At 42.2% G+C, this 72,089-nt stretch overlaps 1 protein-coding gene across 2 annotated transcripts; it reads right to left on the bottom strand.

Annotated features, from left to right (window-relative positions):
* Positions 1-7,436: 7,436 nt before the first annotated feature.
* Positions 7,437-58,899, bottom strand: RAD23B (RAD23 nucleotide excision repair protein B). Of its 2 annotated transcripts, none has more exons than XM_086479403.1 (10): positions 58,801-58,899; positions 36,846-36,927; positions 30,890-30,969; positions 28,572-28,819; positions 25,104-25,159; positions 18,868-18,989; positions 14,231-14,354; positions 12,142-12,269; positions 11,585-11,761; positions 7,437-9,742 (listed from the first exon to the last, which is right to left on the bottom strand). In XM_086479403.1, exons 1-10 carry the CDS (start codon positions 58,864-58,866, stop codon positions 9,629-9,631), a joined length of 1,197 nt encoding a protein of 398 aa, XP_086335529.1. In that variant the 5' UTR covers positions 58,867-58,899; the 3' UTR covers positions 7,437-9,628. The 2 variants fall into 2 exon arrangements, with proteins under 2 accessions (XP_086335529.1, XP_086335528.1); XM_086479402.1 differs by having other exon boundaries at positions 18,868-18,995.
* Positions 58,900-72,089: the final 13,190 nt, after the last annotated feature.

A 72,089-nucleotide genomic window follows, 5' to 3' on the forward strand; every position in this document is an offset into this window, starting at 1 on the left:
TACAGTAAATTATACAGAGATACATAAGGCATTTATAGTATATGCCATTCAAAAATCCTTTTTTCAATTTATGATAATGTCACACATCATTGGTTAAGAATTGTCAGCTAACTCTACCTGATTCTGCGACCTGTTTTCCTTACGCACCAGAACCTAAGACAGAAATAAATTTAAGACTAATTAACTTGTGTTGACATCACGGACAAATTTTTAAAGAACTAACAGTGTCAGCCAAGCTTGCTTTGTTAATTTCTACAGGTCTGCTTAAAATACTGAAGAGATAAAGGATGAAGATGGCAGACTTGAGTATTCAAATGCTCTTTAGTCAGCTCTACACTTAAAAAACCACCAAAAACCAACAACAAATGAAAGGACAGGATATGGAAATTGAGGATAAGCCTCTGCAGTAGTTATGTTCCCACTAGAATGGTAAGGTTGCATGATGAAAGTACTTAAATTTGAGACAGTGGATCAATCAGGGACCTCAGGAGATCCATAGCCCAACCTCCTGCTCAAAGCTGGGTCCATTGGATCATACCAGAATGCTCAGGGCTTCAACCAGTCTGGACTTGAAAACCTCTAAAGAAGGATACAGCATAACTGCTATGGGCAACCTGTTCCAACATTTGACTCCAATCTTACTTCATTATATTAAGAACAATGTCCTCCATTATTCAAATAAGCTTAGACACAAACAATCCTGAAACCTAAAATGATCCAGTGTGAACAGCTCATCCATCTGCCAACCTAAAAGGTTGCCCATATGAAAAACTGATTCAAATTTCATCCTTTTATCATTCACAGATAGTGGTCAAAACCACACATCCTTTCCATTTCATCTAAAGAAGAAGTTCGTAACTGTTACAGGATATTATCCTTCAAATAGAAGAGCAATGAGAACAAGATGACAGAGTCTTTGTAAGTAGCCTTCACAGATATTTGCTGACAGCAGAGAACAGGCAATACTCCATATTCTCAGGACTCATTTCCAGAGCTGAATGTGCCATAGCTTTGTGATTCATACTCTGTGATCTGCACAGTATCTGCAAGCAAGGCCACAAACTGCTGTCAAACAGAAATGAAACATCTCAAAATAAAACATATGCAAGGAGAGAAAAGTTAGGAAAAAATGAAATTAATAAAAATGCCATTAATGGAGAGTTCCTCAAGTTTTACATAAGTGTAAATGAAAGTTATTGTAGCAACACAGCACAGTCTCATTTGCTTTTGTTTGGATTTAGTCCAAGTAGCTCAAATACTCTGCCTCTTTTAACCAAAGCCTGATTCCCTGTGCTCTCTTCCTTTGTACTAGTCCAGTACAAACCTACAGATTTCAAGTGCTCTAACTTCTCACAGCAGTCAAGAACAGCCACCTTTCCATGCCTACTACAGAAAACAAGTGGTCTGCGCATGAACGGTAAAATCAGCATATTCAGAATAGGTCACATAATTGTTTATGCACAGATCAGAAACATTAACTTGCTACATACAAGCTCTCAAACTTGTTGACATGGGCATGATGGATATTGCCAAGACTTCCACACTTCTTGCATCACAGAAACTCTGCCTGGGCACTGAATATTGGAAACCCAAGGAAAAAAATCAACCCTCGTAATTTTTCCTCTTCCTGGCCCCAAGCACACAGGTCAAAGAAAAGAGAAGGCATCCAAGAACATCTAGATAACTAGTACCGCTGCTCAGTGAAATGAACTGGAAATTTGAAAAAAATAATGAATACCTCCTACCCCCAATATTATTTTCCAAAACAGCAGAATTGGTTTTTATCTGAAACATATCCCTCCCCACCCCCCCTCAAAAAAACAGACAGTCATAGGCAGACACCAAGCATCAAAAATTTCCCTCCAGATTGTTTAAAGCTGAAGTTAGGAAAAACTGATCAGAGATCTTAGAATACAGGATGTAAATCAGTTTCAGTTAGTGAAGTTAGCTTTCTAAAAAGTCACAGAGTGGCAAATATTTCCAAACCCCTCATCCTACCTCCTTCGTAACCATTATTTTTTCTGAATGTTAATTGTTAGGCCTTCACACAATTAAAGCCCCTCTGAGCTGCCAAACAGCCTGTAGTCTGATCAACCACAGGACCAAACTCTAGTCTACTCTCTCAGACAAACTCATTTACATATTCAGATTTGGGACAGCAGACTCCCATTACAAAGTAGCACACATTCTGCATCATGAGGTTACACTCAGTTTGCATGATGGAAGTGATACAATTTTGAGTAGAAATAGCAACTTACGTCCCAACCCTGACATTGCAAGTTACATATACTTTCACATGTCTATAAAAACCCTCACAGAAGCAACAGAGAGGTTTCTTCAGGTATCTAACCTCTCTAGCCACCTCATTTGCATGTTGTTACAACTCTCTAACCTAGGACTTAAACTCTGTAGTCCCAGCACAGCTTCACAGACTGCTATACCTGGCAAACATTTTACCTTCTCTTGCCCCAAGTGCAAAATGAATCATTTTGTCCCTTTCTCCCCTCTTCACTGTTACCCTGTAAGCTAGCCATACAAGAAGCCTGGTCGACTTTACATGACCTCTATCTAAACTTCTATAGCTGCTAAATTAATTTGACAGCTGAACTGTTCATTCTTCATTTTCACCTCCCAAATGCAGCGCAATCCACAATCACAAAATCGGAGTGTTAACATGAAGACAAGCAACAATGGGGCTGGGGTCAGATGTGAAGGGAGAACAGGATTAGAACCAAGCAACCTATACTTCCATATGATTAAGGCATAATGATGACCTTGCTACTGTTTCTACTAAAGGAAAAAAAAAATGCACCCCTTTTCAGGGCACTGGAGTGTCTACAGTCACACAAGACTGGAGACCCCACCTGCAGTACTGCATTCAGCTCTGTGGGGCTTTGACCAACCTGGTCTAGTGGAAGGTGTACTGCCCACGGGAGGGGGGTTGGAACTAGATGGTCTTTAAGGTCCCTTCCAACCCAAACCCTTCTATGATTCTATCATTAGCAGAATCTAATAAAAGGTAAAGATGTAGAAAACTTTGTTTCATTGGTCTCAGCGATCTAAATTACTTGTTTTCTTCTTGCCACAAAGCAAAACTCCCAAGGAGAAGCTACATAAGAACAGGGACAGAAACAATCTTCAAGCCGCTTGTAAAATACACTAATTGTTCCATTCAGGCTAAGAAGATGATGTGACAGCCAAGTAGAGAGAATTTTTTCAGCTGGAATGACTAATATGATGACAAGCTTGCAGTTTCTCCACTTATAAGCCACAATCATGCAAATAACATCTTACCACTAAGATACCTATTTATATAAGCACAGGCTTAATCACTAAGATATAAGGCATTCTAAAGTTATTATTAGGGCATGTTAAGTCTTATTAAGGCATAATCCAGCAGTCTAAAGACACCACAAACTCCAGTACTGCCGCAATGAAAAGAAACTGCAGCATCAGTATCTTCAATTTCAAAATAAGAAGATGGCAGAATTCTGCCCATGCACTAGAAGCAGCCCATTAGTCAAACATATTTTTCTTGCTACCCTAGCTTCCAAGAGGGTGTGTATCTCATTAAAAACACCACTTTACCTGCCATCTGCTGTGAACACCAGATACAGTGCATCAAATGTATTACTTCAACTTGAGCCTCACTTTCCATCAGTATGCTTAAGTAATGTGACTCTTCCCCAAAAAAGGCTAGGGTCTTAACACTCCTGAGTGACCTTCTCAGTTGTCCTCACTTGCATTCTTAGCTTTCAACTAGACTCACTGTTGTGGTTTGGGCTAAATCAGAACTAATTCTGTTTTAGTGCTTTAACTTTTCAGTTAAGTCTCCTCTAACTAACGGCATTTTCTGAAACAGCAGCATGTTTTTCCAGACAGTGACTGCTTCTAACAGTGATAAGGCCTGGTGTTTATAGTTCGTACCAAGGAATGGTATGCAGAGAGGCCCTTGCTTATACTTGTTCTTGTAGCGACCAAGGTCACTGCTAAATCTTGTACTCTGTGTTGGGGTGCTGGGAGTGAAAAGGGTCGCACCTGCAGGGAGGAGTGAACCGGACAGGTGACCCAAACCTGACCAACAGAGTATTCCATCCCATATACGTCATATTCAGTATAAAGCTGAGAGATCATGAGGGTCTCGCTCTCTACTTCAATGGCCGATATCTGAGGAGGACTCTGTCTGTTCTTCTGTCATCGATCCCGATCCATACACCCCTGAATCCAGTGCCTGAGTCCAGCTCCTGCATCCCGCCCTTTGCGAACAGGGAATTTGGTATTTTACACGGAGATACAAATAAAAGCAAACAGCAGTATTACTATGAGATGCGCACTTTAGGTGGGTCACTCAATTCTCTCACTTCAAACAATAAAGGCTCCTGAAGAGACTCAAAGAGCAGATCAGGTCTTAACAATGTGATGTGTAGCTAGAAATAAAAATCAAACACTTTTTTTCTCCACCTTTAAGCAGGACCACCTCAATGCAATTAGACTACCCAAGACTACATGTTGTCTGTGAGATCTATGCCAATGTACAAACTGTTTTCTTTCTTTTTATTGCCCTTTCTTTTGTAAGTCCTTTATCACCTCTCAGTAAGAGCTGGTTTTAGAAACAAAGTGCTAGACAAAGAGCTACCTGCCTGAAAAGGAACCCACCATTTCTCTGTCTTTCAAGCCTTCTTGAATATAAATGGTAATCCTGTTCCCACCTTCTCTATCAATCTAACTCTTGTTTATTTATGCATGCAGAGTCCCACCAAAATTTTGCTCATTAGCTGGCTCTGCATTTGGTCCTGCCAAACCACTCCATTCTTCTCAACCTTCAACATACCGTGTAACTCTTTCAGGCATGTCCTTCCACAAACACTACTGCCTCTTCCAGTTACAGACTCCTCACTTCAACCTAACTCCCCTGCCTAGGAAATCTCTATCCCAGGTACGCAGCATCATCATTTTGTTTCACATCCCACTCAGAAAACTGACCATTTCCTTATTCAACATCTCAACTCCTGCCTCTGAAATCTTGTTCTTCCATTCTCTAACAGGAGCTGATAGCACTCCTTTTGCAGCTTGCATACTTCCTCCAACACTGAAGAGAAAAACAAAAAAAAATCAAGAATTAGGGTAAAGACATGGGGGTGGGGGAGGAAACAAGCATGCTTAATTCAAGTATGTAATTAAAAATGTGTACCTGAATTTACAAGATTTTGACCAATTCTACAGATACAGTCACACAGGCACTTGGGAGACGTTGCCCCATTTTTTAAACTTTGGTTGCAGCACATTTAGAGTCAAACACTTCACATTACAAGGATAGCAATGAATCCTTCCCTGGGATGGCAAACAGAGCTGCCTGCTGGAACATCTCGTTACTCTTAGTCTATCACATCTAAAAATCCCTATCTCAGGCAACAAGAATGTCAAGGACGTTGCTCCTTGCCCTCTGCAGCACACAGTATTCACATCAACGTGCTGAGCCATATCAAAATAGAAAGGTACCTATTTGGAAAGTAAAAGAAACTGCACTCTAGGTCTCTAGGCACAGCTGCATAGGTATACACAATACAAAACCTTCACTTAAGTACTATTTTTAGCACTAGACTTTCAGCAAACGAAAGCATATAGCAGATACTGTTTTGTAAAAGTTCACTGAGGAAATTGCCAAAGCAAAGGAATGAAGTGGGGATAAGTATCTTCAGTGTCTACTACTATTTTTCCAGACCACTACTACTAGTACTGAAGAACATGCATTGTCTACTAATTTCATTGCAGTCTGGACAGGAAATGCCACAGATGCTACCTTCTTCATAAAATGTGCTTTGATTAGAACAGGAGTTAAATTGTGCGTTATTAATATTTATTTTCTTGCCTAGCCAATAAGTATTTCTCACTAGCAGGACGGAGGACAGAAGTTGAGTTAGTTTTGTCCTTTTTTTTTCTCACAGGTCATTTATTCTATGAGGAAATATATAAACTTGACAATTTGAAGTCACCAGCATCAGCTGCAGTCTGCAGCCACAAATTCCAACCATCAGCAATACTGATCAGACACGTATTTTCTAGTAATTTAATAACTAAATTATTCCTGTACATAATTTCATCACAGATGGAATAAGCCTACTTTTCTGGATAGTTTAGTGAAGTCACAAAATTTTATAATTTGTGGCTTCATAATCACATAGCTCTAGTTTAAAAATAATGTTTTTCAAAGAAGTGGGTTGAACACTTTGTTGGCATCTCAAACTAGGCAAGGAAGAACTAAAAATGGTACTGACAAAGATATTCTCTCTTCACTCCCACCTTATTGTTTCCATTGAGTTATATAGTATTTTCAAGCGCAGAAACTCTAGGTTAGTTTTGCGCACAGAGGTGGGCTTGAAAGAAAAGAGAAAAAAACATTAGCATGCCTGCCTCCAAATCTCTGTAAAACCAACTAAAATATTGACTAAAACCACAGGTGGCAGATTTGCTTACATTATTTGAGGACTTGGCTCTGCGTCTCCCAGTTTCTTTCATTCATTGATGCATATTCTTGAAGCAAAGCTCAATCCAACACTTCAAAATCAGAGCCACAGTTTAACTTCATGAGTATCACATTTCTGCATCATGAGGTTACACTCAGTTTGCATGACAGAAGTGATATAATTTTGAGTAGAAATAGCAACTTACATCCAACCCTGATATTGCAAGCTGCACATACTTTCACATGTCTATATTTCAGAGTTTAACTGTCATAAGTATCATATTTCTAAAAAGTTCTATTAATGTGGTAAGAATAATGCATATCATCAATACAATCTCTTCAGTTTTAGCTAAATTTGTAAGAGGATTCTGGACAAGGTTAATGAACTGTAGCGTTAAAATGCAGCTGTATAGAAGACATAAGAATAGACAACTATAGAATTAATACGACTTCAGCATTATTTTTTAAATTCTAAAGAAAAGTGCATCATGAAGGTAAGGACTCCAGTAGCAAAACTTAGGAAGAAATACTTGATTTTCTTAGCTACTGATCACAAAGACCTGAGGGGACTGCTCCCCAAATCCCCAAGTGATCTGCAGCAAACAAGCTGAAAAGCACTCTCTGCAGACAATTCCTGATAGTACTTGGTAGAAAACCAGGCACAGCATACCTAGGCAACTTGTTCAGGTCACACTTACCTTCTCAACATAGTTATCAGTTCCATATATTTTTCACTTTTGGCAGCAACTACAGAGAGATACATGATTCTCCCTGGCAAGTATCCCACTATTGAACAGGTAACAGTTTTTGCTAGCATATAAGGTCAGACACCCCTTGTTCATCAAAAGTCACATAAACACCATTCCGCTGCTGAAAAACGGGAACAGAGTAACTAGTAAGGCTTCAACCACAGCAGCTATAAACCCCTCAGTCACTCAGCACACAAAGCTACAAATAACCAAGAGCTACTAGCTTTTTTTTACAAAGACCAAGTTCAACAGTCTTTAATTCAAATACATTCATAATAAGTAAACATTTCAGAATCAAAACTGAAGGGAGTAGACTGAAACACTCTATCCTCCTAGAGAAGGAATGGTTATTTCTGATAGCAGTTGATCAGTACAGAAGACTGCCACAAACTCAAAGCTTTTGTCTTAGTTAGTTAATAATTATGTAGTAAAGTACATTCAAGAAGTCCTTGTATCAATGTGGCATTTTTCAAGTACCTGACAGCTGGTCGTTTTACAGATAACAAATAGCCCCTTTTGCCTGCAGAGTGTTAAATGAAAATCCATCTCTTCCACTCCATAAATATACTGAGAATCCTATTTAGCTAAAGTCTACTGGCTGACTGGTATTAAAGTTACCTTCTCTAAAATTAAAGCATTATGAAAGACTTATTTTCTATTTAGTGATATCGCATCTTCTACTGATAGGTTTGGACTGTCCTACTGATCATTTAGACATTATACACTTACGAAATTGTAAAAGAATAAAATCTGAGTAAGTAAAATACACTCTATCTGGAAAAACATCACAGATGTCTAAGGAAAGAAAGAAAAAGTAAAAGGCTTTAATACATTTCAGTATTTTGTGCAGATGATTATTTAACAGACTACAGCCAACCAATGAAGAAACAAAATACAAATACAAACGTTTTAGTCTTTCTTGCTCTCTTTTCTCAAGACACTTGACTTGTACTTTATGCTTAAGTAGTAGTTCAGTAGTTAATCCACTGATACACAACCTAAGCAGAAAGTATTTTTTTAGTTGCACCTCTAAATCATTAATATCATTAATGGTACAACAGCTCCATGCTGTACCATTAATAATATTTTCTTGGTTACTGTAGAGATAAATCTGTAATCCACGTAATTGGAGTACAACAGTAAAAACTCAAAACATCCCCAAGCTGTGTTCAGGAAACATTGCACATAAATATCTTTAGATTAGATTAGAATTTGTTTTCATTGTTAGCAATGCAACAATGGGCAAAATTGTGTTTAAAAGTCAATGTACACTAAAACGAAGATTTTTACATTTTATGATGACTAAACAAAATAAATGACAAGCAGGTGCAAAGAAGAAAGATTCAAAACTCTCTAACTAGAGCTTATTTTCAATAGAAAGGTGGGTGCAGATTCTTTTGAGTTAGAATAACTTGATTGATTGCTTGGTATCTCAAGTTACGAACTTCTCTTCCTCATGAAGTGAATAAATCCAAAAAAGTCCTTACTGAATAGAAATAGCTTGATCATTACAATCTACTCAAGAGCAACAGAACAGCAGTATGTTCAGATGCTTACAGCTGTCTTGTAAAAGCTGCTTCAACAAAGGTAGGAAGGTGAAATTTGATCTGATAAAGTCTCATTGCAGCAGACAAAAAGGAAGCTTCAATTTGTTTGCTGGCAGAAAAAGAATATTCAATTCACGAAAGCACACATAACAAAACCTATCATTTTTCCCAAAAAGAAAAGATGTAAACCAGGTAATAATTTTACCTGTATATATATAGCTTCTCAGATCATTTGAGGGTGACAAAGGAGGGGCTGGTGTTTCTCAATGATCAAGACACTCTTAACTGAGATGGGTTTTCATTTGAAAAAAAAAAAAGCCAACATTGTTTTAATCCAGTATTAAACAAAATACTGTGCTTCCTGCACTACTTTAACACATCTGTAAAAGCAAAATACCTACCCATATTTTGGCATTTATGTATACCTTTGCTCAGATCTTTTGGATTTCACAAAGCTGCTACCCAGTGTTGCCATGAAATACAGACTGTAGAATCTAGGTAGCACAGGCTACTACCAATACTAAGTAAAAAGGAACACAAAGCAAGGCATTACACTATGTTTCTGGAACTAGTACAGTAAGAGTGAAAACCTAGAAAAAATTAACCTACAGTTCATGGAAGGAACTAATTATCTGCAGAAGCTGATTTTTGGTTGTATATTATTTTACACTGTGTGATTTTCTGCATCTGCTAATTCAAAGCAGACATACTTGCTGCTTCCTTTGCTTTATTTCCAACATTCTCTTCTCCCCCCTTCCCCATATGCCATTCACCAAGCATTATGAATATAAGCTCAAATATCCCAGACAATCCAGTGAACAAAGTTAGTGTAATGCACTGGTGTGAGGTGTGAAACAAAAAAATGTCTCTCAATCTTCATCAAAGTTCTGCTGTAGAAGAAAGTTGGCAGCCAAGTTTTCATTCTTCTCACAAGCAAAATACGCCTGTATCACAAGTGCTTCAGGAAATCCTAATGCCTTTAACTGGAGAAAAGAAACACATTTAGAAAGTACATTTTGTATATTAAGCTCTTTGTACGTCTAGTATCTTGAGATGGCACTTAAGCAATTACTGCCTTCTTGAAACGAACACTGCTGCCTAGCCCGATAGAGCCTTTAGTGAGCTTCTGTTTAGTAAAGAGAATTCTCACTTCAAAAAGTGATTTGAACAAGTCCAATGAAGCACCACTAAACATGTCACTTTTCTTGCATTGCCACAGTAAGTGACTAAACAGTCACAGTAATGGGTCACAGTAACGTCAGGAAGTAAGGGCACATTGCACTGCTGCAGAAAAAAAACTTCAAACAATGCCCACTTCAAACTATTAATTATACAAAGCTCATGATTTTTCACAAAAGTTGCCTGGAACACAAGCTCCCAGCCCGTGATCACTAGTAGGTAGCCCAACACATTAAGCCATGCTTTCAATTGTTCCAACTGGACTTTCACTTTTTAAAAATTTGACTACACACTGCAGCCATGAGAAGTAAGTTGACAGCAATCTGTTTTTCGGAAGTCAAGGAACTAGTTAATGTCTGGGACACAATGACAACAGGAATGAGAATACTAGAGAAAAGCTTATTACTGTGCCAAGGGAAATGGGTTTAGAGCTTGCACTTAAAGACATTCAGCAAACCAATCTTTGTTTCAGCCAAATGCAAGTACATACAACAACCATTTGGAGATTTACTTAAAATCCTCACAGCAGCTGCAAGGCATTTTACATATAGGGCAGATCAAATCTCTGCAAGAAACTACGTCCTATTATCCCTTATCAACCATTCTTATATTTAATTTAATTTAATTTTATTTTAAAACAGCATATCAGCTGTAATACTAAGACACCTAAATTTTGAGGTGTGTCTTTCATGGAAAGGACAAGAAGCATATAGGTCTCTGTTGTGTTTTGGAATAGGTTGTAGAGGTAATGCTCTACTGCACAAAATGGTTTTAAAAAGAAATGCAGCAGACTAGAGAAGATGATCTATAAAGAAGTACATGGACATACAGTTATTAGACTAATTTTACGAATTGTCGTTTTCCTTGAGATCTACAGAATTGACACCTATACTAAAACTGTTCTTTTCTTATGATCCTTACACAACCTTTTGCTTTGCCAGTTGAAAAATGCTCTCTTTGATACACAAAACATCATCACAGCATGACATCTTTGCAACTTGTTCTAAGAAAAATCTCAGAGGTGCTGCCATCTGTGCAAATCCATATTCAGTTGGTGTTACACACAGTATTTATGGATGCGATATACTGCTCCAAGTATATTTTTATAGACATGTTTACTTTTATTTTTAGAAATTTTTAATTAACTAATTCTCATAGACAGACAAACAACTGGGTTAAGTAGTGACTTCAACTGATCTACTTAACTATGAGAGCTCTTACTGTCAAAGTACTTTGCAAACAGTGCTCATGCAGACACATCTTTGTATCTGGAAACCTATCACAGCATGATCTAGTACAGTATTGTCTGGGGCTTTTGCAAGAAGAATTACTGCCTGAGTTTCCATTCTTGAGGGAAACCCATTAAATCATCAATTACTAGAGACAGCCTCTGATCATTTAGAAGGCTTTGCATCTTATCAGTAAGACAGATTCCAGAGATTTTAGACTCAATTGCTATAAAGCAAGAGATATGCTTTGAAACAAGACTGTAACAGCTATGAAATATCAAATATAAAATACCAAAAATCATGCAGAATTACTGAGCATAAACTAAGTTTAAGTTAACACGTCTTAAGCACGCACAGAGTCAATACCAATACCCTACAGCAACAGCCAAGCAACATTTCAAAAAAAGCAAGGCTCACCCTTTCTATAGCTTCCTTCTCCTGAGGTGTTACTTGAATGTAGTTCATATGACCATTTCCAGCTTCTGCTACTCCTCCAGTGCTGGCACCATCATCACTGCCACTTAAAACTTGGCGGGACTCTACAACTGGCTCATTCAACATATGAATAAAATGTTCCTGGTGTTGGCTTATTTGCTGTGATGCATGGGAGAATAAAAGAAATGTATTGAAGTAAAGCATGTTTAAGCTTGCCAACAGGCAAGTAAGAATATTTATTTCAGTGAAGTAGTCAAAAGAACGTGTAAAAACTATGGAGAAAAATTATTAAATCTAATAATAAGAAATGCAATTTCATGTTTCAGTTTAATTGCAGTGACCCTTCCCTCTTCCTGATGGGCTCTGCACCTCTTATAAAGTGACTCTAGAAAAATGCTCTGTACAGCAACAGCTGCTGAAAAGCCAACAACAGAATGTTGTAACTGCCAATGGCACACTATACCAGTTAATATCAACCTATCCCTCTCCCATAAAGCTAAATCACAATTGCAGCACTACTTTATTGTTTTAAGATTCACCTGCAGTAGCTGAGGGTTTTCCCGTCCAATCTGCTGTAGCAATGCTGGTAACAGAGAAGGATTTTGCTGAATAATTTGTCTCATCTGCTGAAACTGAGGTTGATTTCGTAAAAACTCAAGTGGATGTCCTGAAAATCAATAAAATTACATGTTTTTTAAAAAATTACCAAGATTCTTCATAAAACACATACCTACACTATAACTGCATATAGAAACAGGACATGAAAGTGGACAACACACCCCTCACTGAAGACCAGCAGAGCTTGCTTCCTCACACTAACTTACTTTAGCTTTAAGCAAAAATCCTTTATAATAAGGTTAAACAATACGTTTTGTTTTCACCCAGCCTTCTCTTAAGATCCAACAGCCTTCTATCCTTGATCTCCAGCACTTTTCTCTTTATGTGTCATCTCTGACTAGCCTCATTCAGAAACACCCACCCACCATCTTCTCTCTATGTCTACAGCAGTCCTCTACCTCCTGCAATACATCAGTTTGGTCCTTCTCAAGTGAGTCTTGCCTTCCCATATACCCTATACTGTTAGGTTCTGCCTTGAATGCAGCAGTGTCTAAAGTGCTCTGAGATATCCCATTCTTTCTTTATGGATGATATCATGTGTGCCTGTCATTACTACCGGTACGTTTAACACTTCGGCCTCTATCAAGACTTACATCTTGAACACCATCTCTGCCACAGCCTAAGACAGACCCTTCCTACTCCTTGATCATGCTCCTTCCATGTATTTACTTCCTTTTCATCTTGGTTTGAGCTAAAACAGAACTAATTCTGTTCAGTGATTTTACTTTTCAGTTAAGGCTCTTCTAAATACCTGCACCTTCTAAAATCAGCATGTTTTTCCAGACAGTGACTGTTTCTAGCAGTGGTGACACTTGATGTTTATAGTTAACACCAAGGAATGGTGTGCAGAGAGGCCCTTGCTCATACTTGCTTTTAGAGCAACCAAGGTCACTGCTAAATCTTGTACTCCATGTTGGGGTCCCCTAAGTGAAAAGGGTCACAAGCATGTAAACAGGTGTCATCTACAGGGAGGAGCGAACCGGACAGGTGATCCAAAACTGACCAACAGAGTATTCCATCCCATATACATCATAGTCAGCATAAAGCTGAGGGATCACAAAGGTCAAGCCTTCTTCTTCAATGGCCGACATCTGAGGAGGACTCGGTCCATTCTTCTGTCTGCGATCCTAATATGTGCATTCCTGTATCCAGTTCCTAAATCCAGCTCTGCATCTGGTTCCTGTCTGCTGTCCAGCCCAGCCTGGGACTTCCCAACGCCAGCCCTGCAGCGTCAGTGGTGATGTACTGTCATTGGGGGCAGGGAGTTTGGTTTGGTATTGGTTTTGGATATATTTCCTTATTTTTATTATTATCTTTTCTTTTACTGTCATTGTTTCATTAAAGCTGATTTAGTTTTCTTTTCCAAACCTCAAGTCTCTCTCCCTTATTCTCTCTCCCTTCTGCTTCTGGGAGGTGAGAGGGGTTAATAGAGAGCAGCTGTCATTTGTTAGTGACCATTCCTTAGTGGCTGGCCCAGACTCAACTCTTGGCACCTTTAGGACAGAGTTCTCTTCAGCAGGCACCAACCACTCTGACCATGTGCTGCACTGAGTGAGAACTCCTAGGTCATGGATAGGTGTCTCAGGTGCTACACCTCATAGCCTTACTGCAGGTTTCTCCCTTGATATTCCAACTTCCAAGTGGTAAATGCATTAGTATAGTCAGAGCTGACAGCGCACAGTTAACCACAGAAGTAGGAAGCCAAAGTTTAAGTGAAAGAAAACACAACACCCTCCACATTTGTGGTCTTACATTTAAATCCACAATACTGAATCAAAGGAATTGTGCAAGTTCACAGCATTTTTACAAACTTCATGCTTTAGTCCAGACATATCCACATACAGCAACCCATTTGTTCCAATCAAGTACCACACTTGGAATTTCCATGTTACAGTTCTTATCCAACTCACTTTCACCAGTTCACAAGCATGAGGAACTTAAAATTCACTAAAGCATCAAATCCTTAAGTGCATGTATTTATTACATCCTCTCAAATATAACCTTGCTTACCTCCTAATGAACTAGTAGTTGTAGGGATAGTTGCTACTGCTGCTGCCACTGCTGAGGACTGAGAGGCACCAGTGCTTGCTGCTTCGGGGGGTTCAGCCACAGCTTGATTATCTCCGGGTATACCCTAAAGCCACAGTTCACATAATTACCTAAAGAATGCTAAAAGACACTTGTTTTACTACATGTATTATTTAGTTTTCAGAAGAAAGGAAAACCATAAATTACTTCACTGCAAATACAAAGCAAGATGCTGTGATAGGTATGCATTTACTACTGGAAGAGAATACTGTGGAAAGAGCAATTTATTTTTTGACAAGAAGAACACGTGGTTTGTATAGCGAGGAAGTAAAGCATGCACTGCATCAGTTTAAAATACATTTTACTCCATAAACAAATACTTGCTTCGAATCCTGTTCTCAAAGATATTTGATACGAGTGAAAAAATTAACCCCAAATTAATCCATACTGTTAAAATATGTTACAGTGTTATGCAAATAAAGTTACATTACAGTAACAGAATTGTAGTACACAGTGCTAACAGTGAGATTATACATGCCATACAATCTGGCAAGAAATTAAGAAGAGATGTAAGAACATGGCTTTTTAGACCTCTTTCCCCCACACAGCAGCATGACAACTGTCATTTACTGTATCTTAAGTGCTAAAAGACCTGTATGTTATAAAATTTTAGCAGTTAAAAAAACAGTTAATTTGCATTTTGTTTATTTTCAATGTGCAAACAACTTTATATAGGAACTAATTGCTATGGGTGATGAAACAGACAAATCTAAAAAAGAACAATTATAGTAAATTAGAATGTGGGTTATACAAATGAGACTGACCTCACTCTTACTACCATTTTCCTGCATGGCCATCCTTCAAACTTCCACCCTAACCATGCTTTCCCCACTGTCACTGAACTCCTGCACCAAATTTGTTCTTTCCATCCTCCTCCCCGAAGCCTAGAAACTTACGCAGCTTGTCATGGGACAGACTCGAAGAAAGATTCCTATACGAAAACAAAGACTGGTGGTACAGACAAGGGAAGCTGCCCGACAGCAACTTGAAAGAGGCAGACTCCACAGAGCTGTAAACCTCCTGATACACATAGAGTAGGAGGGGCGGGAGCTATGTCAAACCCAACCCCAAAGGGGCAAGACTGTACAAAATTCTCTACCTCACAACACGCAGTTTCCAGGGCATCAAAAAATTCCATTTTTCTACAGTTTTATAGCATATTCAATCCAGATAAGCCTGAGAAGGCAGCACCACTGGTATAACTGAATGTATTTCACATGCCTCAAATAAAGAAGGCACCCTTCAGTTTGGGAACCACAAAACATAAGGAAGAGGGTGGGTGGAAATAATCACAGGACTTCAGTGTAACCAGACAATGAAGAGGTTTGGCAAACATACCACAGAAATCACTAGCAGGTAAAAATCCTGCTATAACATGTTCTTTACATGATACGTTCATCACTATAGCTGAACAAGGACTCAGACACATCTAATATAAAGGTCACATCTAGAAAGGGAGAATTGAACAGTGATCCAGGCAAAACTTTGCCTTACCTGTGAGATAAGAAGCACATCAAGTTATAAATCACCTAATGACAAAGTCCACATTTAAGCAACTCAGAGGAATAAATGCAAGTTTTCCTTGTCACACACTTCATTACCATTATATGGATTGGTCAGCTTGCTACACATCCCTCCCTCCACAGACAGGGAAGAAAATTCCATTTGTGATAGAATTCTGAGGTAACTCGCTCTTATCAATGTCTGACAGAGTACTGCTTAAATACCTTTTCCCATCAAATCAGCAATTTCTGGGAATCTAAGTATAATGTAGGAACTTCAGTTAATCTTATTAAATTACTGGTTGACTTCACCTATTCACAGGCATATGTTGTCACTGCAATCTGTGCCCTGATCAAACAGCATATGCTTGTTTAAATCTTAAGTTTGCTCTTGAATGGAAGCACTATGGAAACTAGTCCAACAAAATTTACTCACATGATTTGTCATCTTGAATATTATCTTAACTCTTAAATACAAGCTTAAAGTACCACTCTCCAAATAACCAAGACTCTGTACAATTGCAATGAAGTGAGGCTAGTGAGATGTATGCACTTTGTTTATACAGCTATCCAACAGAATAAAGCATGATATCAATTCACATACAATTAATTCCGAATGTAAACGTTGCTTGGACAGCAAAAAGGCCATTTTTGCCTTATGGTGGATTAAACACTTGTTTACTGTTTAATTGAGCACGAGAGCAGTTTTTAGCTGACACTGTTCTCCACAGGGTAATGGTCATATAAGGCCCAGACCAAGGAATGTACACATTTAGAATAGAATATAGTTCCAGTTGGACGCCACCTACAATGATCATCTAGTCCAACTGCCTGATCACTTCAGGGCTGATGAAAAATTAAAGCACGTTATTAAGGGCATTGTCCAAATATTTAGGAAATTATTAGGAAATCCCTGGGTCAAAAAGAGATCTGAATACAAATGCCTCCAAAGATGAGTCTGCGGCATCAAAAAAGAAACAGACCTCATTCCATGACCACAGCTCAAAGACATAGGATTACATCTAGATCCTCAGCCATGAAGCCATTAAAATTGAACAGCTTGTCATCTGAACCATGGACAAGTGGAATCTTCAGGAGTCATTTAAGGAACAGCTACACTTTAAGCATAGATACTTTCTTGACATTTTCTTGCCAATATTTTACAGGTACCTTTGGTGCACTGATTATTTAAATCAGAACAGTGGTATACACTTACAGCTCTGAATATCCTAATCTTACCCTGCAGGTTATATAAAAGATAATGCTGATGATGGTTTGGAGGCAGGAAAGTAGATGAAGGGACAGAACAACTTTACTAATGGACCAGTATTAACTACAGAGAAAGTTTTTTGATGCAGCAGGATGGTAAGGAACATGTTTAGACCCTAGCAGATCAAAAACAGTCAGAAAGACCAATTGCAGCAACAGGCTGCTTCTAGAAGGACACAGAAGTCTGCCAGGTAATATAGTCTCTAAAAGCAAGCCTGTTCCTCCCCACTCCCTTTTCCAGCAGGAAGAAGAGGAAGAACAGACATTCTCAGTAAAGGATAACATGAAACAGAAAGGGACCAGCTTATATAACAGAAGGACCCATTTTAAACACTGAAGGAGTAGAAATTAACTACTCAAACCAGTCAGACTTAATCTATTTGGCAGATGCGCCATGTGTTGAACTCCATCACAGGGATGCGCTATTTCTATTCAGGATTTCCTGAACAGAAATAAGAAAGTCTGGAAAGACCAGACTGAGTGTATAAGCACTGCACACTGTACATGATTGGCACATGCAAAGCAAGCCCAATTCTTAGAGGCACTGGATTTATGGTATATGTACAGACTAAATTAACAGTAAAATCAACATTTTTAAGGCACAAAAAACAAGCGTTTGAGATTGCAGACTTACGGCAGACAGATGGGAGCTACTGCATTTGCCCTGAGGGCAAGACAGTATTTAGCATCTTTCATTGGCCTAACACTACATGAGAACTGAACTTTTTACATTCATGTACTCAAAACGTTTGCTGTTTGTTCAAAACTGCAGGTTACAAAGTCTTGGGATCACTAACATAGGTAGCAAGTATGTCAGTGACTTCTTCTAACTACTGAAGAAAAACTTCATTGACAAAAGTAAAGTTTCGTAACTGGAGACAAAGATGCCAGTTTTCTTAACAGTCTATCAGAAATTCAATCCACTTATATTTTGCAAGGACTGTTTCAATGTACCTGGCTTTGAGATTTTAATAAAGTTCAGATCTGGAACAAGGGAAAACCACATCAGGGAAAAAATGGTACGCTAGAGTGAAAACTAAATGCATCAGAATCACTGAATAAGCAACAAGCTCCCAGACAGATTCCTCGGTGGCTACAATTCACCTGTCAGATTAAGGCATACAATGAGAAGTAATCCAAAAAGCCCCTAAAACAACTCACAAGACTTCCATTGAAGTGAAGCTACTTTTCTATTTCCTCTCACACCAATGAAGTTCATTTCACCTTTCACACTGTCTCAAATGACAAATTGTTTCTTCTCCAAAACACCGCTTAAATGAAAACACCAGTTAAACTAAACACGCTTCAAAAAACTCTAAAATCTTTCTGTATGGAAAGTACATTATTAAGAGCATTGTGCATCAGTATTAGAAAAACAATGAACTGGAACTTAAAAGACGCCTTTGTCATAGCTGCTAATACAGGTATAGCTATTAATACAGGTACTAATACTAAGATGTGACACAAAATCATTCTTTCAGCCAGCTATTGGCAGTTATCACTGCAATGGACACACTTTACACACATATCCATGCAAATTAACAAAGAATAAAAGGAAAGAAGTGATAGAGGTAGTTAGTGATGACTTCAGTATTTCCTATAACACATTATGACTCTCAAAATCTGTATCTCAGCCTTCCAGATGCTCTGCTGAGAGATGCTGTTCTTCTATGAACATGTATTAGTCTCACTGATAAAAATAGCAAGTAAATAAGAGTTAAAATTATTCTTTAGTGAGAACAAAATAAGAAGTGAAAGAACAAGATGTAGGTAAAATAAGCTGCTCACCATTAAAAGGTATTCCACCGCTCTGTCGGGATTGTTGAAGCTGGCCCTCAGCGCCGCAATTACTTGCTCTCGTTCATAGCCCATTGACATGATCTCAGTCACCATATTCTCATAGGACTGACCTGTCACTAGAAGTAACATGACCACCAGTTTAAAGGAATAAGGCAAAAAAGGCACAAAAAAGTTTCAATGAATAAATTTCATTTCTACCCAAATTTGAGTTGTTCATTGAAAAGTAAAGAACAGCTCATATTAAACTTGCCATGGTTCTGTTGCTTTAACTCCAAATATATTCTGGTGGTTTCATTATGCACTTGATTGGAATACTAGAGGCTAATGAACACAATGCAGATGTCTACTGAAAAAAACAGCACTTGTGATACTTCTGTACTCATAATTGAAATAATAGTCCCTATCTATGCTTTCATCTAAGGTCAAGGGCATCCTCACAGCTAATATTCAATTTGTGATGCAATCAAGAAAAGTCTCCAGCAGTGTAAGTTTGGAAATTAAACTTAAAGGCAGAAATCTGCCTGTTAAACTGTTAGCCACTGAGGTTTTTTCCAAATAAAGCCTGCACACTATGCTATGGCTAGACAGATGACAAATAGTGATGACCAAGTTACAACTGTATATTCCTACACACTGGTGATGATGATCAAAGTCATTTAACCAACTCACGTCAGGCAGAAGCCTTAAAGTTATATATAGGAAAGTTACTCAAGATGTCGGTGACAGCTTGGGAGAATAAGTTCTCTCATTTAATTCATGTATATTTGACTAGACATCCTTCACATTCAAATACACTGGTAGTAAAAGAAAGACCAGGGAAACTGTGGGCCCATTGCTGAATGAGGTGGATACCCTGGTGATGGAGGAAATGGAGAAGGCGCAGTTGTTGAATGCCACCTTTGCCTCAGTCTACTTCTAAAGCTGGCCCTCAGGAATCCCTGCCTCTGGCAGTAGGGGAAGAAGTCAGAAGAAAGGACGATTATCCCTTGGTCAAGGAGGATTGGGTTAGGGATCTTTTAGGTAAACTAGACACCCGTAAATCCATGGACCCTGATGAGACGCACCCACGAGTGTTGAGGTAGCCAGTGGATGCCATTGCAAAGCTGCTCTCCATCATCTTTGAAAGGTCATGGACGACAGGAGAGGTGCCAGAGGACTGGAGGATAGCCAGTGTAACTCCAGTCTTCAAGGGCAAGAAGGAGGACCCGGGAAACTATTGGCCAGTCAGACACACCTCCATTCCTGGGAAGGTGATGGAACAGCTCATTCTGGCTGTTACCTCCAAGCACATAGAGGAAAAGAAGATTATCAGTCAGTAGTCAGCATGGATTCAGTAAGAGGAAATCATGCTTGATCAATCTGATAGCCTTCTATGATAAAATGACTGGTTGGGTGGATGAGGGGAGGGCAGTGGATGTGGTCTACCTTGACCTTAATAAGGCCTTTGACACTGTCTCCCATCACATCCTCATAGGTAAGCTTAGGAAGTGTGGGATAGATGAGTGGACAGTGAGGTGGGTTGAGAATTGGCTGAAGGACAGAGCTCAGAGTGTTGTGATCACTGGTGGTGAGTCCAGCTGGAGGCCCGTAACTAGCCGTGTTCCCCAGGCTCAGTATTAGGGCCTGTCCTATTCATTATATTCATCAACAACCTAGGTGAAGGGACAGAGTGTATCCTCAGCAAATTTGCTGACAATATGAAGCCAGGAGGAGCAGCAGATACAGCGGAAGGCTGTGCTGCCATTCAGCGAGATCTGGACAGGCTGGAGAGCTGGGCAGAGAGGAACAAAATGAAGTTTAACAAGGGTTCTGCACCTGGGGAGGAATAACCCCATACACTAGTACAGGTTGGGGGTCAACCTGCTGGAGAGCAGCTCTACAGAGAGGGACCTGGGAGTTTTGGTGGAGAACAGGATGACCATGAGCCAGCAATGTGCCCTTGTGGCCAAGAAGGCCAATGGCATCCTGGGATGCATTAAGAAGAGAGTGGCCAGCAGGTCGAGGGTGGTCATCCAGTTCTGGGCCCCCCAATTCAAGAGAGACAGGGAACTACTGGATAAAGTCCAGTGGAGGGCTACTAAGATGATTAGGGGGCTGGAGCATGTCTCATACGAAGAAAGGTTGAGAGACCTGGGGCTCTTTAGCCTGGAGAAGAGAAGACTGAGAGGGGATTTTATCAACACTTATAAATATCTAAAGGGTGGGTGTCAAGAGGATGGGGCCAGGCTCTTCTCAGTGAGGCCCAGTGCCAGGACAAGGGGCAACAGGCACAAGCTGGAACACAAGAAGTTCCCCTTGAACATGAGGAAAAACCTCTTTACATTGAGGGTGGCAAACCACTGGAACAGACTGCCCAGAGAGGCTGTGGAGTCTCCTTCTCTGGAGATATTCAAAACCCATTTGGATGCATTCCTGTGTGAGTTCTAGGCTAACCTGCTTTGGCGGGGGAGTTTGACTAGATGATATCTAGAGGTCCCTTCCAACTCCTACCATTCTGTGATTCTGTGAAATGGACTAAAACTGACCCACATCTGCAGCCATTAAGACAAAAGGGTACACACACTATATATGGAGCAATTTAAGGACAACTGATCACTATACTAACAGTATTGAAGGGAAAATTATTATCTCTTTTCATAATCCATTTTATTTCCCTAAAAGCAGACAGGTTTAACAACTAAAAAAAATAACTATTCTATTATAAATTGTAATGAGAAACATCTTAAAGGTTTTCTTCCCATGACAAAACAGACACCCCACCCCCCCCCCCCCGCAAACCCAGGCATTAAAATACCATCTCCTTCCTTGGATAAAGTTATTCCTGATCTCAGTGGAACCCTACTACTCACTATCAAGTTAGTGGCAGGAGAGTTAAATAATTAACAGTCCCCATAAAAAACCAACAGATTTTAAAAAAGTAGAGGAAACAAGTAGTGCTGGAACTACTCTGTTAAGACAAGTCAGTCACAAGTAAAAGAACCAAAGAAAATATCAAGTTTTATTCCCCTGGGGAGAAGGTGCTTAACTCAAGCCAACATTAACACAACCACATTGCCTGATTTTTAAAGAATGCTTCTAAATAATCAGTGAATGTATGACTGGGGGCAATATACTCAAGAATAAATAATGAAACAGCCCTAACCCAAGGATACTTGTACATTATTTGTTATTACTATTTTTAAGACTGAGGTCCTGACTGGTTTATGATGTGACTGCACTAGCAAAGGACATTGCACCTCAAGAACGTGGGACTGGAAGGGAACCTTTGTTCTCCTTTCAGACTTCTGTGTGTTGCACCCATTTTTACACTGTTTTGTTCTTAGTTTTCTTTTTATACCTCATTAGAACTTGTTTTCTAGTCTTTCACTGCTGTAGTATAAGTGCCTGCTTCATCACTGTAGCTCAGCTAAGGTTTGTACTCAAGCCCAGATTCTCTGATTATTTTCACTGCGTCCCGACATTGACTCTGGGTCAGCTCTACAGTGAGCCAGCTGGCTCATCAGACAGGTGAAGACAGATACATACCTGGGGATCAGATACATTTGAATTCTGCCTCTGCAGGCACTATCGATGCAAACCTCTTGAGCTATGAGTGTGGCAAACTCTCCCAAGGAAGTGGTGGAGTCACCATCCCTGGAGGTGTTCAAAAAAACTTGTAGATGTGGCACTTCAGGACACAGTTTAGCAGGCATGGTGCTGTTGGGTTGATGGTTGGACTTGATCTTAGAGGTCTTTTCCAACCTTAATGATTCTATGATTCTATGATTATCCATAAATATAAATAATAGTTTTACAACCCTTGACTAATTTGAGTATTTATTATTCAGATTTCAAAATAATAGTGCCAACCCGACTTTAAGGAACGGTAAGTTCATTTCTTCATATACAACTACAAGATCAACCATTTTACATCTACCTTCATTTTTTCAAAGCATAAAAAAAATCCACTTAAACTTTGGTCTAAAGATACTTATTGCTGTATGGATATTCAGAGAAGCAAAAAAACCAAGCCAACAATTGCCCCAACACAGTGATTTTGCTCATGTTCTTTCTTACACAGCACTAGTTTATGCTTACTATTGCTAACAAACTAATCAAAGTAAACGGCAGACAGAACACCTTTTGATCTAATTGGTTACTACTTAAACATTTCTGTAGTGCTCTTTGAATATAAGCTAGGTAGAGACCAGAACACCACGAGAGATTTGGTACAGAAAAAAAAAGATGCAAGAAAGTCAACTTGCTCTGGACAGACTTCTACATAAGCTGTAATTAAAAGCCAAAGAAGGAAACAGAATTACTGTGAATTTAGGCACACGTAGTCCATACAGTCTACTTACGCAACTCAAACAAAAGTAAGACCAAGAATAATAATTCAGGAACTACACACCCGCAATGTCATGATACAGAGTCAGACCTATCTCTACATAGTGCTGCTACGTGTGAGGTCAATGTTGAACTGATTCTGCTCTTTGCTTTTGTCTTTCAAATAACATCTTAAAGCTGAATTAACTTTCAAATCCAGTTCGTCACACTCCCAACGGTAATTCTTGTCCCATGCCCTAAAGAAAGATTAGGCTGTTCCAGTGAAAGGTAAGTTGCACAGGAACTGCAAGACATGCAGATCTTTAGGTAGCACATAAAGCCACATTGGTTTTCAGTCAGCGTACCTAACTGAAAACAAAAGCAAATCAGTAGAAACCAATCCCTATTTTTAAAGTAGAGTCAATTATCTTCAGATAATGTAATTGAGAAGCCACAGTAAGAACAGGCCTAGGATCCTACTTAGGATGTAAAAACATACTATGTGAACTCATGCAAGCAAATTTCAGTTTCTAAAGAAAAAGAACCACAGAGTTCATGCCTATTGCTTTCAAAAATTTTTGGCATATAACACTTGCAGTATGTTTACCCAGGAAATTACATTCAATACCTGTTATTTCCAAGCTGTTAGGGATATGGTTTACAGACACCAATCAACAAACTTTCAAATGGAATGGATAATGAGGTGATGCTCTCCTGCTACACGGAAAGGAGCTTATTTTTTTTCAGTTCTGAAGATAACTAAGCGAAGACCACCAGCTTAATTAAACTTGTTGGTCATTACTGTTAACATGAGTACTTGCAATGATCACATCAGCCTTTAAGGTACGATGAATGGTTAATAAAGCCTGCAGCACCTTTGGTAGCAGGAGTCATTTTAAAAATTTAACAAACTCGACTGGTTGTCCCCTACAGTATCTATCAGCTATTTCAGCTCATACATTTCTTCAGCCTAGAACAGTATCTCACAACATAACACCTAAGCTGCAGTTAGACTAAACCAGGTGGCTACGACCAATACATGTAAAACACTACTACTGCTCCTAAATCACCTTAGGCTGCTTAATCATAACACCTGCCTCCATTACATCCACACACTCCTACACAAAAATTTAAGTGAAACTCATTAATTAGTTTATCTTTTTGTACCAAGTTGCAGGTTAATGTTTACAGAGAGAAGATAAAATAAAAAAAAAACCCACCTTCCCCTTAATTCTGTGCCTTAATTTGCTACACTCTAAAAAAACAACCCCCCTCCAAAAATTTAAGTAGGAGTAAGGAGTTGTAGGTTTCCCTAGTAATTTCCTAGCTACCGGAATTAGTATAAATGAGGTACAGAACTTCCTATTGTTTTCACCCTGTTTATTCCACTGAGAAACAAAGACACTTAACCTGTCAAAAGAAAAGTGAATTGACTATAAGTATACGGAGGCACTCATTCCTCAAATTAGACAGAAGCAGATTTGGTGAATTTATCTAACCAAAATGTGTCAAAAGACAGTACTTCAAAGCTGGACCAAATTAATAAAGGCAGCCATTTTATCAGACCTGCACACTGGGAAGCAAATGTGAAAAGAAAAATGTATACATATTTATGTCCAGTCTTCTATTCAAGTCACTTCAAACTGAACAGTTAGAAGAGAAATTAAGGCAAACTGGGAAAAAACCAGGAATGATAAAGATCTTCCTTTTACACAATAAAAATATATGAAGTGAAATACTCATCAGTAAAGAAGTTCTTGATGCTGATTCTAAGATACCAACTTTAGGTCTTAGAGAAGAGTACTTTGATTATAACTTTAACAATGACAGATACAGAAGAGAATGTCAACATCTGCTAATCCGTCATTTGTTTCTGCTGCACCAAAATAATGTCTACATTAAAAAAACACTCCACTTACCAAGTGCACTTATAGCATCCTCAAAAAGATTTGATCGAGATGTATCACCTGTTGTACTGTAAGATGAAGACAAGTGCAATGGTAATTACAAAACTTCGGAAAACTTCCTGTTTTTCAAAAAAAGCAGCAGCAGCTGTAACTCTAATAGCCCCTTTTGTTTCTAAAAAACCAATAAAGCTTTCCAAAGAGCTCTCTTTTGGTCTTATAGTGAGACCAGATTTTACAAACTTACAATGCTACGACTTCTAACACAAGGCCAACCTTCCCCCTTACCCCCCAATAGTTTGGCTCTTGCCCAGGGATTAGCCATCTGCTTGCTTGAATGCTTTAAAAGGTGGAAGAACAAGGTGGATTTTCAAAAACACACAGCAGTCTCACTAGCTGCTTCCCCATAGTCACTGGTTTGACCTCAATGAGGAGCCAAGGAGGTGAGTGGCAAGCACTTATTAAAAATTCAGTATCCTCCTTTCCCAGGAATATAAACTGCTAACATTTGCAATTACTCCATCTCAAGTTATAAAAGCTGTTAAATTACACGATTAAAGGCTCACTTCCATGAACACCAAGGAACACAGAGGCACCACACCATGCAGACGAACCCCAGTTAACTCAGTCAGAGCCAAGGGTGCCCCCTTCCTGGCTCCTCCCAGAGCTTCAGCTTAAAGCATCAACCCCTTGGTCTCGGGGTGACACCCCTGATAGGTCAATGGGAGCGGGTCTCCAGGTCTTCTTGCAGATCAAGGGCATTACTGCCTACAGGGTGGTGCTACTCACCATGGTGTGCCAGGAAAGAGCGTTTGGGGATTTCAAGACATATTATGGGATATCTAGGGGAAGAATGAAAGGCAGAGAAAGGCAAACAACAAAGGCACCCTCCACATGAAAAACATGGGTAAAGACAGCGAAAACAGGAGGAAAAAGGGCCAGTCACATATAAAAAGCACTTGCCTGGCCATGGCCTGCACCTTATCACCAGTCCATCCTGCTTCTAATTAAATTTCATTTCTAACTATTTTTCGTGCTGGGTGGTCTCCCAATTCTACATGCATGTGTGCATATGGAAGTCTAAGTGCCCACAACTGGACAGGAAACAATGAGTCACAGGGATCCACACAACTGTGGAGCCAGCAACTGCAGAGACCAGACACTGTGGAAGTCTCAGTGCCAGTAACCGGAGAAGGGGCCACAGGGGTCCATGTGCTCGGGGTGTTGGCAACTGAAGAGACTAGAGTACATCCATACTCTTTGTGGATGCATACGCTGGCATGTATGTAATCACCAGCAAGCATCAAGCTTGACTACAGTAAGTACGGTAAAAAGCTTGACAGGTGTCAAGGGTATTGAATGGCTGTAAGTCAGAGTCAGCTGCTGGAGAGACCGGAGTGTCTGAGAGAGGGGTCACTGGGAAGACCGTAATGTCTGTGGCCAGCTACTGGTAAGGTCACAGGCCTCAACCTACTAGCAGGGAGACCTCTTCATGTGTCCATGAATGAGGTGACTGGGAGACCAGGGGATCTAGGGACCAGCTACCATGTTCAGTGCATTTCTAGGGCCAGTTCCTGTATCAGCCACTGGAGCACAGCTGCAGGGCTTGGGCAGTCAGATGCCCAGGTACCAAAAACTTGGGAGACTGGGAGATCTAGGGGCCAGCTATCAGAACAGACTAAGGCCGGCTACTTGTATTATTCATTTGTACGTTTGTATGTACACATATTTTGCACCAGTGGGCTTTGCCCTGAGTAGCCAGAAGGGAACAGGGTGAGATGGCTGGTGTTATATGGTTGCTTGAGTGCTGGTTTTTTCCTACCTATGTTGACCTATGCAGCCAGCCATACATATATTACACATATTGTATGTATGTACTGGGAATACATGTTCAATTTTGATGCTTGATAGATGTGGGGACACGGAGCTGCAGCAGCCTTGCATCTATCAGGCTACCAGAGCTGGCAACTCCTAACAGCAAGTGAAAGATCATCAGATTAATCTAAATCAGTTTTCAGAAGATCCCACTAAAAATCTAACAAGGCATTTATAGAGATGCATTTTTTTAATGTATGAAACAATTTGTTCCAACAGGAATCCTTCATTAGTATCTACCATTAATAAGACTTACAACTAAAAAAGACCAAAGGTTAAACAGGACACCAGCTTTCTTGGCCATGGCTCAATAAGTATTCACCAGCCTTAGTAATTTAACTTCTAAAGCAAATCAGAAACAAGCAGTACTCACTGAAATCATGGCAGGTGGTAACAACAATGTATTTGCTAAGTTATTCTCTTGCTTCCTGTAAGTATGTACACTGAGGTTCCCTTACTGCAGTTTTACAACACTGCAATCTGCAGATGGAAAACCTGGAAAGCACTATTTCAGTATCAGAGATTTAATTTAATCTTTGAACCTAGTGGACAAACTGAGCAGCAAAAAACCCCACCCATTAACATTAAAAAAATGCAAAGTTATTCGACTAATAAATGAAGCTTCATTTCTATTTCATTTCTCAGAATTGTAAACTTAAATCAATTGGGTATTCAGTGCAAGAAATTTGTGATGACACTTTTAAGATACTAGTTTTGTTTCCTTATCATCAAATCACTATTTGATGGTGTTTAAATACAACCACTTCAAAAATTATCATCTTGGGCGGTATTCACATAAATAATACACAAATTGAAAACCAGTGTATGATAAATGAAGACCTGACACTATGGAGCACTTCAAGGGCCATTAAATGACAGTTAACGACATTTTCATCCCATGAAATAGTTAAGCAACTTAAAGTGAGTGAAAAAAGGCCACAGTATACAACACAGATGAAACCTCTGACTTCTATTTGATTTTCTTAAATGTAGAGAATTAAGGTTAAAAGCTATCCCAACTCCCGCAGCTATCTGCAGATAGGCCAAGGAGCATTTAGAAGAAATAAGCTTGTAGCTTTAAGACATTACATGATTAAGAGCAACACTATATCCTACATTTTGGAAGAAAAAGCTCTTTCCAGAAATTAAGAGACTCTTATCGAAATAAAGAACTTACAGTTTTAATCTATCATGACTCAAAACACAATCAGAGGTCTAGGAACAGGACAGGACATGCCCCTCTGAAGTCTTTAAGAGCTTTGTGAACAGTAGACCAATATCCTCAGCAGGTGAGTATCCTCAGTCTGAAAAGAAACTTGTGCCACAGTAACTGTGAAATGTCTAATGGGAGCACAAGTCTTGTGTCATTTAACTCTCCACACCATCAGTTTAACCGCAAGACCACACCCAACAGAAGAGGGAGGGACACTTCTTACCATCAATTAGCATTGAGCCAGAGAACGAAGTTACAGTTGAGAAAGAAGAAAAATTAAGTAGAACAGAGAAAATGATTGGATTAACACTGTAATGGAAAATTCAACTTAAAATCAGAACTAGAAGCAACAGGAATGGACAGGGAAGCCAGTTTTGGAGGCTTTTCATTCATACCTGTCAGTTGATGATGGGCTGACAGCAGCTGGGGCTTCGTGTGTTTTTTCTGCTGGCTTCTCTTCTTTAGGAGCACTCACAGGTGCCGATTCACAAGGAACTGCACCTGGTGCTGGTGGTGGAGGGACAGGAGCTGGCACAGGGGCAGCCACAGGGACTGGTGCAGGGACTGGTGTGGGAGCTGCAGTTGTTGAGCTAACAGCGGTAGTAACATCTGACTGCTGAGTCACTCCAGCTGCTGCTTTGGGCTATAGGAAGACAACAGAATTCAGACACAGCACAAAGCTCCTAAACCCATGCTTTCTATAGTCAACACATTGATCATGTCCTGTTAAGACCACTTGTGTTTGACATTGCTGCCTCAACACCAAGCATAACACTAAAACATTGCAAGACATTAAATCTGTAATGCCTTTTATTATGTTTAAACAGGCAACTGATAGTGTCACTACTTATTTAGACACCTAAGCAGTCACACTATGAGCATGAAGTGAAATGCAAAACTAAGATCTATTTATAGACTGCAATCCTGTAAACATGAAAACAATCTTATGTTTTACAAAAGTGCATCATTTAGAAGAAACTAAAACAGTTGTCAACAGACATCTGGCAAGTGTAACAAGCATAAGCTTTTCCCACCACTTAAATTTGGAAGAAAGTGACAAAGACAGAAATCACATTTCATTATGAATGTTATTTGCTGGAAAACGAGATGCCAGAAAATTTAAGCTTAACCTGCAACAAGGTTTACTTACGCACTCTTTCCATTCAAAGCACTACATAAATAACATTTCACGTACTTCAGTACTGTAGCGAGCACCAAAAATCCAGCAGAATCAAGGACTACCAAATCTACAGCAACAAATTTAGAGTTGGTAATACTTGCATATAATTGTGATTTAATCTTCACATCTCTACTGGAAACATGAATTTTGCTTGGATGCAGTATTAATCCCTTTATGTAGAAATTACACTTCTCAGAACGCATGTAGCTTCCAGCTAAGGTACAGACATACGTTTTTGAAAGCTGTACTACTCTAGTCCCTTACCTATGAATATGCTTAAGAACTGGCAAGGCTGACCCCCATCTCTGCCTTACAAAGAGAAATAGCTGAACTTTAACAAAACATAACTACTTATTCAAGACGAATCACTTTCAAACAACGTTTGCTTAAACTAGGAAAAATGTATTTCCTCCTTTTGTCTGAAAGGAGCGTTTGAGAATGAATAGCTTCCAACATGATGGGCACAATAAAGAGCATTTTAAAAAGCATTCAAAGAAAAACACTGAAATACGTCTGACCATCAGACAAAGCTAGCAGTTGTGCTTATGTGACAGGGCATGTCTTACCCAGAAAAGAATCAAGGAAAGGGAAACTGAGCTTAAAGACTTAGCAAAAAGACTGTAACACTGAAGAAATGCCCAAGTTCAAAACACAAGTCCTTTAATATACATTTAGCAGTTCTTCATGGAAGTCTGTGTTTCTTCTGCTATAAACAAAGTGAAAGCTGTACTCTGAAATCCCATCTGCACTTGCTTTCTCGTACTGATAAATGCCTCTTCTCCTGGCAAACCACAGACTACAACGCTATTTGCTCAGGAAGACAGCAGTAACAGTTACATTCAAACAGAGAAGCTAATGAGCCAATACCAGATAGAAGTGAAGGGCAACTGAATACAGTTTTTCTTCGTCAGAAGGAGGACCTCTAACTGCACAATTAATTCTCAAGACAGATATCAAGTCAGTTTTATTCAGATTCCAAGGGTCTGAAATGCCTAGAAAATCAGTGGCTTGATTCCCAGAAGCAATCTGGTGACTGGTTAAGAGGAGAGATACTTCAAATACATGTCACAACCACTCCCTTTAATTTGCCATTGTAGTCATTCAAAACTCATAGGTTTGTTGATTGGCATACGTATCCTTTCTCTACTGCTTTACACTGTTTAGCTTGACAAAAGAAACAGCTGTGAGTTTTGAAAAGCAACAGGGCAAGACTGGAAGTGTTCTGTATGGAGGACTTAGTAACGAACTAGTTTTCCTTCTTCCTTTTAATAACATCACTGGAAAAATAACACAGGGACAAGAAAGAAGAAACAGTAAAATCAACCACTGGCCAATTTTTTCTTTGATGTAAACATCAAGCACAGAACAGCAATAGCACTCAGCGTAGGCATATGAGGACAAGCATTTGTTTTTGCTGACCAAAACTTTCATATGATCAAATTCCACTGGTTTCAAGGCTAGGCATAGACACTCATCACAATGAAAAAGAATTAAATGAATGCAATTTCCTTTTAAAAAATAAGGACTACTCACTTTTGTCACCATAACCACCACAAAGTTCTTCTCATCAATTTTGTATTCTTTAAGAGCAGTATCATCATTAAGGATTTTACCTGGCAAATTAAACAGATACAAATTAAGAAGTTATTTAACAGATTATTAGATGATCTTGGGATTCCCTCATACACAGTTCCAAAAAAATCCATAAAAACATGCTCTATGCAGATTTAAAAACATTAATAACCCTACAAAAAGTGCTTTGGTTATTAAGCTTTGGCAGTAGAGCTACAAATAATTTTCCTCCTGTGATGTCCACAGTGCTAGTTACTTGAAGGCTGTTGCCAGAAATGTTGAATATACTTCAAATCGTTTAAAGCAGAAGTGTCAAATCTAAAGAAAGATTCATTTGACCTTTAACACAGACACAAGCAATGCAGAGGAAAGGCTTTAGCACACAATAAGCTTAACTGAATAACTTAACGCCTGCTCACACACTCCAGACACAATAAGAAAATTCCTTCCTGCTTGTTTTGTTTGCCCTTCAGATGTAGTAATCTAAGTTCCCTGCCACAAAGTTTATCTGCATTTACATAAGTTTGTGACTTTGAAACTCTTAATAATTTGTCCCTAAAAGGCTAAAGCATTAGAAAAAGCTAAAACCATTCCATATCCTGCTACCTCGATGGAAGGATGAAAAACCAAAATTATACGACAAAACCAGAAACATTTGTTTTGTATACTACCACCTGTGATGTTTCATAAGCAGAGATGGAACTGTGGCAAAGTATATTTGCCTCATGTCTACAAGAACTCAGAAACACATTAAACCACGTAGACTTTTGGGGTTGTTTTCTAGGATAACTTGATTTAGAGGCAGTACCGCAAATCAAAAAATTAAGTCTGTATTTCAGTGAGTTTTATAGCACCTATTTCTACTACAGAATTTTCAGGAAATATTTTACGTTTTCAATTGATTCCTTTTCTGAAGATGTGCCAAGTACCACTTCACTATTTCAAGAGGAAGATACACATTCTCATGGCCATTCTCAGTGGTAGTCGAATACACCACTTAACTGTAATTAGCAGGACACACGCTGATGATTGCAAGGAGATCAAGCAATCCATATGCATTATGGCTCTTGGAACACAAACGAGGTGGCACTGTCCTATTCTCTACAGGTTCCACCAGTCTTGCAGGTCAAATACTCAAGAAGACATTATAGGTACTGTAGTAGTAGTAATACCTGTAGCAGATGGTGCAGCATCTGATTCAGCACCTACATGGGTTTACTTAGAATTTTCTGGTTTATAGGCACTTTGAGGAAGCAGCTTTTATATGCAGACTTCTACCTTTTCAGGACACATCACAGTCAGGGTTTCTAGACTTTACCCTAATACAGATGACAACACAACAGATCTACCTTATCGCTGATTGGCATAACCTTTTGTCCTGGGTTTGGCTAGGATAGGGTCAATTTTCACCAGAAGCTGGGAAGGGGCACAGCCGGGACTGCCAAACTAAACTAGCCAAGGGGTATGTTATACCATGCTGACGTCATGGTCAGTATATAAGGGGAAGCACCAGCGGGAAGGCCTGTGTGGCATGGTGCGGCGGGCAGTCCAGACGATGAGCTGTTGTGTTCCCTGTCTCTCCCTGTATATTATTTCATTAGTGGTGTTGTTGTTACCATTGTTTCTTCTCTCCTTGTGTTGTTCCATTAAATTGTTCCTATCTCAGTCCGTGGGGTTTGACCCTTTTCCTCCGATTCTCCTCCTCACCCCTCCACGGGGGGGAGGGTGAGCGAGCGGCCGTGTGGTGCCCTGCTCCCGGCTGGGCCCAAACCACAACAGTCCTTTTGGTGCCCACTGTGGGGCCTGATAGGTTGAGATAATGGCAGATCTGGCCAGACCGCGTTGAGAGTTTGTCATACACATTTGTTATATTAGTTAAGTGACCGCTGTCACCATGTTGGTTCGTCTGTTCGCGTGGTGGTGCTGTGTAAAACTCGTACGTGCACTATGTGCTCCCTGCGGTGATGTCTGTGACCGCTGGGAGGGGGATCAGGACTGTCATCTTGCTGCACCAGCTAATGTCGACTTACAATATGATTGCATCGCTTGTCATGAGGTTCAGCTGGCATTTCTGTGCAGCATTGCTGTCATGCCCATTCTTCAGGTGCCTCCTCTCGGAATTCGTTACTAATCGCACCCAGTCCATGGGAGGGACAAAGGGGGGATACTTTCTCCCACTCTTCCACATCTCCTTCTGCCTTCAGGCTTATTATAGCAGCTTTTGGGAATTTTGAATACCCCTGGGATGCCCAAATCAGCATGTTCTTATTGCTGTGTCTCCTGAATGTGTCCCAGGTATTGTCCAGGGTTAAACAACATTTTTGCAACAATATCACCCAGAAATCTGTCCTGAGGCTGGATAACTGTAAGCGGCACGCTGTGTGGGAGAGTGTGGGCAAGTGCCTAGGACAGTGGTCACCCCCAGTGTTTTGGAATTTCACCCCTGAACAACTTCAGAACCCTGAAAAACTAGTAAAACATTTGGAAAACGTATGCTATCACCCAGGCAATTCCAGAGTCACAAATCACTGCAACATGCTGGGGCCTGGCCCATGCCTACTGAGCCCTTCTCAACACTACTCAGTGCCCTCAAGGGGAAGAAAAGGTCTCTGGACCTGAAAACAGAGTAATAGGCACTACAGCTGAACTAGAGAACCAACCTGTGCTGGTATTAGTTGCCCCTATAGAGAAGAAGTACACAAAAAAATCGGTCCGCTTAGTGAGGTAAATCCACTTGGGCTGCTGAACTATGGCAAGATATTGCTGCTCAGCTAGAGAACCTGGTTGTGAAAGTATGTCATGTGGATGCTCATGTACCCAAGAGTAGGGCCACTGAAGAACATCAAAACAGCAGGTAGACCAGGCTGCTAAGATTAAAGTGGCTCAGGTGGATTTGGACTGGCAGCATAAGCATTCATAGCTCAGTGGGCCCATGACAACTCAGGCCACCAAGGAAGGGATGCAACATATAGATGGGCTCATGATTGAGGGGTGGACTTGACCATGGACACTATCGCACAGGTTATCCATGAGTGTGAAACATGGGCTGCGATCAAGCAAGCCAAGCGGTCGAAGCCGCTGTGGTATGGAGGGAGACGGCTGAAATACAAATATGGGGAGGCCTGGCAGACCGACTGTATCACACTCCCACAGACTCGCCAAGGCAAGTGCCATGTGCTTACAACGGCGGAAGCAACCACCAGATGGCTGGAAACATAATGCTGTGCCCCATGCCACTGCCTGGAACACTATCCTGGGCCCTGAAAAACAGGTCTTATGGCGACATGGCACCCCAGAAAGGACTGAGTCAGACAATGGGACCCATTTCCGAAACAACCTCTTAGATACCTGGGCCGAAGAGCATGGCATTAAGTGGGTATATCACATCCCCTATCATGCACCAGCCTCTGGGAAGATTGAACAATGCAATGGTCTGCTAAAAACCACACTGAGAGCAATGGGGAGTGGGACCTTCCAACACTGAGATACACATTTACAGAAGCCACCTGGTTTGTAAACACTAGAAGATCTACCAATTGAGATGGCCATGCCCCATCAAACCTCCTACATACTGCAGAGGGAGAAAAAGTACTCGTAGTGCACATGAAGAGGTTGTTAGGAAAGATAGTTTGGATCAGTCCTGCTGCAGGCAAAGGCAAACCCATGTGTGGGACTGCTTTTGCTCAAGGACCTGGGTGCACTTGGTGGGTGACGTGGAAGGATGGGGAAGTTTGATGCGTACCTCAAGGGGATTTAATTGTGGGTGAGAATAGCCAGTGAATTAAACTGTGTGATGTTAATTGCTAGATAAGACTGCCATTGTATGCTGCCACTACCACAGTCGCTGTATGTCATATCAGTGGTGTTACAGTGAGAGTCACTCAAATCAATGGAGGATGGACTTTGATGAAGCAGAGTGAGAGTCAGCGGTGATGGAACTTGAACTGGCTTCAGCAAATGGCGGCCAGCAACTTGCTTAAGATCAACATCTTCAACATGCAGACTGTGAGAATGGCCCATATGAAACACACCAGCTGTAGGCTCCAGATGCAGCAAGCAGCAATCCAACACCATCACCTCCGACAGATGGAACTCCAAAGTGTAGGATCTGGGCATGATGTAGGTGGTATAGAATAACAGGTGGATAATGTCCTGGGTTTGGCTAGGATAAGGTTAATTTTCACCAGAAGCTGGGAGGGGGGCACAGATGGGACAGCCAAACTGAAGTAGCCAAAGGGTGTTCGATACCATGCTGACATCGTGCTCTGTATATAAGGGGCAGCGGTGGGAAGGCGTGCACACAAGAGCGGTGCAGCAGGCAGTCCGGGTGCTGAGCTGTTGCGTTCAGTGTCTCTTGCTGTACCTATTATTTCACCAATATTATTGTTGTTGTTTCTTCTCTCCTTGTGTCATTAAACTGTTATTAAACTGTTCTTATCTCAGCCTGTGGGGTTTGACCCTTTTCTCCATGGGGGGGAGGGGGAGGGGCATGCAAGCGGCTGCATGGTGCCTGCTCCCAGCTGGGCCCAAACCACACCTTTTCTTTAAAAAAAAACTGCAAGCATTTTTAATAACAAATGGTATACTTTTAATCAAGTTCAGTTAGGATATCACTCTGTTTTACCAAACTATGAAAACTCTAAAGCTCCTTTTAATCAAAGTAAAAATATCATCAATATATCCTTGTTGCATCTCTTGTCCAAAGGAAAAAAAACAATCAACCTCTGGATGGCCTTCTATTCTAAATCTCATTTCCTACACTTCCTACTGCTTGTAAGGATTATACAATGCTGCAGATAAATTCTGGCTTCTGAAAACGCTCAAGTGACATTGTATGATCTTACACAACCCTTGATTTTTTTACTCATAGAAATACAATATTAAGAGCATCATGCAATTATACATATTGCACAAGGCCTTCTGCCTTGTTTGTATTTCTTCATTATACATGTGACTTTTACCTTCATGTTCTTCATGTGCATTCCTTTCACTGAAGTACAGGGGACATAAAACCTCCTAAGAAACATAGTCCTGAGGAGTCTATACAAACACAGAGAGACTCCCAAATTCTCTTTCATGAGCATCTTTCTATTGTGATATGAGGCTTTAGCTTACTAGATGTGGAAAACCAACACTGTTTACAAAGCAGTACATAGAAGAAGTCAAAAGACCACCAAAGTTTCTTTCAAGCACTGTTTGAGAGGAAAAAGTACAAGGAATAGTTCTGACATGAAGTGAGAACCAAAAAACTGGATCCGTGTATTAGCACCAGAATAGACCAGTCAGGTAGAAAACAGTAAAAAAAAAACTGCAAAAAAAATTCAAACTCTGTTAGCTCAAATAAATAAATTTCATGTCTTTAAACAATATTAGACTGCTTTTTGCTAGCTCATAATGCACGTTTCTAATGACAGAGCTTAAAAGTATTGGAAGTACCTTCGTACAGCAAGGACTTAGTGGTGGGTTTCCTTTGTTAATACAAAAGAGATAAACTGATTTTTAATTCTCTGAGGTATATACAGCAACGCTTCAGCTATACAAAGCATAAACTGAACAGAAAACAATGAGTTAACCAAGAACATGAAATGTGATCTGCTTAAATCCCCATTTCTTGTAACAAAAGCTATCTCTACTTCACCTAGCACTCCCCATCCAGGACTAAAGCAGCTAGCATATAATGCTGTAAGAGCAAAGATACAACAGACACGTATGTATTAAAACCTGAAAAGTTCTGATCCAAAATTAAGAGTTCCTTTTGTCGACGTTTGTTGTTGGTTTAGTTTTGTGTTTGTTTTTTTAAACCTGTTTGCATTCCAGTATTTACAATCCTTAGAGGACTTAGCGTTCACATCAAAGTCAAAGGAGAATATAAAAAATGAGGTAGATTCAGACGCAGTATCTTCAGAATATCCATTACCTGCATAAATTAGTTTTTGGCCAGCTACTGGAAAAGCATCTTTCCCCCTTTCTGATTCAATCTTCTCTTTCAGTGCCTTCACCTAAAGCACAGAAATAGTCTTAATGAAAAAAAAAAGTTTCAAAATACAAACCTAATTAAGTACACTTTGTTCTAAGTTTTAAATACTAAAAAGTAGTTTTCAGTCATATCTTGATCATGTCAAGTACATTGTAACCACTTACAGAGCAACATGTTCCCTTCCCAAATAATCTCTTGTTCTTAATAAGTAACTAATTTCTCCATGAGAAGTCTTTTAAGTATGAGTTTACAATGCAGTGAAAAATTGAGAAATTTGGGCAAAAAATTATTTTATCTACTGACCCATCTCCCCTCCCTGCTCTTTCTCTGAATGCAGTTTCTCTATACACAGCTGACAGCTTTCGTCATCATAATGACTTTTCAGGGAATGCTTGTTTTTTTTGCTAAGGTCACCATGACATTCGATTTAACTCACTGGAATGACTTGAAGCCTGGATACGCAAAGACCTGTGCAAACTGTCCAGTTGTTCATTTTATATAAGTAGTTTTCAACTCTTTCCCCTCCCCTGTAATTTTTAGAGCTTCGCATAGCAATTTTAAGCCTACACATGAAAGTGTTTTACCTTATTTACTTGTTTATGCAGACCACTGACATCCACATTTTCAGAGCACCACATACAAGAGCTCAAATGACACTGTTGTCATGTATGAGAATGCCAGTATTCTCTAGAAAAGGCTGCATAACTTTATCTGGAGGAGATAAAGGATGCTCCTGCAGAAGCATTTCTGTACTGACACATTTAAAATCATGTTTTAAGACAAACTGCCTGTACACAAACATTCGTTTTTCTTGCCTCCTGACGGACAGACGCAATGTATGTAAAACAGAGGCAACCAACGTTAAGAACTTATTACTACACCCTAACTCCATCTTCTAAAGTTGGGTTTTTTTTCTGAATATACATATGCTTTTTTCATTAAATGCTGCAACTGATATGCATATACCTAGCTATTTAACCAGATAACCACATGAAAATGTGTTTACCTTGACAGCTTAATCAGTCTGGCAACTATTTGTGCCTCAGGTAGCTGTAATAGCTAGTATTACCATTTTGTGTTAATTTTTAAAGCTGTAGCTCACTATTACGGTTGCTTCAGTAATAAATACACTGAAACAGTATTTTCAGGTGCTAAATGGTTACCTATTTACTGAGAAGCTTAGTGAGTCTCAGCATAATTAACACCTGTCATCCACTTCACACGCTAGTCACACTTCCTGGCATCACTTTATTCTTCTGTTAATGTCTCGGGCCTTCATGTTACCCTTCCCCTTTTCCTTCATTAGTCCCCTTGTTGCTTCTCTCTTTTCCTCTCAGATGTTATTTCTGTGTGTCTTTATCAGTCTCTTTACCAGGCTAATCCGTTCAGTTTACATATTTGGTCCAAAAGGGACAAACCAAACTTTAACACTCACAATTGAGCTGCATCTTTTCAGCAGGATACATAAAAAGGAGTGTTTGTTTTACCAGGCTTCATGACCCAGCAAAGCAGGCCTGCAGAATCAAACATCTTCTCTAAGCTTATACCTGATGTAGGTGATTAAATCACTATCCACACAAGGATAGAGAACATAACATATGATTTCCCTCTACAGGACCACACCAAAATAGGCAGCCAACTCTTTTTTTCCTCAGCAGATGGAGGAAGGATGCTCTTAGTATTCTTATTACACATGATATTCCAGCACCTGCCAAAAGCTTTAGAATCAGTCTGCAGCCAGCCAGTTGCTCTTCCACAGCAAAACTAACAGCAGCTCGCTGCCATCCATAAGCCTTCAGGCAGGGTCAAACCACTATACTCATTTTAATAAAAATCTGCATCATTCTCATGCACTTAACAAGTCTGTTCTATACCTGGATTTACATTTATTTTAAAAGAATATTTCCTTGAAAACTAGAAATCTAATTTGTGAATTCCTCCCCAATTATTACTTAAGGCTGGAGGTTACTCACCTTACAACTGAACAGTCTGCTTAGGCCACAGGTAAGCCATCAAGCAGCTTTTCCTGAACTTTGAAGTACTAGATACTTTGGGTGACTCCACTTAAGTGTCCTGCACCCACAAGGGCAAATTAACCCCCTGAATCATGTAAAAAGCCTGTTATGATTAAAAATCCCTACTTTTTAACACACTGCTTACCTATTCACAATCTATGCTAATTTTGAATGATTTGTACTAATCACTCAAAAACGGTGTCTCAAAGCTTCTTCTTTCATTCATAGTCACCATATTTGTCCAGATGTTAAACCAGATGTGTAACAAATATTGTAATGGGATCAGCAGGTATCATCTATTTTGAGAGAGAAAATTAAGCTTGTTCACGTCCACTGCACTCAATCAAGCTACTGGTCTCAAACATCTGCTTTGCCTCACTCACGTTTTAGCGTTTCAGTTTTATTCCAGACTAGTCTTTTTCCTACAAGGAACAAAACCAAAATCTGTTCTCTCAAAAATGTCTGAAGAGTTAAATGTGATAATTTAGGTCAGGACACACTAAACATATGTTTAATTAGTACACAATAATTGGATCCCTGGGAAGGAGTTAAGATACATTTACTGCAGTAAAATATTGACAGTAAAATTCTAACGATCCATTTGCCTTTGCTGTTCACCTCGTGTGCAGTGAATCCGAGAAAACTCAGTAACAACTAAGTGTTATTAAGCAGGTATTCTTTATTGCAGCACTGGGCAGCATGGGGGATAGCTCCTTCCATACTTGCGCGTCCAGCGTTAGGATTCTTGCCTTATACTTACAGCTTTCATGTTTATTCATTACATTTCTGAGAAAAGGTCGAGTTATTCTAATTATTTCCAGGAATTCATTAACATAAGTTCCACCCATAGTCCCGCCTCAGTCCACCCAAGTTATGCCTCCATCAGTGGTCCTTGGTGGTCGTTGGGGATGAAGGTCCAAGTCTTCCTCATGGTTGAACTTTTGAACTTGTCCTGTGGTGCATGCCCTGTACCATCCTGGGTCTTTTCCAATTTGCAGAACCAGCTCTTGCTAGCTGCCCTCCCTATCTCTCCTGCTTAGTGTTCTGTGTTCCTTGAGCCCCACAGTCTGATTGGAGGATTCCTCCTGCTGTCCTTCGCTTGGCGGATCCTGCTTCATTCTTATCTTTAAAGTGTTAGTTAGTCAGCAATGGATATATGCATAAAGGTTAGTACAAATAGGCCTTCCTCCCTATCTCTAAAGGCTGGTCAGCAGTTCTTTTCTAAAAGCTAGTTTCCTAAAAGCTAGTTTGCCATTCTTTATTACAGCAGTGCTTCCCCATACTATGGTGTGACTGATGTACCGCAAATGACCTAGGGGACAGCACTCTTCCAAAACCTTCAATATAAGTCTGCAACAAATGACAGGGCTATACTTTCATCCCTTTGGCAGCCAGCACTCCCCTCTAGACATAGACAAACTGCAGTTTATGCTATGGAGCCAAACGAATTGAGAAAAAATGTGTTAGTTATGACAATGGCTGAACAACAAGCAGTATTCATAGATCACCAAATCACAGAATAGTTTGGGCTGGAAGGGACCTTGAAATGTCATCTAGTCCAACCCCCCTGCAGGGGGGACAGGGAGCAGGGACATCTTTCACTAGATCAGGTTGCTCAGAGCCCCATCCAACCTGACCTTGAATGTTTCCAGAGATGGGGTTTCTAACACCTCTCTGGGCAGCCTGCTACAGTGCTTCACCACCCTCACTGTAAAAAATTTCTTCCTTACATCTAGTCTGAAACAACTCTCTCTTAGTTTAAAACCATTACCCCTCATCCTGTTGCAACGGGCCCTACTGAAAAGTCTGTCCCCATCTTTCTTATAAGCCCCCTTTTAGTACAGGAAGGCTGATACAAGGTCCCCCTTAAGCCTTCTCTTCTCCAGGCTGAACAATGCCAACTCTCTCAGCCTGTTCTGACAAAAGAGGTGCTCCAGCCCCCTGTTGCCCTCCTCTGGACTTGTTCCAACAGGCCCACATCTTTCTTACGCTGAGACCCCAGAGCTGGACACAGCACTCCAGGTGGAGTCTCACCAGAGTGGAGTGGATGGGCAGAATCACCTCCCTCGACCTGTTGACCATGTGTCTTCTGATGCAGCCCAGGATACAGTTGGCTTTCTGGGCTGCGAGCGTACATTGCTGACTTATGTCCAGCTGTTTGTCCACCAGCACCCCCAAGTCCTTTTCCGCAGAGCTGCTCTCAATCCCTTCATCCCTGAGCTTGTATTGGTATCAGGGCTTGCCCTGGCCCAGGTGCAGGACCTTTCACTTGGTCTTGCTGAACCTTATGAGGTTCACATGGGCCCACCTCTCCAGCTTATTCAGGTCGCTCTAGATGACATCCCGTTCCTCAGGTGTGTTGACCAAACCACTCAGCTTGGTGTTATCTGCAAACTTGCTGAGGTGCACTTGATCCCACTGTGTATGTCACTCATGAAGATACAAAACAGTACTCCTCTCAATATGGACCCCTGAGGGATGCCACTTGTCACCAACCTCCGTCTGGACATTGAGCTGTTCACCACTACCCTCTGGATGTGATCATCCAATCAATTCCTCACCCACTGAACAGTCCAGCCTCCAGCTGCGCCTTGGCCTTTCTGACTCCATCCCTACACAATCAGGCAGCGTCCCTATACTCTTCTCAGGATACCTGCCCCTGCTTCCACTGCCTGTGCATTTATTTCCATCTTGCCCTTTAGTTTGACCAGCAGATCTTGACTCATCCATGCCAGTCTCTTCCCTTGCTTTTCTGACTTCTTACACCTGCAGACTGAGAGCTCTTGAGCAATATGGAAAGCGTCCTTGTAGATCTCCCAACAGTGTTCTGCACCAAGGGCAGTTTCCTGGGGAACCCTATTGACTAACTCCTTGAACAGCTGGAAGTTCGCTTTCCTAAAATTCAGGGTCTCTCGACTTTACTCTTCACCTGATCACGTCACTCAGAACTGCTAACTCCATGAGTGCATGACCACTGCAGCCCAGTCTCCTCCTATCTTGACGTCACCGACAAGCTCACTTGCGTTGGTGACTGCGGGGTCCACTATTGCATCCCTTCTGGTAGGGCTGTCTATTACCTGGCTGAAGAAGTTATCCTCCATGCACTCCAGGAGTGTCCTGAATTGCCTACAGCTCGCCATGCTACATTTACAGCAGATGTCAAGGTGGCTGAAGTCCTCCAGCAGAATGAGAGCCCGTGAGTGTGATGGCTCCTGCATCTGAAGTATGAAGAATCATACAATGGTGTAGGTTGGAAGGGACCTTAAAGATCATCTTGTTCCAATCCCCCTGCCATGGGCAGGGACACCTCAAAGCCCCATCCAACCTGGCCTTAAACACTTCCAATGATGAGGCACCCACAGCTTCTCTGGGCAACCTGTGCCAGTGCCTCGCCACCCTCACAGGAAAGAATTTCTTCCTAATACCTAATCTAAACCTACCCTCTTTCACTTTGAAATATTACCCCTCGTACTATCACTACATTTTCTAGTAACAAGTCCCTCTCCATCCTTCCTATAGGCCCCCTTGAAGTACCGGAAGGCCTCTATAAGGTCTCCCCAGAGCCTTCTCTTCTCCAGGCTGAACAACCCCAACTCTCTCAGCCTGCCCTCCCAGGGGAGGTGCTCCAGTCCCATGATCACCTTCATGGCCTCCTCTGGACCTGATCGAGCAGCTTCAGGTCTTTCTTACGCTGAGGGCCCCAGAGCTGGACGCAGTACTCCCAGCGGGGTCCCACCAGAGTGGAGTAGAGGGACGGAATCATCTCTCTTGACCTGCTGGCTACGCTTCTTTTGATGCAGCGCAGGATGTGATTGGCTCTCTGGGCTGTGAGCGCACATTGTTGGCTCATACTCAGTCTTTCATCTAGCAGCACCCGCAAGTTCTTTTCCACAGGGCTGCTCTCGATTCATTCATCACCCAGCCTGTATCCATGCTTGGGATTGCCCTGACCCAGGTGCAGGACCTTGCCCTTGGCCTTCTTGTACTTCAGGAGGTTTGCATGGGCCCACCTCTCCAGTCTGTCAAGGTCCCTCTGGATGGCCTCCCTTCCCTCCAGCATGTCGACTGCACCACACAACTTAGTGTCGTCAGCAAACTTGCTGAAGGTGCACTCGATGCCACTGTCCATGTTGCTGACAACGACGCTAAATACACTGGTCCCAATACTGACCCTCGAGGAACACTACTTGTCACTGGTCTCCACTCCGACATTGAGCTCTTGACTGGGACTCTTTCAAGTGCAGCCACCTAGCCAATTACTGATCCACTGAGTGGTCCATCCATCAAATCCATGTCTCTCCAGTTGAGGGACAAGGATGTTGTGTGGGACAGTTTCAAACGCTTTACACAAGTCCCGGCAGATGATGTTGGTTGCTTTACCCTTATCCTCCAACGCTGTAAACCCATCGTAGAAGGCCACGAAACTTGTTAGGCGCAATTTGCTCTTGGTGAAGCCATGCTGGCTGTCACCAATCACCTCCTTATTTTCCATGTGCCCTAGCACAGTTTTCAGGAAGATCCACTCGATGATCTTGCCAGGCACAGAGGTGAGATTGACTGGCCTGTAATTCCCCAGGCCTTCTTTTTTTCCCCTTTTTAAATATGGGAGTTATGGTTCCTCTTTTCCAGTCTGCAGGAACTCTGCCAGATAGCCAAGACTTCTCTCATACGACGGACAGTGGCTTAGCAATTTCATCCACCAGTTCCCTCAGGACCCCTGGATGTATCACATCAGGTTCCTTAGATGGTCTCAAACTTGATTCTCTCCTACAGTGGGCAGTTCTTTATTCTACCAGCCCCTGCCTTTGCCTTCTGTGACTTGGGCGGTGTGGCTGCAGCACTTGCCAGTGAAGACTGAGGCAAAAAGTCATTGAGTACCTCAGCCTTCTCCATATCCTCAGTAGCCAGGTCTCCCATTTCCTTCTGGAGAGGGCCCACATTATCTCTGGTCTTCCTTTTGTCACTGATGCACCTATAGATGTTTTTCTTGTTACCACTGATGTCCCTGGACAGGTCTAATTCTATCAGGGCCTTGACTTTCCTGACCTGATCCCTGGCTGCTCAGACAATTTCTCTGTATTCCTCCCAGTCTACCTGTCTTTCTTTCCACTCGCTGTAGACTTCCTTTTTTTTGCTTCAGTTTGTCCAGGAGCTCCTTGTTCATTCATGTAGGCCTTCTGGTATTTTTGCCTGACTTCCTCTTCACTGGGATGCAAGGCTCCTGAGCTTGGAGGAGGTGTTCCTCAAATATTGACTCCCTATCTTGGGCCCCCCTTCCCCCCAGGGCTGTATCCCATGGAACTTTCCCAAGCAGTTCCCTGAAGAGACCAAAGTCCAGGCCTCTCCTCTCTTGAAGTCCAGGCTAGCAAGCTTGCTGTGCACCCTCCTCGCTGCCCTAAGGATCTTGAACTCCATCACCTCAGGACCTACTGATTTCAATAGGCTCCCCTTGATTGGGCACCCTGTAGTAAACACCAGTCACAAAGTTCCCTTTCTTGCTTCAGTCTCTGGTTCTCACCCATAATCTTTCAACCCGCTCATGGCTATTCTTCAGAGACAGCTCTTGACAATCTATCAATTTCTTGCTGTAGAGGGCAAACTGTCCACCCCTCCTTCCTTGCCTGTCCCTTCTGAATAGCCTGTAGCCACCAATAGCCACACTCCAGTCATGGGATTCATCCCACCAAGTTCAGTAATGGCAACTAGATCGTAGCTTTCTAGCAGTGTGGTGGCTTCCAGCTCCTCCTGTTTGTTGCCCATGCTGTGTGCATTGGTGTAGAAGCATTTCAGCTGGGCTGTTGGCCGTGTCATCTTCTTAGAGGAGCACAACTTAATTCCTTTGAGGTATTTCACCAGTGCTCCCCTGTTGGCTCCTATTACCTCAGGAGACCCTGGCTCATCTCTGTAAGACATCAAATATGCTGCAGTATACCCAACACGCCTCAGAGCAACAGGTTGAGGGCCCTCGCTGGCACCCTGTCCCTCTAACCCTGGCGTGTGGTCCGACAGCATGTCATGAACATGAGTGATATTAACCCCCTCCCTCTTCAAGCCTTGTTTAAAGCTCTCTCAATGAGCCCCACTAGCTCATGAGGACAGACTTTCTTCCCCTTTGAGAAAGGTGAATCCCACCCAATGCCAGCAGGCATCTAAAAACTCAGAACTGTGGCAGTGATAGTGGCCACAGAGCCATGTATTAACAGACTGGGTCCACCTGTTTCTTCCAATGTCACTGCTTACAACCGGAACCACAGAGGAAAAAATTACCTGTGCTCCAAATTCCCTCACCAACCGTCCTAAGACCAGGAAGTATTTTTTGATTGCTCTTGCACTACGTGTTGTGGTTTCACAACCACACATATGAGAGATCAATAATGGGTAATAGTCCAAGGGCTGTACCAGGCCAGGAAGTTTCTAGTCAAGTCCTTAACCCAGGCCCCATGGAAGCAGCAGACTCCACTATGAGAAGTGTCTGTCTGGGATACTGGACCAGCTGTTCCCCTCAGAAGGGAGTCACCTATAACCATAACCTGTCTTTTCTTCCTCATGGAAGTGGTCATGATACAGGGGTAGGCCTTTCTGACCTTAGCAAACACCTCTGTTGTAGATGGACCATCATCCACATCATCCACTGACTGACCTTGCACATCCAGAGCCTCATACCTGTTTTAGAGAGGCATCCAGGAAGGAAAGGTAGGCAAGTAGGTGGTTTGCCTGCCACGCTGAGCATGGACTTGCCTCCATTCACTCTTGTCCTTTAAGCTACTGCCTTCTGCCTTGTGGGGGGAGGACACATATTTCCCTTGATCTTGTTTTTTTTCTGGTGGCTGTTCCTGTTTTCTGTCTCAGGGAGGGCAGAGCACGGTTCCACTAGTCTATCTCTTTCTCGGACTCCCTGATGCTCCTTAACCTTTCTACTTTCCCCTCACAATTCAGGATGATGCAGTTAATTACCTGGTACACCACCTGGACACTCACAAGTCCATGGGGCTGGATAGGCTCAGTACACTGAGACCGGTCTTGTTTAATGAGGGGAGTGTTGCCTCACTAAGTTTGCAGATGACACTAAATGTGATCGCGCCTCTGTACTCAGCACTGGTGAGGCCACACCTCGAATACTGTGTGCAGTTTTGGGCCTCTCACTACAAGAAGGACATTGAGGTGCTGGAGCGTGTCCAGAGAAGGGCAACAAAACTGGTGAAGGATCTGGAGAACAGGTCTTACGAGGAGTGGCTGAAGGAACTGCGCTTGTTTAGTCTGGAGAAGAGAAGGCTGAGGGGAGACCTTATCACTCTCTGCAACGACCTGAAAGGAGGCTGTAGTGAGGTGGGGATCGGTCTTTTCTCCCAAGTAACTAGTGATAGGACAAGAGGAAATGGCCTCAAGTTGCACCAGGTGAGGTTTAGATTGGACATTAGGAAGACTTTCTTTACTGAAAGAGTGGTCAAACATTGGAGCAGGCTGCCCAGGGAACTGGTGGAGTCATCATCCCTGGAGGTGTTCAAAAAATGTGTTGATGTAGCACTTCAGGACATGGTTTAGTCCGCACGGTGGTGTTGGGTTGGCAGTTGGATTTCATGATCTTAGAGGTCTCTTCCTACCTAATGATTCTATGATTCTAGTTCCTCTCATAGCTCTGCCACCACGCTGAGCAGTCCTCCACTGGCACACAGCTGTTCTCACTGCTGCTACCCCTTCACCAGTGACAGGCTCTAGCACTCCCTGCAGCCCAAGACCTGGATGGTTGCATGTTTTCATGGGTGCTCCATCTGGGTTGCCACATCCATTCTGGCAAGTGCAGAGGACATAGCTTTGTGCCAGCTGGATACCATAGCTAACCTCCTTCTGAGGGGTGATGGCCATCAACTGAACTCACATCTTGAGAGTGATGATGCCCTTCTCGTGCTCCCTTCCGTGTGAACTGCCGTGCAAACTGATGCGCCACAATGTTTGCTCACTCTGTTCACAGCACTCCTGGTCGCTCATGCTCCCTAGACTGCTTTTTATAGGAGTGGGGGTGGCTGCTGTTGCTCTGGCAATGCCCAGGCCTCGTCAGAGTCTCCCACAAGAGCTGCTGGCCCCTGGCACATCTCTCCACTGCGCTGGCATTTCCCTGCCTCAGGAAACCCTGCTGTGTGCCAAGATCTGCCACTCTGCTGCAGATGGGGCTGGCTCTGGAGCAGCTCCCCTCAGCTTCAAGTTAATACTGTCTGTAGTTCTAGCACAGCTGGTACTGCTGCACTTGAGGGTGGTGTTACCTCATATTTAAATCTCAACAGCATGCAGTTAATTGTCAATCCTCATTGGGTTTTCACACAAGGTAGACATGGTTGTTGAAGGGTTGAATGAATTCATGCAACTACCCTTTGACTTTCCAGTTCTTTTGATATGGCCATGGATAAGCCAAAGCTAATCTCTGTTGGTCCAGTATCGTAATCAGTGCTCCATTTGAGTTGCAGCCAGCCCTAATCAAAGCGATACCTGTAGTTCTACTACTAACATTCCTTTTAAGAGGTCAGGCAGTTGAGGTATCAAAGAGGTATCATTACTTATTTCCACAGTAGCAATGCTAAATGCTCACCGACCTCGTGGATCCTTAAAATATCCAGTCCTCAGTGGTACTGAACATAGGAACAAAATACACACTTGCTCCTCAAAGAACCGAGGCAATCTTTGGCTAAAGCCTGCCGATACAGTGGCCGTGACTAGCTTCTTAAAGGAAATTGAAAAAACTGGAAATGCTGAAGAGAGAATGACATTACAGTTTTCAGTACTGGTCACTTTTATTCTCTGTACTTGCCATATATGTCAACCAGTTTAAGAACAGAGCATACACTAAATTCAAACACAAATTACTTCAGTTCTCAGACACATTTCTTCAGCTGACAGTTCACAAAAATCTAAAACAAATTTAAGCTTAGCATAGCTCAGATAATTTACAATATTTTGCTAACTATTATCCATAGACACACTGCCACTTGCAAAGGCGAAGATCATTAACACAGGCCTCATTTAAATGGACATTCACTCTGTGAACTCTTGCCATTCAAAGATATCTAACGTGTTGTAGTGATTAACTAATTTAACACATCATGCGCTCCAAATTATTAATTAAAAATTCTGTAACGTATTTCAAGTTGTTCCTATAAAACTGAAAATACACAAAATAGCCAAGTAACTTCCAGAAAATACATTTCAGAACTTTGTTTAACTGTCTTATAGAGAACAGTAATTTACATAAGGGAATCTGTCATATCTCAAATTATCTCATTTAAGTGATCACACCTACTCAAAGTAGCAAATGTAAAGGACTTCTACTTAAGCCAACCCTTAACTACTAGAGCTTGAATCTGCAAGCGAATGCAGTCAGCTGCAGACATCAGCATTCTCCTGTTAGAGGCAGAAGTTCAAGAAACACTCAGGCTAAAATAAGTTTTTATAAACTATGCCTGCCTGTTCTTTTGGCTTCTTTCATCACTGCCTAGCCTAAGAGGCCAGAAACACTTCACTTGCAGAAGACACAATACTAATTCTCAGGAAAAAAAAGGAATAGATAACAGCAGATACATCCAATTTAACAGGAACATGCTAGTGGCATACAATTCCCTCTTGTAGTTCTAACTGGAGTGACTGAAGATTCAGCATCCACTAACAAGAAGATACCCGTGCCCTTAATTCTGCCAACAGAAAAGAATACTTAACAGCGCCCCCTCGACAACCTGTGTGTCATCAGATACAGTAGTCTGAACCACATTCATTGAGATTTAAACTGCAAATGCTTCTTTTTCAAGGAAATAAAAAATAAAAATTAAAAAAAACAAACCCAGAGAAGCCCTCTCACTGCTCTTCGGTAAGGCAGATGCATCTTCCAGTTAGCGGCACAGTGAGCTGCTGAAAAGAGCAGCATCCTAAACTTTTCCTCTAGCAAATTAGGTTGCTGAGAGTCTGGACTTCAGCGTCACTTTCAGTTCAGGGTTACCAAGTGAAAACTAATTTCAGAAAAGCACACCCAGCACATTGATCTGTTAAGTGCACAAAGCAAGTTTAAGATATACAGTCAACCTCTGCATCCATAACATTATAGATCTGTATTTTTGAGAAAAATACATCATAAACCAAACCTCCAGCCTACCTACCTTTATTCCACCTTATCAGAATTCAAAATATATTTCAGTCCTCAGAGAATCCCATTTTTCTTCTGCCCTAATAAATTTCACAGCAGCAAAAAGGGAACCCTTACTTTGTGACAACACCTTTAAAAATGAGCATCAATTCATCTGCACTTACCCTAAACATTTGGAAACAGCACGCTTACACACGACAGTGACCAATTTACAAGACAAGAAAATTTTCTTCTGCCCCCTATGAATTTAGATGCAAAACTCCCTACTATTTAGAGACTGTACTGAACACTATGGCCTCAAGAATAGATGCCATGCAACATGTTCAATTAACAGTCAGAGCTGACCGACTCCTAACTGAAAAACTGTGGTTTTCCAAATAAATACCAGTCTCTAACTGCATCCCAGCTGGGGATCCTAAAAATGGGTTACATGAAATTGCTAATGCTAAGTGGCCCAGTTGTTCCCTACAGTTATTTTAGCTAGTTAAGCAGTCAGGGCATGCATGGCTCCATCTAGGCAAGTAATTCCCATAGCTCAGTACATTGAGCAAACTCCCTCCATTCCCTCTCACACCAATTTCCATTTCTCCTACATTATACAGTACAGTAAAACAGAAGAGGTAAAAAAACCCATCTGCATCAAAGACGAATTTCATAATTCCCAATAAAAAAGCCAACAGTGTACTTCCATCAATTTTAATTTATAATTACACAGCCAAAATAAATTTCTGAATTTCTTGCAATCTGTAGAGAAACTGAATATAAAACTGAGAAGAACCCCTTCCAACATCAAGCTACATACCCACCTTCCACACCACAATCTTCATCAGGAATCTAATCCACCTTCATATAAAGACAAGTAAGATCATTTGCTACTTCTTCTACCACAAGGCTTCTACAAAGTTTATTCTGATGTTGGGAGCCTTATCCTATTAGTAATAATAGAAATTGGATAATTATATATATATACATACATATATGTAAAAATAAATATATAAAATAATTATTCCAATTTAATGATAGACTATTAATTCTCATTTGTTCTTATGCTGATGTCGTTATTCAAGCATGAATAGCCTTCCTACCTTCCATAGTGCTTAGCACTGTAAAACATTTAGACAGCATTATCAAATCTTTATCCCAGCTTGTGAACCAAGCTAGCCAGGGCCCTTTAGTTTCCTTTCACACGGGAGTCTCAAGTCTTCCACACCCTCCTAGCACCTCCTTCCTCCACCTGCTCTGGTGGCAATTCATTCCCCTTGGGAACAGGTGGCCAGGACAAACACAGTAGAGCAGCATCACTATTCTTACTGGAAGTTCAAGTATCTATGAGCTTCAGGGCTTCATCATTCAGTAAATCCAACTCAATCTACTCTGCTCACTTGGCAGACATTTCCAAAAGACTGACCCCTACTCAGGCAGAGTACAAATGTTAAACTTTGTGTTCTTCAATTCCATCATGTTTCTATTGATTTGTACTCAAAATAATCAAATTTTATCAAATTAATAAAAAGACTATGAAGAAACAGATCCCAAGACTAACTCCAAAAGACCTTTACTACCAACCTACCTAAAGTTGAACTGTTTCTCTTTTTATTAAAAACTCTGAGAAAAGGGTTTTTTTTAATATACCTTGTAATTCCTTACCAATCTCCAGCTTTTTTGTAATAGACTAACAGGTTTCTCTGAGACTTTGGGAAAAGTCGATGTTTAGGCAAGGATGAATGCTTCCAGCCCAAAGGGCTTTGCTTTCCTCCTCCCTGAGGGAGGACATGCTAGTCAAAACACTCTGTTTAAAATCTGGACTTAAAATTCTCAAGTTTTCCCTCCCACTGCCCTTGAAAACATACTAACTACACATTATACTGCCATATAGACATTGCTTAAAGTCAGGTGAGGGTGATGCAGTTGTTATCAGACAATAAATCAGCTAATGAAGCAAGAAACTGACCAGTGCAACAGGTTTTACCACTATTAATCAAACCCCATGATCAGCAACAGATTAATGGCACATATTGTGCCTGCTATTGAAATGTCCAGAGGGTAGGAAACTACTTAGCTCATAAGTAAATGCTTTATAGTAGCTTTACTGATAACATATTTTGTTCTAGATATTTCCTTCTACAAATAATAAACAGCAGGTTTTGCTGGCACAAACCTACATTTACAGTAATCTCTTGTACTGTCTTCCTAAACAGGACACTCATATTTAGTTAGGAGACCACCTCGATGCTTGCATGAACAAATTACTGCCCTACTTCAGGTCCCAAAGACACAACAGATACAGTAATTAGAAAGAACCATTGGAGAGGAAGAGTCTTGTGAATCCAGTCAGGTTTACAAGGTGAGTGAGTGACTGAAAACCACTACCATTTGTATTCAACTAAACCAGGCATTTAAAATTACTACAATATTTAAAAACACCCTCACAGAGAGTATAAAACTTTCATAAACTTCTGTGTTTGCTATTTGCATTTCTGTGCTGAAGTTTGTATACAAAGAAAGAAGCAGCAGTTTATCTGGAAGGTAAACAGTCTGGAACTGGCAAGGTACAAATCCAAATCTAGCTCTGACATTTACTTCCTGAGCAACTACCTCTGCCTTTCTGATTTCCTCTCCAAAACTGAGCTCATCTACACCTAGATGAAGTTTATCAGTTGCTGTTATACACTGTCCAGAGATCAACAAAATTAATTTCTGATCTCAAAGTCGGGCTCTACACTCTTCTACCCTGCATTTCAAAACCAATCTAAGCCCCGTTTAACAGGGGACACATAGGGCCAGTTTTCTGATCCTAAATAGTGACTAAAAGAGGACCATACATGCAGCTTTGTACTAACACATGAAAACATACATTTCAACATAAAGCAGAGCTTTAAGCCGAGGAAAAAAAAAAAAGCAGCTCAGTTATCTGCACTTTCAACAAAAACCCAGAAAGATGTGGCTATTGACAGCTCTGAGTGGTTGCTATGAACCCACATGGATTGTTTAAAGGAAAGAGCTTACATTCTCCAAGTGGTGACTCCTGTATGGTCATGTTGATTAGCATAAACAACCCCCCAGTACCTTTAAGCACACAATTTTTACAACAAGGATATTCTCCACAAACTGATTCACAATGAGTGTAAAAGCAATACAGTGGTTTGAGTAGAAACAAAATTGACAAGACATTGAGTAATTATAAAAAGACACTTAAAAAAAAACCCAAACCTTTCCCAATACTGCATACTGACAAACCAGCTGGAGGGTTACAAAAAGTTTTATTTAGATATGCATTAATCAAATATAAACCAAGTTAGAAATACAAGGTGTGAAGCTCAGATATTCAAGTTCGAGAAATGGGGATCGGGATTTCAGCCCCAGTTCTGTTCCCTTCCCTGAGCTTAACATGCCTCTGATAGAAAAACACAAGTAATGACAGAGACAGGGAGAACTAGTCAGTTAGCCTTTAGACCAGACTCCAACTCAGTGTGCTTATAGCAGCCACAAGCCCTTCTTTTCTTCACTTTCATTTGGTGCTCCCTGCAGGGCAGCATGCAGAGGAGAGCTGCCGAGGCCTCCTGTCTGGCCCTTACAAGGCCCAGATAACACATGCTGCATTTCACCATATCCTGTGAAATGAAAAGGTATTTGTTTCAGTGAGTCCACTCCATACAAGTATCCTGTCTGGAACAGTGACCAAAGACATAAACCTTGGTGGGAGAAGACATTGGCAGCCATATCCTTCAGTCCCGTAAGTTTACATTGCCCTATAAACTTCCGTTCAGGAAAGTATTTTCCTATGTTTCAGTAACACAATGAAAATACTTTCAAAAGGCTTTCCAGTAAACATGGTCCTGTATGTTTGCCAGTAAACATGCTGTACAAGGACAGCAATGAGACTGTAGACAGTAGCATGGTCATCTGCTCATATTATTCTTTAATAAACATGTATTCTCCACTCCTCATAAGATACAAAAGGAACAACTTCCAGTCTGTTGTTATCCAAATTAAAGACAGATATCCTTCCTTACCAATAATGCCTGCAAAATATTTAAATATAAGACACAATTATGTACACAGCCATCCGTAAGTGCATACAACCTTTATATTTAACTTCTCAGTTTACTGGCCACCTTCGGAATAGTGGTCCAGGAAATTGTATTGCTAACAAATACAGCACATAATATTGACAAATTATTAAAAGTACAAAAGGTCACTTTTTCTTGCTGACAGCTAAACTGGATAAGAACTTTTCAAATAAAATCAGTGTAAAATTATGGTCATAGAGCCAACGCATTTGAAAAATGGCTAACATGTAAAAACATATTTTAATATGAATAAAATTAGTTGTATTCATAACTTATGCTATCTTACCTTTCCTTTATTAAATTTTAAAGAATATGTGTTATCCTTCCCAAAGTTCTTTTGAAATTGTATTACAACACTCACTAGAATTTAAAGAAAATATTCCTGAATATGCGAAAGCCTAGTCATCTTCAGCCAAGAATCAGAACAACTTCCCTTGCTTGAAAATTCTAACTCTAGCCAGGAAATAGGGAAAAAGACAAGCTACCAAATAAAAGCACTAGCAAGAAAAAACAGACAGTTAACAAAATACACATGAACTATAAGAGAACATAACTTGGAAGAGCCACAGTCTGCAAAGAAAGTATAAAAACAATGAAAAAAATGCAAATGGTCCCTGCTTATTCTGGTAATCTCCGAAGCTATGATTCTTGCAGTCGTCTATCAAACCTCAAGCAGCAAGTACTAACCCTTTAAATTCACACCTCCTCTGACTGTGCAAGTCCATACACTCACCAATAAAATCCTAGGAAATGCAAGAGCAACATAACAGTCCTCTAGAAGAGCAGAAAGACACCTGCTGTAAAGTCAAAGAAGAATTACAGAAAAATACCAGGACTTGAGACAGAAACACACCCTTAACCTTGAAGGATATTTCTCGATTTTGAACATGATCACGACATCACTTTTCCTCTAACCACCAAGATTATAAACTCTTGGGGAAATATAAAAAAACAATTCTCTCATCAGCAACTGCTGCGGGACTAACCTATGCTGAAAGACATGTAGGAAGGAGGTAGTCAGAGTAAGTTCGTACTTCCTCACAGGTTAAAAGCCTCAAAGATGACTTTACCATTTCACCCAGCAATATTCTCTGGCTCTTGCAAAACTGTTTCTAAAGTTAATTCTTCTAACAAATACAATAAACTACAAATTCAGCAAAACTAAAACGGCCAAAATGAAATCTATTACTTTTATATCTTCTTATATCACAAAAAAGAAAAAAAATCACTTTCTTATGAGACAAACATACTACTACTTAGCATTCATTCACTTAACCCTTACTCTTCACTAACGCTGCTAGATCAGGAAGTGTTTTTCTAACAAAAGCCCACAGTTTACCAGAAGAGCTCTTTAAGAAATATGATCAATACCTTTTACAACAATCCATTATTTGTTTCCATATTTTGTTTCCTAACCCCAGACAGAGTAAGAATTGATGCAAAGTATGCTTTAAAATGACAGAATTTTCAATATTCTTTTTTTATTAGATCCTTTAGTATAGCTCTCAATATGCCAAACAGATGTGAACAGACATAACTAATAAAATTTGGTGGGTTCACATATCACACTATCCATTCAGATGGTAGCCTGCACTAATTCAGAAATTTACCACTGCCCTCTCTGAAGGGTATGAAAGCAGCTGTCATTTTGTCATAGATGGCCCCCATGTACATACTAAAAAGTATCTCCCTTACATGTACCACCTCATTGTTGTTACAAAGCCAAAATGTTTTTTATATCCCCTACAAATCAGAAAACATAATTTCTTTGCTATGACATTGTCTTTCGAAAAACGACTGCAGTATTTCATTTTCCCTGCAGTATATCTGTTTTATCTGCAAAAGTGAAATTCAGGCCAAACCTCACTTTTTCTTTATTACATACCCTTTAGATCCTGCTTCATTTTTGCTGGAGTGCACGCCCCACACATTCTAAACTTAAAAACCAGGAGCTTCCAGCACCAAAGGGGCATAACATTAGCATCCAAAAATACATACACGTTTAACAATAAAGCATAAACATATTAAGGATGCACCAGAACACACAGAAGTTCACACTTCCACAACTAAGTGTCCTGTTGACATGGTGTTAAACAAGTAGGCACCTCCTGGATGTTCAAACATTGCAGTGAGACAGTGAAACGTGAAAGCCCATATTATGTGACACAGAGACTGCAGCCAAAAGACTACTGACATCATGAATATTCCTTGCACTTCTCTGTATTTTGGCAATAGGATTTTTAGGTTAACAGCACAGAGAGGGAAGCTGAAAAAGAAATAGGACAGGCTTACTTTCAACTGGTATTTCACTTTCAAAGAAAGTTAAGAATGTTTGTTGAGATTTTTTAAAAGCCTATTCTGTGTCTATGTAACAGTAACTACACCAGAAGCGCTAGATTTAGAAGCCTACAATGTCATCACTGTCACTTCTGACACGAGAGGCGGCTAGACAGGTCCGCATCAGTTTCAGACCGATTATTTGCTCCTAGCACAGTGCTTAATGTATTTACTCTCTCACAGACTGTCAACAAACACAAGAAGCAGCTTGTGTGGATAAACGCACCCTTTTATTTATCCTGGTGAAGTCTGAAGCTCAAATACTGAACTAATTCGCTCAGAACAGTACAATGATTACAACTGGTAAACCCACTCCTCTACAGAGCATGATGAGTACAGCAGATTCCCATGCACTCCAGAGGTTTTTCCCTTAAAACTTCTCAAAAACCAGCCATGCCTACAAAAATTTCTCCATTTGATAATAAGCCTTCTCAAATAATAGGGCCTAAGGCTAATCTTTTCAACCTTTTTAGTCACTCAAAATATTTGAGTCTTCATCTAGCACTTTCACAAACAAGAATACTCCATGCTTCAAGTGTAGTTTTTATTCAGTTAAAATACTCAGTTGGCCAATACCTTAAAACATAACTAAACCAAAACTAAAGTCACATTATTAAGAGCATGTTTTGAACTTCAAAATTCGACTGTCTGATTAAGCAGGAAAAAACAGTTGCTCATGTAAAAGCTGAAACAAGCCTCAACAGTTACTATGAAGTGTGTTGCTTCAAATTGTCACTGGAAGGTTTGCTTAAATATTCCTTACTATTAATGACAGCTTTCAGTTACAAGCATGAACTCTTGTTAGAATACTACCTTGCACTGTAACATTAAGTCTCTTCAGATTAATTTTATATTAAGAATAAGGGGAGAAACTGCTAGAACCAGAAACCAATTTTAGAAAAACAGAATCCAATTTTAGAGCAACAGGTTTCCTGGGCCTATGACAACTAGATAATTTTTGGCCTTGTCACAGTATAGGGCACAGCTCCAAGTAAACAAGTCTACCTCTAGCAGAAAAACAGACATATAGTTCAAAGGCTAAAAGTAACGTTTCCTGAACTTCACAAAACAAACACATTTGTTTCACGATGTTAGAAAATTAATCTAAGAAAGCAGTACACTTAGTTAAGATTAGTATTTTTCAAAATCAGACTGAGAACTTTCAAACATACTTGTAAAACACTTGCTTAACAGATTACATTTGGAAACACTTTCCAATTTTAACAGATGCAGTTTCTAACTCAATGCCCAAAAGTGTTCCTCTCTAAGTTCTATGATTTACAAGACTTTCAACATGAATTTCTTCATAATTTTCTAAAAAGTAGACCAAGAAAATTTAAATACATTTTTCATTCCACCTCTACAGCTAATAAAATCAATGCTTCACTCTGGTCACTTTAAAACACAGTCTTCAAATCCTACTCACATTTCTTCTATCTTACCACCCATTCCTAGCCAAAACCTGAAGTATTATGCTCATGAGAAGCATTACTTGTAGCTTACAGTAGCTCTGTAGCAACCACATTTATAAGCAGAGAGAGCAGTCTAGTTTCCCATAATCCAACTTCCAGCTAATGCATTTTGCTGTCTCATAAGATGGTGAGGGTTGTGAGTGGCAACATTCCTTCAGTCCTCCTCTTGATTTTATTTCCCATGACCTTACTGAATACAGAGAACAGGAGAAAAGATGAAAAAGAGAGCTCTTCTCAGTCACATGTAAAGACTAATGTTTTAAATCTCTGAAGGTTTCTAACAGATGCTTCAGCTAGACATTTGCCATCACCCTCTGCCACAGTGTTGAACCAAATGAACTCAGTCCAACTTTAACTGTCATCCTTTATTATTCTTAAGATGGAAGTGGAAGAGGGTAAACCAACAGACTTGATAAAAGTAGATGCAATGCTCCATAGTTTCTAGAGCTTCACTGTCCAAATGTCACATCAAAGGCTGCTGCAGACACACCTTCAGATGCTAAACTCCCCTAATCTTTCATAAGAACACCACAAGGATGCCTGGACTATTGAGAGGCAACCATTCATGCTCAAGCAAGTGACAAGGCCATCTTCCAACCCTGCAAACTCACTGAAGGCCCTTCCTCTTATCTCAGAATGCTTTATTCCCCTGAGGATTTTTCAGCAGACTCCCATGTGCCAACTGAAAACATTCACCTGCAAGCAAAACATGACCTCTCCCCCCTCCCAGTCTTAGTAGCACAGAGATACAGTCACTGAAACCTGCCAATAAGGAAGACTAACGATTATAAAGCTCACCACACACCCAAACACCTGCTTTCCAGGAGACACCAACATTCACCCTACAGCGGTTAGCAGAATATCACAGGCACTCCCTCACCTCCCAAATGCAGATTAATCACTGTAGGCAAAACTATAAAGCCTCCCCGCAATCACTCACCTTCATCAAACACAGTGTATACCTGCCTAAAGGTATAGGGATGCACCTAACAGCAAACGCTCATGAGCTCTGCTCCAGTACACACGCCTACGGAGAAGAGCCCTACAACTCTCCTGACATGCCCTTTCTAAGGGAGGAATCCGCAAAGACCAAGCACCACATTTCTCCTTCTGCTGCTCTACCCCCTTCCCCTCCAAGAGGTCATGACCCACTCCCACTACTCCCGATATAAGAGAGCAGAGATTACTACTTTGCCTCATTACCCACTAATCCACGGGGGGAACACGTATGTATATTCCTGAAAAGAAAAACTTTATGCTTCCTATAGTCAAGCGCTCCTCTGCTTCAGAGTACAACGCGAGCTACTCTCCCTTCCAGCTCCTGGGCATTCTTCTCCAAAATAACGAGGAAAGTCCATCCGCTGCGGGACTGGCCACAACAGCCCCTTTCCTTCAGCTATGAAAAGTCACTCTCACTCGGCAGGAGACCTCTCTGCACCCCAAGGAAAAGGGATTACCACCCCACGACCGCCCGCGCCCCCCGGAAAGGGGTCCGCATCACCCTCGCTGCCCCCCCGCCCCGCTGAAGTGCCTCGCTCCTCTCCCCCACGGTGGAACTCACAACCCCCACCGCCCCGGTCAGCCCCGTTCCCCACCTCCGCCGCCCCCCCAAACTCCTCCCGGGCGGTCATCACACCACCCCGACACAACACCGATCGCAGGCCCTCACAGAGGCCCCGGGGACCCCTGCTCCCAGCCGAGAGGTCTGTCTCCCCCCTCTCCCCATCTCGCCCCCCGCCCCGGAGGCAGAGAAAAGGCCTCCCTCCCAGCTCTTCCCACGGTCGCGCTCTCTCCTCCGGGAAGGGAAAGCGAGGCCTGAGCCCAAGAGGGGACGACGCGCGGCCCTTCCCTTCCCCCCGCCCCCGCGCAGGCCCGCACCGTCTCCTCGGGGTCGATGTCGATCCGGAAGGTCTGCTGCTGCAGCGTTTTCAGTGTGATCTGCATAACGGCGGCGGCGGCGGCTGCAGGCCGCCGGTCGCGTCGGGCTCCTGTCCCCGCGTCCCCCGCAGCGCAGCGGGACAGGCGGAGAAGAGAAGAGTGAGGAAGAAGAGGAGGAGGAGGCGGAGCAGCGGCTCGCCCTGCGCCGCGCAGCCCTGGGGCTCCAGTCACACCACGCGGCGGCAGGCGGAGCGGCGGCGGCCTCAGCCCCTCCGCGGCTTAGGCGACGGCGGGGGCGGAACGGGACAGAGACCTGACGTGCGCGCCTCCGCTCGGCGGGAGGGGGCGGGGCAGGCAGCGGGGGCATGCGCGGGCCCACTGCTCCTCTCCCGCTCACCGAGAGCCGGGGCGGGGGGCGCATGCGCAATCACCGCGACTGGGTGGCGCCCGCTGATCGGTCCGCCAGTGCTTCGTCACTTCTCCGTCCGCCTTGCGCTCCCGGCACCACCTCAGGCTTACGTAATGCGCAGGCGCGGGGAGCTGCTCGGTTGGGCGCTGGACTGACTGCGCAGCGGCGGGCAGGCGGGGTTTAGAAGCCGGGCGGGTGCGAGGCGGTGTGGTGCTTGAGTGGGAAATGGGGTTCGGGATGTGCACGTGCATACACCGCTTGTAAGTTGTTGTACAAGTTTATTAATACATACATACATGTTTATAGGGGTCAGGGGGGCCCGAAGGCTGCAGCCGTCTCCGGCAGGGTGTCTGTGGGTGGGGTTGTTGATGCCGTGCGGCAGTCTGTCCATCGGGCAGGTCCGCAGTGGCTGGGAGCTGGGGTTTGTTAAGCGCCTCCTCTGGTCTGCTGTGAGGTGGGTGTGCTGCTGAGTGAGCCAGCTCCTTGCCTCAACATGCCAAAGGGCGCAGGTTGCTGTCAGCCCGTGTATGTGCTGTAAGTAGTAACGTTTCCTTCCCGTTCTCTGCCCAGAGCAATGCTGTAAGACGGTAGGCCCAGTCAACCTGGGCACAGTTTGTTAGCAGCATTGACTGGTGTGCAGAGACCTCAACTGATGTGTCATGAAAGAAGCTTGCCTGTCACAGCAGCAAATATCCACAGTTCAGCATGGTGAAAGACTTTCCTCCAAGAAGTTGATAACAACATATTGTTACACCTAGGACAGCTTCTTGAGACCAAATGTGTTTTCAAAGTTGTGACAAGCCTTATGATGCGTATACTGCAAAAGCTTAGACTAGTTCTCTGCCATAGTCATCCCAAGCTTTATATCTAACATAAGTTGTTTGACTGCTTTTCCTAAAGTGTGTATCATCCTTTGTGCATTATCATTTCCACTTCACTTCAATCCCATACACATAGGGAGCCCAGGAAGTTACTTGCTTATCACAGAAACTGATGCACTGGATGGGACAGTGTAGTGCCTCAGTTCTGCTGGTGCTGGGGTTTCAATAGTTAGTGCTTACTTTAGTTGAGTTGTTAACCTCTGTTTCCCCTGGTACTCCTTAGGCAGTGAAGAGGGAGCCCTGCTTCAAATAACCTTTGAAGTTGAGCCAGCTGTACTGATAAAAGAGATCCTTGCCCCAGCCTTTTATAACCTCTTGAATCAGTAGGTGTGGGATCTCTCAGTGCATTTTGCTTGTAACTGTGGATGTCTTTCTTAAGAAGAGGACGCTGCAGTTAGGCTAACTTCATACTGTAATGTAATTAAACCCACATTTCTTAGTATTGTGTAATGCCTTGAGAAGTTCTACTCTGCCACATTGTCAACATAATGTTTGTAACTAAAAAAACATCTTTTAACTCATTATTACGGTAAGCTTGGCTTCATAACAATTTCTTACCAGCAGAGCAGCAGCCAGCAGGCTGCATTGCAATACAAAGGGAAAGTAGGACACACCTCTCCCTGCAGCAGTCTATGAACGTGTACGTGTGTTCCACACACAGCTGGTGGTGCTGCTTCTGTCATCATGCACCTCAGGCTCTGACACACAGCTGCTAGACAGCCAAAGCTTCTTAGGGCTTTCACAACCAAAAAGAAACTGCTGACTGTTGCTTGTAGGAATCCAGCATTCTTGGCAGCACAGAATGAGTTTCCTCCATTGCATGGAGAGCCATTTAAAAAGAAAAAAAAAAGGACGCTTGCTATTTTTTGCATGGGTGGCTACAGCTTAAAATATGTCACTTCTTTGCTTTCACTATTGCCTGATTCCAGATCTAATTCTGTACTTTGCATGCATGTAAAATAAAAGGAATTTTTTTAAGCTTTTCATTTGGCAGTCCAGCATATTTAAGTGCTTAGCTCCACATGCAGATGAAATTGACTTCTGCTGAGGGGTTGTGTCAGTTTCACTACTCTTTTCTGCTCAGAATATGTTAAATGTAAACTGCTCGTTCTGATTTTTGTGGTTTCTGGTTATAGAATGAAGCACCTCTGCCAAATTTGTGGTGGGATGAGGATTCAGTTACATAGTGGCCTGTTTAGTTCTGCTATGAGGGCTTATAAAAGCCTCAGCATAACTGGGAGCCAACTCCAAAGGCTGTGAACTGCTAAGGATGAAATTTTTCCTGACTATTTGAACACTGAGCGAATAGAATGAGAAAAAAAAAAAAAAAAAAAAAAAAAAAAGCTGTTTTTTTTGTTTGGTTGGTTGGGTTTTTTTGCCTGCTGAGTGGTACAGGAACTTAGAGTGACTCACTGTATGGGGCCTAAATTAAATAAACAAATTCTTGCTGTTTCCTCTAGTGCAGCCCCTTCAGCTTTGTAAAATAGATTATGGCTTGCCTCTCCGGGTCTTTGTTCAGGCTGCTTCCCATCAGTTGCAGAACTGAGGGTGGTTTGGTTTGGTTTTTTTTTTCCCCAGAGTACTCTCATCTTTTAGTTTTATAGTGCTTGGTTTTTTTTCATTTTTATGCTTGAAGTATTTTGGATGATTGTTCTATGTCCAGAATGGAGTGTCACGCTTACCAACTTCAGTTACAACAGTTTGTATGCTGACACAGTAAGCGCACAAACCTCTTCTATGCGAACAGAAAAACTTAACGTTGATTTGCAAGAGAGGTGAAATGAAGCCCATAAGTTAGAAAGATATTTTGATGGCAAATGTGTACAGTGATTACTTTTTGTTTTTCAGAAGTCCTGAGTTTTCATTTCCAAGTAACTTGATCTCCCTGGAGCAGTTACTCCAATTTCATGCCACCCTGGCTTTGTCCTGCTCAGCTCTTTTTGGTTGTCTATGATTACCTAGTAACTGCTGGATCCCAAATGTAGGTGTATGTTTTCACATCTTGCAAGTTACTAGGCGAAGCCATTAATTACCACTGGCTCTTGCAGAAGGGAAGGGAAACACAGTGAAAATAAAGTGTGGTAGGGAAGATAACTGGAAAGTATTTGCACCTCCAGTACACCTTTCCTGCAGCCAAGTTTCCTTATGTAACCCCAGTGCTTCTGGAAGTTGGAAAGGTCATAGAATCATAGAATGGCTTAGGTTGGAAGGGACCCTAGAGAAAGATGTTCGCATTTAAACCACACAGAGATAGGGACATGGGTCAGTGCTGGCCCCTTTCTGACTGAAAGAGTTATCCAAAGCTTAGGGTCTTGCTGGCTGTTCATTAGAGTACATATACACATTGTGGAGCCCACAGTAGCCAACAGCTGGAGTCTGTGACCTCCTAGGTCTCTCTCAGTACTGTTACATTTAATGGAAAAAGAATCTGACAGCCAAGACAGTAAACAGGTATGATGCAAGCCTGCTTATTTGCAGTGAATGTGCAAGGACCTGATTCTCTCGGCTGCTGGTGGCCAAGTAAAAGCAGTTTTGCCATTGTTGGTAATAGACCACAGTCCTTATGATAACTTTGTGAGGCCAGAGGACCAGAGACTATAGTGCCTGTTGACTTGTGAAACAGAATCATAGAATCATATAATTGTTAGGTTGGAATAGACCTCTAAGATTGTCAACTCCAAACCTTGACCTAATACCACCATGCTCACTAAATCATGTCCCGAAGTGCTACATCAACACATTTTTTGAACACCTCCAGGGATGATGACTCCACCAGTTCCCTGGGCAGCCTGTTCCAATGTTTGACCACTCTTTCAGTGAAGAAAGTCTTCCTAATGTCCAATCTAAACCTCACCTGGTGCAACTTGAGGCCATTTCCTCTTGTCCTATCACTAGTTACTTGGGAGAAAAGACCGATCCCCACCTCACTACAGCCTCCTTTCAGGTCGTTGCAGAGAGTGATAAGGTCTCCCCTCAGCCTTCTCTTCTCCAGACTAAACAAGCGCAGTTCCTTCAGCCACTCCTCATAAGACCTGTTCTCCAGATCCTTCACCAGTTTTGTTGCCCTTCTCTGGACACGCTCCAGCACCTCAATGTCCTTCTTGTAGTGAGAGGCCCAAAACTGCACATAGTATTCAAGGTGTGGCCTCACCACTGCTGAGTATAGGGGCACAATCACTTTCCTAGTCCTGCTGGCCTCACTATTTCTGATACAGGCCAGGATGCTGTTGGCCTTCTTGGCCACCTGGGCACACTGCTGGCTCATGTTCAGCCAGCTGTTGACCAGCACTCCCAGGTCCTTTCCCGATGGGCAGCTTTCCAGCCACTCATCCCCAAACCTGTAGCGCTGCATGGGGTTGTGGTGACCCAAGTGCAGGACCCGGCACTTGGCCTTGTTAAACCACATACAATTGGCCTCAGCCCATCGATCCAACCTGTCCAGGTCCCTCTGCAGAGCCTTCCTACCTTCAAGCAGATCAACACTCCCACCCAATTTAGTGTCATCTGCAAATTTACTGAGGCAGCGCTCAATCCCTTCATCCCCTCATTAAACAAGACCGGTCTCAGTACTGAGCCCTGGGGGACACCACTTGTGACTGGCCGCCAGCTGGTTTTCACTCCATTCACCACAACTCTCTGGGCCCAGCCATCCAGCCAGTTTTTAACCCAGCTTAGAGTGCACCTGTCTAGGCCATGAGCCACTAGCTTTCTTAGGCATATGCTGTGGGAGACTGTGTCAAAGGCTTTACTAAAGTCCAGGTAGATGACATCCACAGCCTTCCCCTCATGAACTAGGCGGGTCACCTGGTCCTAGAAGGAGATCAGGTTGGTTAAGCAGGACTTAGGTTCATGCCCTTCATGAACCCATACTGGCTGAGCCTGAGTCCCTGTTTGTCCTGCACGTGCCATGTGAGCACCCTCAAGATGAACCACTCCATAACCTTCCCTGGTACTGAGGTCAGGCTCACAGGCCTGTGGTTCCCTGGACCCTCCTTCTGGCCCTTCTTGTAGATGAGCATCTTGTTGGTAAGCCTCCGGTCATCTGAGACCTCCGCTGTTGACCAGGACTTCTGATAAATGATGGAGAGTGGTTTGTCCAGCTCCTCCACCAGTTCCCTCAGTACCCTTGGGTGGATCCCATCCGGCCCCATAGACTTGTGAGTGTCCAGGTGGCGTAGCAGGTCATTAACTGCTTCCTCCTGAATTGTGGATGGTTTATTCTGCTCTTGATCCCTGTATTCCATCTCAGGGGGCTGATTACCTTGCAAATTGCTTATCTGCCTATTAAAGACTCAGGCAAACATATCATTAAGTACCTCAGCCTTTTCCTCATCCTTGGTGACAATGTTCCCCTTCCGCATCCAATAGAGGATGGAGATTCTCAGCTACCCTTTTGTTGTTAATGTATTTGTAGAAACATTTTTTATTGTCTCTCATGATAGTGGCCAGCCTGAATTCTAGCTGGGCTTTTGCCTCTCTAGTTTTCCCTCTGTATGACCTAACAAGCTCCCTATACTCTTCTTGAGTTACCTGCCCTTTCTCCAAGAGTGATAAACCCTCCTTTTTTCTCTAAGTTCTAGCAAAACTCCCTCTTCAACCAAGCCTGTCGTCTTCCACGCTGGTTCATCTTCTGGCACATGGGGACAGCCTGCTCTTGCACCTTTAAGACTTCCTCCTGGAAGAATGCCCAGACTTCCTGTACTCCCTTGCCCTTCAGGACTGTCTCCCAAGGGACTCTCTTGACCAGTGTCCTAAACAGACAAAGTCAGCCCTCAGGAAGTCCATGGCTGTGATTTGGCCGACTCTCCTCCTAACTTGACCAAGAACAGAGAACTCTATCATTTCATGGTCACTAAGCCCAAGATGGCCTCCAACCACCACATTTCCCACCAGTCCTTCTCTGTTCGTAAACACCAGGTCAAGCAAGGCATCTCCCCTGGTATGCTCCCTTACCAGCTGTGTCAGGAAGTTATCTTCCACACACTCCAGGAACCTCCTGGACTATTTCCTCTCTGCTGTGTTGTATTTCCAGCAGACATCTGGTAAGTTGAAATCCCCCACGAGGACAAGGGCTAACGATTGCGAGACTTCTGCCAGCCACTTGTAGAATGCCTTGTCTGCCTCTTCCTTGTGGTTGGGTGGTCTGTAACAGACTCCCAGCAGGATATCTGCGTCGTTGGCCTTCCCACTCATCCTTACCCATAAACACTCAGCTTTGTGCTCACAATCATTAAGCTCTACACAGTCAAAACACACTCTTTGTAACGGTGTCTCATGTTATGATGTGCAGTTGAAGTACAAGGTAATTGCAAAGGCTTTGAAAACAGGGTTGTGGGCTAAAAGAGCATCCCCAAGGCTGTAAAAAAGTCACTGGTAGTCAGTTACTGCTTGTGGAAGAAGTACAGACTTGAGACCTGAGAAAAACTGTATCTTAAAGAGAAAAAAAGAGGAAGAAGCTAAGCAAGAAAAATGTTGAGCAATAGGATAATATATCTGACAACCTGGGAAAGTAACACCTTCAAGCCTCACATTGCGTGAGGTCCATCAAGTAGAGGCCTAAGGCTAAGACCCTGCTTAGAGAGTTAGACATCTTAGGCTAAGATCTCACCACTAAGTGAATTTTCTCACTACGCATACTGGTTCAAAGCTGTGAGCATACTCCTGGCTTCCAGGACCCTGACTGTTACAGATCCTTAGACCTGACAGCATTGTTGAGGGCTGTGCATAAGATCAGTGTGTACATGTCCATGTGCTTTCACCTCAGATTACGTGTGTTTCACCCCTTTAGCCACCAAAAAAATTGTTTATTGCATGTTATTACAGTTTGCCTAGTTACTCTTGGTAAAAGGCTCTGTGGTCTCTCTGGCAAATACCAAGGCAAATACTTGCTTCAGTGAGTGCTCATAGTAGGTCAGTGCATTCAGTCTCTGCACTAACTTGCAATAAGTGCCTACACGCTGCTGCCTGGGTCATCCCACTGTCTTAGGTACCTGTATGTTAGTAAGGCTGCCAGTCATTATTAGCATTACCGTACTTTTTACAAGTCCTACCTAGGTATTAGGACTGATGGCAGATAAAGAATATGAAGATGGTGCTCACCTGGAAGAACTGACAATCTGAGGAAGCAAGGACTGAAACAGTGCTTGCAAGAAGGCAGCACATTCGTAGCAGAAGTTATGTTTCAGAACTTTGGAGGTGAGTGCTGACTTTTCAAAACCAAGTGGGAAGTGACAGGAACAGTAGCATGGCCTGTGCAAGACCTTGAAGGTGGACAAAGCAGCTTCTATTGGCTATGCTGAACCCATGGGGAGCCAGGCAGAGGGCAGTACTCCAGGTGGATGCCTGTGAGGCTGGATGCCAGCAGATGAGCAGCAGCAGAGGTGTGGGAGGAATTGGCAAGATTTTGAGATTATGATGGTGGTTAGGAAGAGCTGTTACTTAGGTAGATGTGTAGAAGGACTCCAGAAAGGCAGCACAGTCTGGAGGGGCTTTGGATCAAATGGATCACACACTGGTAATGGAGAGGTGAGGGAAAGTAGCAGAGTGGCTGGCAGTACCCTTAATGAAAGGCAGCATTTACACCTTTCACAATGAGTGACCTATCCCAGAAAAATGTTTCGGAACCAGGCATTTTCCACTGGCTGTTTATATTAAATGGGAATGAATTAGTGTGAGGTGTCCTAGGATGTTTCTTTTTCTCTTAGGGTGAGATTTTCCATTGAATTGACTGGTCCCCATTCCACACACCTTTATGCAGAGCTCCCTTTCACATTCTCTGTAACATGTATTAGCAGAGAGCACCAGTGCGCCTTTTGGGAAGCCTGAACCAGCTGCAAGCTCATCTCTGGAGCAGGTGAACTGGTACTTAGATTCCATTTTGCAGTAATCACTAGAAGTGTAAATTAATTCACTCTTAATCTAATTCTGTGTGTGCTCAGGAGCTTTATCTGTCTCCCGTTGGCAGCATTATTTCTTTCACTACATGAAACTGCTACCAACCTTCCACAGTCATTCTCGGTTATTGTGCAAGGTAACACTGAAGCAGCTTCACACTCTGTTTGTCATGATAGTAAAGCACAGCTGCTCAGGTTAATCAGCTTACTAAACCGTGAAGTGTTAGGCAGTGACCATGGGAGCAGTGGTAACTTGCAGCAAGGTAGTTGTAACCACTTCAGCCACTACCAGCTGCAGGCAGAAGAGGGTCTGGATGTTACTTTTTGTTGGCTTTATTAGTGACCTCAAGGTCTGCAAAAAGTCATCAAAAGGGATTGGAGCCTTCATACTTGGAGAAATCCCTCTCCAAAGCAGTGCTACTCCCTTAGATGAGCGAAATCATTGTGTGCATTTTCAGCACCAGATCCAGAAGCATGGAAATTCCCATTAGAGTTTCTGTTGGCGCTTGGACACGATGGGTGTTAGCACTGGAGTCTGCACAAAAGCACCTGTAGTTCATATACACTGACGTAGTTAGTATGAGATCAAAATGAAACCCGGCCTTTAGTGGTAAAAGGGGACTGGCATTTATTTTAAGTAGGGATTCACAGTTGGAGTCCTTTATTTTGAGACCGATTTTTTTTTTTTTTATTGTTAGCATTTTAGCTTGATTGGCACTCAACCAAGTCTGTCAAGAATACTGGGAATTCACTATAAAATAGTAGCGTAGGCTGTCATCTTGACAGGCTTATATATTTATTACACTAATTATGTGGGTGTAGTAATTGTATTAGGAATATCTAGATGGTATGGTGGGCCTGTGCAAACCTCCTGAAGTTCAACAAGGCCAAGTGCAAGGTCCTGCACCTGGGTCAGGGCAATCCCAAGCACAGATACAGGCTGGGTGATGAGTGGATTGGGAGCAGCCCTGCAGAGGAGGACTTGCGGGTGCTGCTAGATGAAAAACAGTACGAGCCAGTAATGTGCGCTCACAGCCCAGAAAGCAAATCACAATCTCGGTTGCATCAAAAGAAGTGTGGCCAGTAGGTTGAGGGAGGTGATTCTGTCCCTCTACTCCACTCTGGTGAGACCCCACCTGCAAGTACTGCGTCCAGCTCTGGGGGCCCCAGCACAAGAAAGACATGGACCTGCTTGAGCAGGTCCAGAGGAGAGCCATGAAGATGATCATGGGGCTGGAGCACCTCCCCTAGGAGGACAGGCTGACAGATTTGGGGTTGTTCAGCCTGAAGAGAAGGCTCTGGGGAGACCTTATAGCAGCCTTCTGGTACTTCAAGGGAGCCTACAGGAAAGGTGAGGAGGGACTCTATCAGGGAGTGTAGTGATAGGATGAGGGATAATAGTTTCAAATTGAAAGGGGGTAGATTTAGATTAGATATTAGGAAGAAGTTCTTTCCTGTGAGGGTGGTGAGACACTGGCACAGGTTGCCCAGAGAAGCTGTGGCTGCCCCCTCCCTGGCAGTGTTCAAGGCCAGGCTGGATGGGGCTTTGAGCATGCTGGTCTAGTGGAAGGTGTCCTTGCGTATGACAGGAGGGTTGGAACTAGGTGATCTTTAAGGTCCCTTCCAACTCAAACCATTCTATAATTCTATTATTCTATGATATTTCCCATGGGTAAAATCAGTATGAGGCATGAGAAAACCCACAAAAGATTTCTCGGTTGACTCTGCACATTTTCTCATAGATATTCTCATTCAGTAGCAAAAGCTTTGATTTTATTTTTTTTTTCCTAAACAGTGATTTAGGTGCAGTAACTATAGTAATGTGAACTTCCTAATTTGAAGTCACTGTTAATTCATTTTACCCTATTAACAAAGGAAGGGACAAAGGGTGAGGGGAGGAATCTCAATTCAGGGAGTGGCTGCAAAGCATGCTGCCTCTGATAGTAATTCCTAGAGCATTGCTTCTGAGAGTTCAGCTTCACACAAGAGCTGTGCCTGCAGTTGGAATCTAACCCTTCCATATATGTTTTTGTTTGTTTGTTTATAGGCTCTCTTGCAGTCATATCAGTGTCATTTTGCTACTCCAGGATATAAGGTTTGCCAAGACAGGCTGTATGGGTGCTTGCAGTTGAGTACCAGGCTGCATGCTTGTATATTGCCCAAAGCAATTTAAAGCGGAGGTCATCTTCCAGGCCTGTTACAGTCATGGCTAGTGACTCTGGAAGCTTAGCAGGGGCTTCCATGCCAAGTGTCAATGCCTGGAAGAGGCTATTGACTGGGCATTGGAGTTAAACTCTGTAAACCTGTGTGTGCATAAAGACTACTTGTCGGTGAAGAGAGGAAGGTGTATTCTGTATGCTTCAAGAGAATTTATTTGGAAATGCACAGATCTTTTTATCCATGAAAAGTTTCATTATTTAATCACTGGTTTCTTTGGGGTGCTAGACAGTTGAAAGGGAAGGGAATGAAATGATTTGGGTTTGACAATTTCCATTATGTGTCTCTGAGGACTGTTACCTGATGGCTGGGTCTGTTAGCAGGAAGGGCTGTTGCTACTGTAGGGGGATTTTACAGTGTTTCAGAGTGCAGACTCTTTGCCAACTGTTTTAATATTTAGGCTTTGTTTGAGCTTCTGTCCTGTCTTTGTCCCTGCCTGTCCTGTAATAACAAGCAAAAATGGAAGCCAAAACCTTATTTTGCAAAACCAAAAGCAAAACCAAAAGCTTATTGGCCTTCTGTAGTTCTGCAGACCTGCTATGGAAGGGCCAGACGTCTAAATATTTCCAAAGCAAGGTCAATTATTGCATGAGACTTAGAATGGCAAATAGTGGAGGGGAATGCTTCAGCTAGGGCAGCCAATTGCTATTTCTATGATTTGACAGTGTCATGGTGAGGGTCTTCCCAACTTCAGGGCTAGATTGAGCAGTTGCAGAGTGGATTACTGAGTGTACTATGAAAAGCTCCTGGGGAAATGTCATCAGACATTGTCAGCAATTCATCTGGAACACTTGATTCCAACAGTAATATTTATTTGAAAAATAATTAATCAAATCCTACAGATCTAACTGGTCCTACTATGAATAAATCAGATAAGTTTCTTTTTGTATGGGTCATTAATCATTACAGTCATCCCTGTGGTTATCTGAAAGTATTTTAATTTACTCAAAATGCAATTAAAACTCGTTTAAACAAATTTGGCCTCAATTGTACTGCCCCACACACAGATTAATCTTTTCAGTGTGGTGCAAGGAATCGAACGCCAGAATAGATCTTTCTATAGAGACCTGACTATGGATTTATGCATCACTTGATTTTAAGCAGGCACTTTCCAACACTTTGTTTTTTACCCTGTTTGCCAAATAAAAGAGAACAATATGCTATGCTCCTATGCTCTGAGGCTTTTGTCACAGTGTTCATAGCTTGTACAGGCCATCTGCTGTGGAGTAATGTAGCTGCTACAGTACATTGCTTTCCTAGCGTATGCGTAACCTGACAGATGGAAAGTGTGAACTCATCAGGAATTCATTTGTATGTGTAGCTACTCTGTCTGTGTAAAGCTGTATGTAAAACAATACTAAGTCCTAGGTCACAGAGACAACAGAAACATTGTAGTTTTCAGGGACGTGGATAGCTTCTATTCCAAACTTCTACTTGGAGTGGGATCAAGAAAGAACTCAGACCCTGGTGCTCAGAACTTTGTCCAGCCAGACTTTGAAAACATCCAAGGACAGAGATCCCACAACCACTCTGGCTCTTGCTACAGTGCTTAATTATTCTAATGTTTTTCCCCTTCTAGCACTGCTGAATCTCTCTAGTTTCAACTGATGCCACTGTCTTTTGCCTTCCTGCCAGGCACCACTGGAGTGAGCCTGTCCCCATCCCCTTGCTTTCATCCCCACAGGCACCGGGGTGTGCTGTGAGGTGCCCCAGGTGCTTCTCTGCTCCATGATGAGCAGCCCAGGCCCCACAGACCTTCCTATACCCTCCTGTGGCAAGCACTTCAGTCCCACATTCCCAGTGGCCTCCCCTGAGCCCCTCTGGTTTGTCAGTGTATGTCCAGAGAGGATGAAATGCCTGAATAAGGCCTGATGGGTGCTGAGCCTTCTAGCTAGGAGAGAAAGATAGGAGAAAACCCATGAAGGCAAGGCAAGTACTAGCACTGAACCCCTGTGGGAAGAAGCAGGGGAGCCCAGAGGGCTGGCCAGCAGTGCTGAGGTGTGGGGAGAACCTGTGGGACCTTGTCCTGCAGCCTCCCAGGGAGGCACAAAGTATTATCCAATGAACCCTCTTGCTGCATGTGCCTGGAGAGGCCTGCCATGGCCAGAGTGACCTGACGGGCCCTGGGAAGACATGGCCGAGGCCTTGGTGACTGGTGTTAAACACAGAAGCAGAGCACAGGGTAAGATGGGGGGATGGAGAGGGCAGTGGCATTGGGGTAACCTCAGATGCATGTGCTGGGGCTGCAGTGCTGCTGGGGTGAGCCCCATGGCAGAGCCTGTCATGATGTCCCCAAGTGACATGTTCTGATGTCCCCTACTGATGGATTATGATGTCCTCGAATGATGGGTTGTGACTATGTGTCCCTCACTGCTTATATTTGGGTGCCGAGTGCCACCCAGCTGGTTCATGTCCACACTCCAGCTGAGTGGTATGCAAGCCTGGAGTGCTGAGTGCAGCCTTGGTGCTGGTGTTTGGGGAGTTGCTCCTTGCAGCTCTCCATACCCAATGCCAGAGCCATCAGAGGATGATCCCTGGCTCTGCCAGCTTCAGGCAGCCAGGGCACCCAGGAGGCGCGCTCGCAGCATCAGAGGTGAGCTGGGAAGGGACACCTCACCCCGGGGAGCTGGAAGGGTGTCCTTCTTGAGGGGCCTGGGCATTTCTGCCACCCCTCCCCAGGCCAGACAATGACTGTGGCCTCTCTTCCTTTTCTAGCGTGACACCGGCTGCTGCAGCGGCAGTGACAGGGAGCAGCTCAACATCCCCAGCTCCCTCCAGCCCACCACAGCGAGTAGAGAGCATGGCCACGGAGCTGGAGAACCGCTGTCCCATATGCCTGGACAGCTGGGAGGAGTCCAGCTTTGTGCTGCCATGCCTCCATCAATTCTG

Source organism: Leptosomus discolor, chromosome Z (assembly GCF_034619465.1).
Source record: "Leptosomus discolor isolate bLepDis1 chromosome Z, bLepDis1.hap2, whole genome shotgun sequence".
In the NCBI taxonomy this organism is placed as follows: domain Eukaryota; kingdom Metazoa; phylum Chordata; class Aves; order Leptosomiformes; family Leptosomidae; genus Leptosomus; species Leptosomus discolor.

Coding starts and splice junctions, on each gene's coding strand:
- RAD23B (XM_086479402.1), bottom strand. CDS start 58,866: ATGCAGATCACACTGAAAACGCTGCAGCAGCAGACCTTCCGGATCGAC. Junction 14,355..18,867: donor CGGTGGAATACCTTTTAATG/GTGAGCAGCTTA, acceptor CTGTGGCTTTAG/GGTATACCCGGAGATAATCA. Junction 9,743..11,584: donor AGAAGGAAGCTATAGAAAGG/GTGAGCCTTGCT, acceptor TCTTTTCTCCAG/TTAAAGGCATTAGGATTTCC.